The 72,089-nt window shown below is 47.3% G+C and overlaps 1 protein-coding gene across 1 annotated transcript; it reads left to right on the forward strand.

Moving 5' to 3' along the window:
* The first annotated feature begins 4,859 nt into the window (after positions 1-4,859).
* Positions 4,860-58,286, forward strand: CAPN13 (calpain 13). Its single transcript, XM_067703861.1, is given in 19 exon segments — positions 4,860-5,057; positions 17,605-17,683; positions 21,571-21,634; positions 21,689-21,866; positions 22,772-22,929; positions 29,135-29,179; positions 29,181-29,308; positions 30,232-30,305; positions 35,070-35,155; positions 39,094-39,168; positions 40,191-40,351; positions 42,660-42,802; positions 46,465-46,476; positions 48,736-48,824; positions 51,735-51,792; positions 53,403-53,471; positions 55,459-55,534; positions 57,084-57,212; positions 58,171-58,286. Coding segments are annotated over 19 exon segments (1,938 nt in total).
* The last annotated feature ends 13,803 nt before the right edge of the window (positions 58,287-72,089 follow it).

A 72,089-nucleotide genomic window follows, 5' to 3' on the forward strand; every position in this document is an offset into this window, starting at 1 on the left:
GAGAGAGAGGTCTCCCTCTCTCTCTGCCACTCTCTGCCATGTGAGGACACAGCGAGAAGGCTGCTGCCTGTAAGCCAGGAAGGGAGTCTTCACCAGAACTGGACCATGCTGACTTCCAGATCTTAGACTTCTAGCCTCCAGAAATGTGATGAAGAAAATGTCTGTTGTTTAAGCCCCCGAGTCAGTGACATTTTGTTGCATCCAGAGCAGACTAACACAGTTGCCCATATCAATAGAGGACAGAGGGAAGGACTGTATCAAACTCATTTTATAGGCACTGATGGGAGCAGAAGAACAGGCTTGAACCACCAACTATATACCTCTTACCTGCTTCTCATCCTAGTTCTGAGGCTTGATTCACTAGCTCACACAGTTCTCACCTTAAGAACTTTAACAGTTAGTGTCCAAAATATACAAACTGTGCATACAACTCAATATCAAAAAAAACACCAAGAAATGGGTAGAAGACTTAAGTAGACATTTCTCCAAAGCAGACATACAGATGGCCAACAGGCACATGAAAGGTATTCAATACCGCTAATTATCAGAGAAATGCAAATCAAAACCACAATGCGGTACCACCTCACACTGGTCATAATGGCTATCATCAAAAAGTCTACAAATAATAAATGCTAGAGAGGGTGTGGAGAAAAGGGAACCTTTGTACACTGTTGGTGGGAATGTAAATTGGTGCAGCCACTATGGAGAACAATATGGAGGTTCTTTAAAAAAGTAAAAATAAAGCTACCATATGATCTGGCAATCTTACTCCTGTGCAAATATCTGGAAAAGATGAAAATTCTAATTCGAAAAGATATATGTACCCCACTGTTACAGCACTGCTGTTTATATTAGCCAAGAAATGGAAGCAACCCAAGTGCCCATCAACAGATGGTTCAAGAAGATATATACATATACAATGGAATATTGCTCAGCCATAAAAAAGGGTGAAATATTGCCATTTGCAGCAATATGGATGGACCTAGAGAATATCATCCTAAGTGAAGTAAATCAGAAAGAGAAAGACAAATGTTAAGTGATAAGATATCACTTATACATAGAATCTACAAATTAATACAAATGAATCTATATATAAAACAGAAACAGACTCACAGACATGGAAAACAAGCTGGTTACCAAAGCGGAAAGGGAGGGGGGAGGGATAAATTTAGGAGTATGAGATTAACAGATACAAACTATAATATGTAAAATAGATAAGCAACAAGGATTTACTGTAGAGCACAGGGAACTGTATTCAATGTCTTATAATAACCTATAATGGGAAAGAATCTAATATATATATAAATATATATAACTGAATCACTTTGCTGTGCACCTGAATCTAACACAATATTGTAAATCAACTATATTTCAATTTAAAAAAATAACTTGATATCAACTCTTTTTGCCGTTTTTCTAGCTCCTGTGGCATTTTTCTCACTAGACCCAAGAGATACCCCAGCAGCAAGACTGGTTTTTATCCTGAATATCAGGTAGACCTTCTATCTTTCTTTCTTTATCAAGAGAGCAGAGTCTTCTCCTGCCTTTGTTTTTTTTTTTTTTGCAAAGTGAGGCAAGTAGGACATAGAAGAAAAGAAATAAACCAAAGAGCCCTCCCCAAAGTGACAGGTGGGAAAATTGTTTGGCCTTTTCTGCTGCACACACAAGCAAGGTGTCAAATTCTGTAAACCCTTCCTGCCTGAGAAAGTGAGTCTACAGGCTGTTCCCTGGGAAAGCCATTAGCAATTTGGAGAGCAAGAAGGTGAGCCCAGTAGGTGTGAGGTCTGTGCAGGTGGAGGCTGCCTTTCCAGCCTGTCTTCTCTTTTCCACATCAAGATTCTCCTTCTTCGCAAAGCAGCAGACCACCTCCTCCAGCAGCGGACACCCAGACCTGCCGCCTGTCCCCCAGAGCCTTCTCCTTCCTTTCTGGGCTCTCAGAGCAGTAGCTGAGCTGAGGGCACGGGTCTGATGTCCCACCCCTGGCCCTCACCCCTGCAGGCCCCTCTGAGCCTGGCCTGTCATTCATAAGAGCAGGTCCTCCTCTTAGAGGGTGTGGGGCTTCTGCACCATCCTTTCATGGCCAAAATGATAAGAATGTTAATTATACTAATAACCACTGTCGACTGACTGCTTTCTGCTTCCCAGTCACAGTGCTAAGTATTCGACAAGCATGGTTTTGTCTGGGTCTTCCAACAACTCTATAACATGCATTTTAATGGCACCTCCATTTCACAAAGGAGGGAAGTGAGTCTTAGAAGGGGGATTCCTAATGTCAGCTGGTGCACTGCCCAGTGGTGGGCAGTGAGGGCCCTGCAGATGAGCCTGGGAACTGATCCCCAATTATAAGGCCCTTTTGCAAGATTCTGATAGAGAAGTCAAGCCAAACTGTTCAGACTCATTTTTACCTGCAGTTAAGAGCTGCTTAATAACAGTCTCATGATTGTAGGTGGGTGGCTTGGCACTGCTGTATTGACTCCACTATCCCTAAGGATGTGTACAGATGGTGGATCCATGGTTTTCACAACTCTCCCTTATCAGGGGTCATTGCCGTTGTCTTCAGTTGGCAGCCAACTTCTGTTAACATTTTCTTGTTCTTGAGCGATACCTTACTGTTATTTCAGCTTTATCACTATTTATGTAGTTTGTTGTAGGTTCTCCTCTTAACCCTATAGGGAGTGGTGAGGTACACTGACGTATTTTCACCTGTTATTTTCCAAGAGCCAGATTGAAGAAATGTATATATCATACTGGGCTAAACCAAAGGAAATTGCTCATATTCAATCACTTTACCTTAGGTTAAACCATATGATACTGACTATATTCAACCATTTTTGACCTATAAAAATGGCAGTTTCATGTGGTCCAACCTAATAGTTCAAATATAAATTATTCTTATCTCTTTTGCTAGATAATTGTATGCATCATTCCCTCCAAATATGTGTGTACAGTGATACTTATTGGTGCTATTTTGCCGATGAATTTGTGTTATCTAAATAATTTGCAACATACTACTATTATATGTTAACCGTAAGAAAATTATGTTATTTTTTAAGTTTGCATATTTTTTCTGTGATCCAAGATCCTGATTGTAAGCTCATATTCTTTCTTTATGAGTTGTTCTTTCATGTTCCTCTCCAGTTCTTTATCATTACCTGATTCCTTTTTCGCTGTGAAGTGGTTATGGATAGGACATATGGACCTTCCGGTCTTCTGTGTCACCTTTATAGACCCTGGTCAAGGAAGATTGAAAAGCACGGCTTTATGGGCTAAAGAGGTTTCTCAAGTCCCACAGCTAGTAAGTGTGGATTAGGATTCAGATCCAAGCCAGCTTGCCTTGCAGATGGAGGATGTGATGCATATTTTGGTAAATGGCATCAGTTACACCCCTGTGGCTTCCTGGACAAGAAAACCCAGGCTACCTTGACTGCTCTTAAGAGAAATTAGGACGCCAACATTTACTGAGTGGCTGCTGTTTGCCAGTCACTCTGTTCAGTCTGTTAGGTCCAGTGTCATTTAATACAGCAATAAACCCTCTGAGATTGGTATCATTAATCCATACAGGTGGAGAGATAGGTTCACAGGCTTGAATACTAACGCACTATTGCAGAACCGGTAGGTAGGTGGTGAGAGCAGAGAGCAAACTTCAAAGCTCATTTGATTGTTCACTGCACTGCCTCTTCTTCCTCCCCCACATCCGCAACCTCCCGCCCCTATATTCATCATCGGATCCTATGGGTTCTACCTAAAAAATGACTCTGGAATCTGTCTCTCCACCATCTTCACTACCACTGCTCTAACACTGTCTCTCCCGTGGACAAATATGCAGCAGCCTCCGAGCCTCTGTCCCATCTCAGACCTTCCCCATCCTGCTGTATGGCCTCCAACTTGCTCCACGATTCCATACACAGATCGCAGCCTCCAAGCCTCTGCCCCGTCTCAGACCCTCCCCATCCCGCTGTATGGCCTCCAACTTGCTCCACGATTCCATACACAGATCTGACCATAAGCCACCTCTCCAGTGGCCCTGCGGTGCTTGCAGGGCATAAAACGAAAGCAGTCCAGTAGTCCAACCTACCTTCCTGGCCTTGTCTGCCAAAACTCTCTACTCCCAACCCTCACTCCACTGCCTCTCCAGCCCCTCCCACCCCCTCTAACACCCATGACTTCTCCAATCCAGTTCCTGGTCCTCCATGTAGTTGCTACTCAGGGCACCTGAAGGGACTTTTTTTTTTTTTCCTTAACCTACCTGCCAGTTCTCCACCTGGCAAATTCTTCTTCCCTCAAGGCCAATTCCAACGTTAGTGGTTGTGGCAGAACCACCCCAGACTCTCCTCCGCAGTTCCCAGCTTCTCCTCTTTATATCCATCCACAGGACTCTGTGCACATTTTTAATTAGACAGTTTCCGTTGAATGAGAGCTTGTTGTTGAAATGTCTAATCTATTTTTCCCCCTTGATAATGAGCCCCCAGGGGATAAAGATCGCGTCATGTTTATCTTTGGATTGCCGGCATTCAGAGAAGTGCTTGGGGTAAAGTCAGCACTCAGTAAATGTTCATTCATGTATGAATAGTCTCTCACGCACGTAAGAGCATCCTGAGAAGCTGTTCAGTACAGCAGACTGAAAGCCGAACTAGAAGGAAGGATGCTGGGATTGCAGTCCGGGCTCACCTACCAACTGGCTGTGTCACCAGGGATAGCACTGATCTGGGTCTCAGTCTCCTCACTTGTAAAAGTGGGGGACATCTGAGTGCCTTTCAAGGGTTCACATCTAATGATGCAAAGGACTTGACGGCTTACCCCTAAAAATATCTTTTTTCTCACTGAAAGGGAAAGACCTTATACCTCTTCCAAGAAGAGTCATGGCGCACAACCAGGAGCTTCTAGCCAAGACCCCCATCATCAAGTTCAGGCAACAGGACTTTTACTCCTTGCGGGATTATTGCCTAAACAGAGGCCTGCTGTGTGAGGATGAGACATTCCCTGCTGAGACTTATTCCATAGGTCTACAGCTGCTCAAGGGAAAAAACCTCTCCAGCCTAAGCTGGATGCGGCCAAAGGTAAGTGAACCTCCTCTCTAGGGACACGCCCAGCTCCTGGACCCTCTGACATGCTGCCTCCCATGGTGCCTCCCCCTGAAATGAGGGGCCTGAGACCTGGTTTTCAGGGCTGGCCCAACTCAAACTGGAAGGAGACTGAAGTTCATCTGGTCCCTCAGCTACAGAGTTGTATCCACAGTGGGATGGAATGACCCTGTACCAGGAAGCAGGACCCCAGTTCTAAGACAGCATGTCACTAGATTACATGCCTCAGGATTCCCACATAAAAAATGGGAACGCATGGGTAGGAGGCTTGTAGTAGTAGCTGTGGGGTCTCTTCAATCTCCGTAAATGAGCCCCTCTGTCAGTCTTCATCATTCTTCAATCTGTCAGGTATCACTGTCTTTATCTTTTTTCTTTCCTTATTAGAATTTACTCAAAGGGAAGATAACATGTCAGTCACTTATATAATAAGATGAATTTCAGCAGTTGCCTTGCCTCTGTCATGTGTATTTGTATTTTCAATCTTATAAAGGCTGATCACCTATAAAAGAGTTGTGAACATCAGCTGTAAAATTAGGGAGGTATTTCACGGCAATGTTCAAACCCCCCGACTCCCCCACCCCAGTAGACGACCGCTGACTCCACCTTGAAGCCAGGTGAGCCCTGTTGGTTTTTTCTAGAACTATCTCAGTTTCAGGGCATGAAGCTCCAAGGGAAATTTCTCAGCCCACTGGACATTCTCATAATATCATTTTCATTGACGCAAAGGACCTGGCTAAGGGCCACTTTGAGGGCCCTGATGCTCAAACCTCCTGTTCATGCTTCCAAAAGCAGCCAGCAGAACCTAGAATAAGAGGAGAGAATCTAATGTCTAGTAAGCTGATGATTATGATTTCAGCAAGCATTACTGAATGCGAATGAAATGCCAAGCACTCTGTGCAACACACTCAATAAAGCCAGGTTAGGTTATACAGAATAGGTATTTTCTGATGACAGAGAACAAGACGGAAACTCTAGAGGTAACAACTCTTGTCCTAACTCAGGACCAATTTGTAGCTTTGGGGAAGGGGAGGGTGAGTGGGGATCAGGTGGGGCGTAGGATGCTACTTAGTTAAGATGGGGATGCTTCAAGCTTCTAGAATCCATCTTACCATCCAGAGGCAATAAGTCCCCAACAATGACTCCCTACTTGTGGACTTCACTCCTAAGGAGAGCTGAGCAGAGAACTCTATTTAGAGCTTGGAAGGATTATATTTTTCTCCCTTTGTTATTTTCAGATGAGGTTCTTTTAGAATTTTTTTTTTTTTCACAAGGTACTGAGCAATAGATGTGAGACCATATTTATAGTGTTAAAGAATTTATAACATTTTTATTTAGAAAGCGTTGAGAGTTTTTTATTATCTAATTCCAGCAACATCTCAAACTGTGATGTCTTTTGAGGTCCAGGAGAAACTGAGGCAAACAGAAATGAAATGACTCACACAGAATCATTCCGGGAGCCCAAAACAGAGGCAGCCAGGGGCCAGATACTTTTTACTTCCGTTCTTCTTTTACCCATCCAAAGGCTCTACCAGGGGGTCATTTTTCATTCCAACATTTCTTGTATAATGTATATGTGGATATGTCATATCTCTTTGTATCCCTTATCACAACTGTCAGCACTTACGCTTGTATAGTATTTTCCAGAGCTTTCCATGTGTCTTCTCTTACTTTGTCTCATGTTCTTTCCCAGTTTTATGAGAGAATAGGTTCAGACAGGTGATGTGACTTGCACAATGTGACACAGTGAGTGAGGGAAAGAGCCAGGATTTAAACTAAAATTTCTGACTCCACATATGGTACTATTCCTCACATAGGATTGTGTGCCCCACAGGATTCTGTTAGGACTTGGGTGAATGAATAAGTGAGTGAATGAATGATTCTGTCCACAGGCACCTGAAATGGGTTTCAAGCGCTACATGTATAATAGAGGATTCTTGAGTTGACCAGTTTTCCAAGTAAGATGGTGGAGGAGAAAGCTGATGTACTCACCCCTTAAACATGGTGACGTCCTCAACTGCCACAGCTCACAGCTGCGACTGAAAAGAGCCTTGAAGGAGAAGCTCCAGCCAGCATGGAGCAATCCTACCTGTAATGGCCAACACTTAGATAGTGCTGACCACATGGCAGGCCTGGCTTTACTTGACTCACTGAATCCTCATAATAACTCTATGAGGAGGTACTATTATTAGCCCCATTTTACAGTTGAGAAACAGAAACAGAGAATTAAGTGACCTGCCTAAAGTGTTAGAGCTGGGATTTGAGCCCTGGAGTCTGGCTCTGAGACATATTCCTAACACCACAACTGTATCGCCTCCTGTAAGCCTTCATCATAAGCTCGTGATGTATTTTAGGCTCCTGTTTGCTGCTAATAATACCTTGTGCACCAATAGAATCTTCTACCTTGTCTGGGTAACGGAATCAATCCCTGTCTATCTTCTGCCCTCCTTTCCATTTTTATAGGTGAAAAGAATGAGGATAAAAATGGTACCAGTACCTAACAAGATTATTTTAAGGAATGAATGAAGACAATACTTAGAACATTGTCTAGCACATTGTAAGCACTTACTAAACACTAGCTATTGTTACTATGACTGATTTGGGAGGGACGGCATAGAGTAGCAGCCACAGGGACCATCCTCTGGGATTTCTTGGGCTTTCACTGTCCAGTCATCTCAGCTTCAGTCTTCAGCCATTTTCAGCAAACACTTTTAAGGAGAAATGTGGGTCAGAGGAAACCATTTGGGGAGGCCAGGGTAGCCTGGCAGGGAGCGTGCATAGTGCCTTTCTTCTCACATTTTCTTGCCTATCACTATTAGAAGGTTGCCTCCCAATCTAAAGCTTGCTCAGTGCCTAACCAGAGGCCTGACTGGCATCCCCTAAACTTCAGTTATATAATGGCTGAGGTGGCAGCAAGGCTCCTTAGGCCATGTCTGCATTCTAGGCTTTTCTAGGTAATGGGAAAGCTTCATACTCCAGGCAACTGTTAAACCATCATGGGTATCATGCTACCTCGCGTACTCATCTAGGCTAGGTAGGTTCAGCAACAGTGCAAGAGTCAGGGGCATGAAACTAGGCTCAGCTTTCTACGCCTCATGAAGAAGAAAAGTTGCTTCGCATCCCATAGTTCATGTTCTCTCTCTCTCTCTCCTTTCGCCTACCTCTTCCTTCTTCTTGTCTTCCCTCTCTCTAACAATTAACCCTAATCCATTTTGCTGCTGTAGAAGCTCCTTCTGTTGCCTCCTTCAGCTTTTCTGGGTTTGAGGAATTGGTAACCCACTCCCCACACCCTCCCCTCCCCCCACCAGCAGGCAGTCAGGTTCTGTAAATGCCTGTGACTGTGCCTGGAGCAAATGGCACTGAAAGGATCCAACTCCTCATCCTCCTCAATGTTTCCTGCAACACCAGCCTCAGCAAGAGACAATGCTGAGAATTACACCTATACCTGGAGACTCTGCGTGATATTTCCCCGAACTGAATTTGGCACTTAGAGTCACTTTCTTCTAAACATTTTATTTCATGAATAATAACAAATTCCATTTATCAAGCATGTACCTATGCTAGGTATTAATCTAAGCACTTTACATACAACATTTCATTTAATTACCATAACAGGCCTATGAGGTAGATAATATTATTATCCTCATTCAGTAGGTCAGCACTGTCCAATAGAACTTTCTGCAGTGATGGAAATGTCCTTTCTGCCAATACAGTAGCCACTAGTCACGTGTTGGTATTGAGCAATTGAAATGGGCTAGTGTGACTGAGGTATTGCAGATTTGATTTAATTTTATTTTATTTAAATGTAAGTCGCCAGTATGGCTTGTGGCTACCATATTGGAAGACACAGAATTGTAGACGTAGATCTTCACAGCAGAGTTGCCACTGCGTCAGACGGAGGAATTGAAATTTCATCTTTGTCCCCATTCTTTAGTGAAAAACATGTTCATTTCTCAACTGAAGAATGGGCTGGGGGCCCAAAACATGTTCAGGACTCAGCACCCAGCCCCACTGTGGATTTTGGCCTGTGGCCATCCCAGAATGAAGTGTTGCCTACCCAGACACCGACGTTCATCTTCCAAGTAGCCAGAGCAGAGTTTCCGAAAGGATCACTTACTATAAATGATTCACCTTGGTTTCAGCATGAGTTATTCCGGAAAGGAAGGGGTTAACAAAGTGGCGCTCTGAATGTAGGCTGTGAAGGCAACAGGTAGCAGAAGGCGACAGAAAGAGAGCGTGCCAACAGCCAATTGCCACGGAGCCAAAGAACTCTGATTCCAATAAAGCAAAGTTCTCTAGCAAAAATAGAAAAGGGAGTGACGCTGCCACCTGGCGCAGCCTGAATTGTGGCCACCGGCTGAAAGGGCCTGTGTCTGAAGACCAACACGCTAAACCGGGTGTTTCCTCATCCAAGAGCAGCACACCATCTCGGGGAGGGCATGAGGAGCCTTTGACAAGAACACAGGAATCGCTGTCCAAAACATAGGAAGTGATGCCGTGTTAGAAGGGACACCTCCAGAGACAACTGCAGGGGAGTGCCTTGTTTGGTACCACTTCAGGTATGGGTTATGGGTGTGGATGCAGAGGGGAAGAGGGAGGAGGAGAGGGGAGAGGTCGAGATCTCCTACAGGACATAACCAACAGGAGCTACATAGATATATCCTATTGATTTATTTATTATGAGGAATTGGCACACATAATTATGGAGGCTGAGGCGTCCCAAGATCTCCTATCTGCAAGCTGGAGACCCAGGGAAGCTGATGGCGTAGTTTAGTCCAAGTGGGAAGGCCTGAGGACCAGGGGGGCTGATGATGTAATTCCCAGTCCCAGGACAGGAGAAGACCAATGTCCCAGCTCAGCAGTCAGGCTGAGAAGGGGTGAATTCTCCCTTCCTCTACGTTTTGTTCTGTTCAAGCCCTCAATACATTGGATGATGTCCATCCATATTGGGGAGGGCAATCTTGTTTACTGAGTCCACTGATTCAAATGCTAACACTCCTTAGAAATAGTGTGTAGCCAAAAATCTGGGTACCCCATGAGCCAGTCAAATTGGCACAGAAAATGAACTATCACAGCTTCCTTCTGTACAAATGATGTTGCAGAGACCTCAAAGGGCCAGTCCATCTCACAGAGTCAGAAAACACTGAAGACCCTGCCTGCCAGTGTGGTCCATGGGGAAGGCATTATGGGAGCGGAGTGCCTGGTGCACAGCCTGATTCCTGTGGGACCTAGGATAAATCACTCAACCTCTCTGAACCTGCTCCTTGCCCTGGCTGGGCCTCAGAATCACCTGAGGAGCTGTGTGGATCCTGAACTCTACCTCCATCTGACCTACTAAATCCAGGTCATGGGGGGCGGCCTCCAGCAGTCTCCTTGTCTGTGAAGCTCCTGCGTGATTCTGAATCACACTCGGGGTACAGACTGCCCATCGCCAGTCTTACCACATTCTCTAACTGCCCTGGTGTGCCCAGCCCACCTAGTGACAGGGGACCTGCCCAGAGCCAGGGGATTTTTATCTACCAACCATCTTGATCTATTTTCTCTGTGGGCCTGGTCTCAGAAAGTCAGCCCGGCAGGCTGAAATGCTTCTGGGTATAATTTCTGTCTCCTCCTACCTTTGCTCTTTTTGGATCACCCAGGACCCCTCTAAAGCCCAGAGTGAGGAAGGAACAGGCAGCTCAGGACAGGAGATAAAAAAATGCTAGTTTGGTACCTAACTTTTATGCACACAATTCTAGTGTTTGCCCATAAATTTGATGTTGACAATTGATTTTTGATTTGAAATAATTATCTTTTAATTTTCATAAAGTATCTTTCTATTCCTAATTAACTAAAATTTTGGGTTTTTTCATTTTCGATTTTGTTGTTTTGGTAAATCAGAGAAAGTTGTGCATTTATCAAATGCCTTCAAGGCATTTATTGGAAAGATAGCAATTGTTTCTCCTTTGGCCCATGTAAATGGTATTTTATCCCATTAGATATCCTGATAGGAAACCATCCTGGCATCCTGCATTTCTATGGCAAACCCTACTTAATGGTAGTGGGTTAGTTGTATAATTTACTGTTGATTCATTTGCTGGGTATTTATTTCAGTATATTTCCGTAAATGAAATCAGTCTGTGATGTGATGTGATGTGTGTGTGTGTGTGTGTGTGTGTGTGTGTGTTTCTCTCTCTCAGGTTGGGCATCCAGGCTGTGCTGACTTCTTAAAATAACCGGTTGCAGGATTCTTTCTTTTTTTAAACACAAACTAAGCGACACAGGAATTATTTCCTAAAAGTTTGAGAGAATTCAGCAAGAAAATTTTGAGCTTAGAAGCCTTGACAGAGATAATAGGGAGATATTCTTTGATTATTTAAAAATACTGTTTCAAGGTTATTGATTTTCAGGTTATTTACCAACTTGGATCATTTTGGCCATGTTAATTCTTGTCAGAAAATCATCAGTATGCTTAAACTGATTAGTATAGAATTTTACATCATGTTTTTATACTGCTAAAACCTCCTTTCTATTTCTAATTTTATTTGGGTTTCTCTAGCATATTAGCCAAAGGTTGGGTCTAAGTAAACCTTCTCCCCAAATACAATGTATTCAATATTTGTGTTACTGATCTTGCTGTGTTTCTATTTTGTAATTCACCAGTTGTTCTGTTTATCGTTTCTTTCCGCCTATGTTTGTGAGGCTCTTTTGGTCTTTCTAATATCTAAAAGTTGACTGTGTAATCCACGTTTTTATTCTCTCTCGTTTGTTTTTTTTTTAACATCTTTATTGGGGTATAATTGCTTTACAATGGTGTGTTAGTTTCTGCTTTAAAACAAACTGAATCAGTTATACATATACATATGTTCCCATATCTCTTCCCTCTTGCGTCTCCCTCCCTCCCACACCTCCAGGCGGTCACAAAGCAACGAGCTGATATCCCTGTGCTATGCAGCTGCTTCCCACTAGCTATCTACCTTACGTTTGGTAGTGTATATATGTCCATGCCTCTCTCTCGCTTTGTCACAGCTCACCCTTCCCCCTCCCCATATCCTCAAGTCTGTTCTCCAGTAGGTCTGTGTCTTTATTTCTGTCTTACCCCTAGATTCTTCATGACATTTTTTTTTCTTAAATTCCATATATATGTGTTAGCATATGGTATTTGTCTTTCTGACTTACTTCACTCTGTATGACAGACTCTAGGTCCATCCACCTCATTACAAATAGCTCAATTTCGTTTCTTTTTATGGCTGAGTAATATTCCATAGTATATACGTGCCACATCTTCTTTATCCATTCATCCGATGATGGGCACTTAGGTTGTTTCCATCTCCGGGCTATTGTAAATAGAACTGCAATGAACATTTTGGTACATGACTCTTTTTGAATTATGGTTTTATCAGGGTATATGCCCACTAGTGGGGTTGCTGGGTCATACGGTAGTTCTATTTGTAGTTTTTTAAGGAACCTCTGTACTGTTCTCCATAGTGGCTGAACCAATTCACATTCCCATCAGCAGTGCAAGAGGGTTCCCTTTTCTCCACACCCTCTCCAGCATTTATTGTTTCTAGATTTTTTTGATGATGGCCATTCTGACTGATGTGAGATGATATCTCATTGTAGTTTTGATTTGCATTTCTCTAATGATTAATGATGTTGAGCATTCTTTCATGTGTTTGTTGACAGTCTGTATATCTTCTTTGGAGAAATGTCTATTTAGGTCTTCTGCCCATTTCTGGATTGGGTTGTTTGTTTTTTTGTTATTGAGCTGCATGAGCTGCTTGTAAATTTTGGAGATTAATCCTTTGTCAGTTGCTTCATTTGCAAATATTTTCTCCCATTCTGAGGGTTGTCTTTTGGTCTTATTTATGGTTTCCTTTGCTGTGCAAAAGCTTTCAAGTTTCATTAGGTCCCATTTGTTTATTTTTGTTTTTATTTCCATTTCTCTAGGAGGTGGGTCAAAAAGGATCTTGCTGTGATTTATGTCATAGAGTGTTCTGCCTATGTTTTCCTCTAAGAGTTTGATAGTTTCTGGCCTTACATTTAGGTCTTTAATCCATTTTGAGCTTATTTTTGTGTATGGTGTTAGGGAGTGATCTAATCTCTTACTTTTACATGTACCTGTCCAGTTTTCCCAGCACCACTTATTGAAGAGGCTGTCCTTTCTCCACTGTACATTCCTGCCTCCTTTATCAAAGATAAGGTGACCATATGTGCGTGGGTTTATCTCTGGGCTTTCTATCCTGTTCCATTGATCTATCTTTCTGTTTTTGTGCCAGTACCATACTGTCTTTATTACTGTAGCTTTGTAGTATAGTCTGAAGTCAGGGAGCCTGATTCCTCCAGCTCCGTTTTTCGTTCTCAAGATTGCTTTGGCTATTTGGGGTCTTTTGTGTTTCCATACAAATTGCGAAATATTTTGTTCTAGTTCTGTGAAAAATGCCAGTGGTAGTTTGATAGGGATTGCATTGAATCTACAGGTTGCTTTGGGTAGTAGAGTCATTTTCACAATGTTGATTCTTCCAATCCAAGAACATGGTATATCTCTCCATCTATTTGTATCATCTTTAATTTCTTTCATCAGTGTCTTATACTTTTCTGCATACAGGTCTTTTGTCTCCTTAGGTAGGTTTATTCCTAGATATTTTATTCTTTTTGTTGCAGTGGTAAATGGGAGTGTTTTCTTGATTTCACTTTCAGATTTTTCATCATTAGTGTATAGGAATGCCAGAGATTTCTGTGCATTAATTTTGTAACCTGCTACTTTACCAAATTCATTAATTAGCTCTAGTAGTTTTCTGGTAGCATCTTTAGGATTCTCTATGTATAGTATCATGTCATCTGCAAACAATGACAGCTTTACCTCTTCTTTTCCGATTTGGATTCCTTTTATTTCCTTTTCTTCTCTGATTGCTGTAGCTAAAACTTCCAAAACTATGTTGAATAAGAGTGGTGAGAGTGGGCAGCCTCGTCTTGTTCCTGATCTTAGTGGAAATGCTTTCAGTTTTTCACCATTAAGGATGATGTTGGCTGTGGGCTTGTCATATATGGCCTTTATTATGTTCAGGAATGTTCCCTCTATGCCTACTTTCTGGAGATTTTTATCATAAATGAGTGTTGAATTTTGTCGAAAGCTTTCTCTGCATCTATTGAGATGATCATATGGTTTTTCTCCTTCCATTTGTTAATATGGTGTATCACATTGATTGATTTGCATATATTGAAGAATCCTTGCATTCCTGGAATAAACCCCACTTGATCATGGTGTATGATCCTTTTAATGTGCTGTTGGATTCTGTTTGCTAGTATTTTGTTGAGGATTTTTGCATCTATGTTCATCAGTGATATTGGCCTGTAGTTTTCTTTCTTTGTGACATCCTTGTCTGGTTTTGGTATCAAGGTGATGGTGGCCTTGTAGAATGAGTTTGGGAGTGTTCCTCCCTCTGCTATATTTTGGAAGAGTTTGAGAAGGATAGATGTTAGCTCTTCTCTAAATGTTTGATAGAATTTGCCTGTGAAGCCGTCTGGTCCTGGGCTTTTGTTTGTTGGAAGATTTTTAATCAGAGTTTCAATTTCAGTGCTTGTGATTGGTCTGTTCATATTTTCTATTTCTTCCTGATTCAGTCTTGGCAGGTTGTGCATTTCTAAGAATTTGTCCATTTCTTCCAGGTTGTCCGTTTTATTGGCATAGAGTTGCTTGTAGTAATCTCTCATGATCTTTTGTATTTCTGTAGTGTCAGTTGTTACTTCTCCTTTTTCATTTCTAATTCTATTGATTTGATGAGTCTGGCTAATGGTTTATCAATTTTGTTTATCTTCTCAAAGAAACAGCTTTTGTTTTATTGATCTTTGCTATTGTTTCCTTCATTTCTTTTTCATTTATTTCTGATCTGATTTTTATGATTTCTTTCCTTCTGCTAGCTTTGGGTTTTTTTTGTTCCTCTTTCTCTAATTGCTTGAGGTGCAAGGTTAGGTTTTTTATTCGAGATGTTTCCTGCTTCTTAAGGTGGGCTTGTATTGCTATAAACTTCCCTCTTAGAACTGCTTTGCTGCATCCCATAGATTTTGAGTCGTCGTGTCTCCATTGTCATTTGTTTCTAGGTATTTTTTTATTTCCTCTTTGATTTCTTCATTGATCACTTCGTTATTAAGTAGTGTATTGTTTAGCCTCCATGTGTTTGTATTTTTTACAGATCTTTTTCTGTAATTGATATCTAGTCTCATGGCGTTGTGGTCAGAAAAGATACTTGATACAATTTCAATTTTCTTAAATTTACCAAGGCTTGATTTGTGACCCAAGATATGATCTATCCTAGAGAATGTTCCATGAGCACTTGAGAAAAATGTGTATTCTGTTGTTTCTGGATGGAGTGTCCTATAAATATCAATTAAGTCCATCTTGTTTAATGTATCATTTAAAGCTTGTGTTTCCTTATTCATTTTCATTTTGGATGATCTGTCCATTGGTGAAAGTGGGGTGTTAAAGTCCCCTACTATGAATGTGTTACTGTCGATTTCCCCTTTTATGGCTGTTAGTATTTGCCTTATGTATTGAGGTGCTCCTATGTTGGGTGCATAAATATTTACACTTGTTATATCTTCTTCTTGGATCAATCCCTTGATCATTATGTAGTGTCCTTCTTTGTCTCTTCTAATAGTCCTTATTTTAGCGTCTATTTTGTCTGATATGAGAATTGCTACTCCAGCTTTCTTTTGGTTTCCATTTGCATGGAATATCTTTTTCCATCCCCTTACTTTCAGTCTGTATGTGTCTCTAGGTCTGAAGTGGGTCTCTTGTAGACAGCATATATATGCGTCTTGTTTTTGTATCCATTCAGCTCTCTCTCGTTTTATAAGGAATGCATTTGAGATGCTGGGTTTATCCATGAGTGTGGTCTTTTTAATTTTGCAAATATTACAGAAACAGGGAATCAATATTTATTGAACAGGTCCCTTGTCTGATGCTACACTGAGTATTTCACATCCTTCCTCCTTTGTAAAATGCAGACTCCTGCTTTGCAGGTCTGTCGGGAGACCACTGTGAATGAAGCATCTAGTCCTCGGCGAGGGTTTGGTAACAGCAGCCAGGGCACCAATGGCTTTCTCATTTGACTCCCACTTTACATATGAAGAAACTGAGGTTCAGCAAAGTAAGGAAAGTTGCTCAAGGTCACCCAGGGAACAATGCAGGCAGGATTCCACACCAGGCTCGGTTCAATCACTCTCAGCACACCTACCCCTCCTCTGTCCATCATGGGGGTAAACCAGGGGTAAACGACAAAGAAGCTGCAGTTGTGCTGGGTCTAGAAAGCTGAGCCACACTGTCTTTTTTACCCCATCCAAAAACCTGATGGCCTCCACCCTCTTCTTTAATCCCTGAGTGGAGGATCTCCAGCTAGCCTCCACTGAGACCTTGAGTTCCCTTTTCCAGTAGAAGGTGAGGGGACAGCTAAAGCCACTGAAGTGCCCCAAGTTGCTTTGACACTGGGAGAGTTGCTCCCTCCAGGGCCCTGTGGAGAGCTGCCCTTCCTGCTGGTGTTGGGAGAGACCCCAGGTTCTGAGCAGCCAAGGGTAGGGCATAGGGTCAGCTGGATGCCTCCATCGCAAGGGCCTGAGCCTGAGCGCCCTGCCCTGGCCATCTGAGAGGGCTGGTTATGTGCAGAGAAGATGGTGGGAGGAGGCCTGGTGAGGTGGGCTGGCTGACTTGTTTGCAGACACGCACACCTTTGTTTTCCCCTTGGCGGCTCCACCAGGAAACTGGCCGGCAGTATATGAAGGGCTGACAGGTCTCACAAGATACAGGACTCCACACGTTCATGGCTGTTGAGTAGATGAATCTACTTTGCCGCCCTGCTCTCTGGGGACTTATTTGTCAATGTGAAAAGAAATGATACAGGAACAGTTACCAAATTACACAAATCCACACAATGGAAATCCAGGAAGAGATGCACAGAGAGGATGCTCAGAATAGTCCTGTGGGCTCCTGGTAGCAGGAGAACCTAGAGGCTGCTTGGGGTCTTCCAGAATCCGTCTGTGTGTTAGCCAGGGAGTGGGCAAAGGCCTGAATAATGCACATCCTCTGTCCTGTACAGCACATGGCTGGACTTGAACCTGGAGCTCAGAATGTCTACACTGACTTCTGAGAGATGACATTTCACAAGGAAAGCGTGGTTATGCTTATAAAAGTTTCCTCTAGTAAATGCATCCTCTTCTTTTTTGGTTGTTTATAAACCCCTAATGAAACAGTGCTGTTGGTACCAGGATGGCTGATCATTTGATGTAAGGATCCTGAGTCCTTATCTCTTGGCACAGATTGCTTATGCATTTATTGCCTGTTTGGTCAGTTACATATACACCCTTTTGACATCTGCCTTGCTGTTAGCAATAAAACCTGAAGAATGAGGGCAGCTTTCCTACCTCATATTTTAAACACCTGTTTAAAGAAGTAACCTCTACCCCTCAAAGACAAAGAGAGTGATGTCTTGGGTAGCACACTGGGAGATAGAGGAATGAAAGATGCTCATGGCTTTTCTCCCTCTTTTCTAAGGATTTATTGAAGGGTAAATCAGAGCCTCACTTCATCCTGGAAGGTGTGAGCAGTTTCGACATCCAACAGGGGGAGGCAGGTAAGAACTCAACCTCTTCCTTCCCAGCCCTGGATTGACGCAGGCTGCCCAAAGTCAGCCTCAGAGTAGGGGGGGTCAAGAGCAGTGCCCACCCAGACCCCGAGCGGCTGGGCCCGTGAGCCATGGCCGCTGAGCCTGCGGGTCCGGAGCCTGTGCTCCGCAACAGGAGAGGCCACAATGGTGAGAGGCCCGCGTATCGAAAGAAAAAAAAAAAAGAAAAGAAAAGACACTGTGATGCAGAATAGAGCAGCATTAAATTTATGTATTAATTTGGAAAAATCAAACTTTTATTACTGTAGTTATTCCTTTCCAAAAAGACAGTATATCTTTCCATTTATTTGGAACTAGTTTTATGCCCTTCAGTAAAATGTTATAGTTATGTTTCGATATTCATGCTATACCCCTCTTGGTAAATGTATTCTCAGATATTTTACAAGTTTGTAGCTAATATGAATGATTTTTCTAACTAGACGTTGCTAAAAAGAGGAAAGCTATTCCTTGTTTTATATTAAGTTGTATCTAGCCACCTTACCAAATTCTTTTATTAGTTCTAATTTTTTTCTTTAGTAGTGTCTGGATTTTTTTTTAGTTATATTATCCACAAAGATAATTTTGCCTCTTCTTTTAATATTTATAGAGCTTATTTTGCTCTTTTGCCTTGTTGCATTAATTAGAAGGTTGCAATTTTGAATAAGAGTGACAAGAGCAAAATCCTGCTGTCTCTTGGTTTTAGTGACATACTTTCCTGGTTTGTCATTCTTTTAATCCACTGTTAGATTAAATTTGCTAAAAATTTTATTAGAATTTTTACATCTGTATCACATGTGGAATTGGCTTCCCATTGTTCGTTGTTTTTACTGTGGAGTTATGCTTGCGTTTTAATATGAACCTATTGAGATTTACTTTGATCTGAAATAATTTGTATAATGGCTGTTAATCATTGATTATCTGTTCTTTAAAAGTAAAATAGGCAATAGTTAAATCGTCTGGACCTATCTCCTTTTTATTTATTTATTTATTTTTGCGGTACGCGGGCCTCCCACCGCTGTGGCCTCTCCCGTTGCAGAGCACAGGCTCCGGACACACAGGCCTAGCGGCCGTGGCTCACGGGCCCAGCCGCTCCGTGGCACGCGGGATCCTCCCAGACCGGGACACAAACCCGTGTCCCCCGCATCGGCAGGCGGACACCCAACCACTGCGCCACCAGGGAAGCCCTTCTATCTCCTTTTTAAATATGATTTCTTAAACTCTTCTGATGTGTTCAATAGCTGTTGATCTGCTTGGGCCTCTTATTTCTTCTAGAGTTAATTCTTGAAATTTATATTTTGCCAAGAGAACCAACTGTTTCTTCTGTAGTTCCAAATTTATTGCACCAAAGTTGCTTATATAATTCTCTGAAAATTTATTTTATTTCTTCTAATTTGTGATTAAGTCAACTTTATTAATCCCTAAACTATATTTTTATTTTTCCTTTTTTTCTTAATCCAGCTCTTCTTAATCCAACCAGTCTACTGTATTAGTTTTTGAATGACTCAACTTTCAATTTTCATTGTTCTTTCTATTCTTTTTCTTTTAGGGTTTTGATTTCCATATAATTAATTTCAATTTATTTTTATTAATTCCCATTTACTTTCTCCTGGTCAGTTTTATTGGTTTTTTGTTTTCTGAAACTATACACTTAATATTCTTTCTTTTTTTATTCATGATAAAAGATTTAAGACTAAAATTTTCCTTCTCAGATCTTTTCTGTATCCATCAATTTTAATATCAAATGTCTTTTATTAATTTTAAGTTAATATGTTTTTAGCTTTTTTATGATGTTTTTAGTTTTGATTTAGTTTTATAGGGGATCATCTCTTGGTTGTAGAATTTTAGACTTATTAGATGATGATCAGAGTATTCTGATCATCATAAACTCTCACATTTGGGGAAATTATTAAAGTTTTATTCATGGCCAGGTCCACAACAGTTTTTATAGATGCTTCATGGACATATGAGAAGAGTATATATTATCCATGATAATATATCCATGATATATGGAATCAAGCTCCCTGATTTGCAGATTGTGTAATCTGCAATTATCTCTTCTATCTTGGCTTATTTTTTGTCTATTTGATTTGTCATATTCTAAAAGAAGTGAGTTAAAGTTCTTCCCCAAAGTTATAGTTTGGAGGGTTCCTCATGTTCTGGCTTTATACTTTTCCTTCTATATTCTTTGGTGCCCAAATATTTATGTTCTTGCTCTCAGGTTGTTGCAATAAAGCTTACACAATATCCCTCTTTGCTGTATTTAATGCTTCTGAACTTGAATTCCTCTTTATCCGATATTCACTTTGCTACTCCAGCTTCCTGTTACTTACATTTCCCTATTATATCCTTTCACTATCAATTTCATTTTCACTATGTTACCAGTATATTTCTTGTCCAAAGCATATTCAGAACTCATTACTCACCATTGTTTCAGCCTTCATTTTGTCTTAAGATTTTTGTTCCAATTTCATCCACATTTGGTAGGAGTAGTTCCTTGAATAGTTTTCTCAGATTACATGAGTATTTTTCATTTGCTCTTACTTAAGAACAATATTTCGGTTGGGTTTAGGATTTTTGGATTACATTCCTTTTCCTCAAGAATCTGTAAACGTTTCTCCATTGTCTTGTACCTTCCCCAATGTTGCAGAAGAAAAATCCAATGCTAATCTATTCTCTTGACCTTGTATGCAACATATTCTCTCAAATTGCAAGTTTATATGAGGTGATCTCTCTCCTTGGTTCAGAAATTTCTCTAGAAATGTCCAGATGCGTGAATTCCAGGCAAGATTAATCTCTCCTGGAATTCAGTGAGCACTTTCGTTCTGAAGACCTGCCTCCTTTTTCTGCTCAGCTGTTTCCCTCCATTTTTTTCTGGGTGTCCTCCTTTATCCTGTTCTCTCTTCCTGAAGTCCAATTATTTGCATGCTAGGTCTTCTTACAAGCTCCCAGATGATGCTGATGTTGCTGGTCCAAGGGTCATACTGAGGAGTTAGCCAGAGGGTGCAGTGTTTAGCTGTGTCTGGGCTCACCTCAGGGGTGCAAGTGTTGGTGGGGTGACAAACTGAGGACAAACTGAGGCCCAGGCTGGACATGCTTTGCCCTTCTGGGTGGTGAAGATAGTCCCACAGTTCCCCAGAAATAGCTACAAGTGCTGACCTCTGTACATCTCATCATTCTTAGCTTGGGCACTCTTCTCTGGAAAGGGCCCAGTGCCTGGGCAACTTGGATGCTTTGCCCAAAACACTTCTGGTTTCCCTCAGACACTTGGGTACTGGCTCAATGGCACCAGCCAGCTTCTTGAAGGGCGCAGACATTATCCAGGCGCCAGCCCTCCTCACCCAGAGCAGTGAACCAGGAAACACAGATCGGTGACCTCATTCTTGACCACCAGTCAGGCCATTTTCATCCTTTTTGGGAACGATGATCTTATCTGAGGTTCCCTTTGTAGAGGGAGAACAAGTCTGGTCAGCATTACTGGTGTGGGAAGATGTGAGTGAGGGTAGAACCAACAAGAGGATCTCGTTCAAGCCAGGACTCACTCATTCTTTATGGCCTACTGTGTGCCAGGCACTAACCTAAGTGCTGAACGAAAAGCCTGTCGAGAAACAGTTTCAAACCTGTGATCTCACCTTCACACACTCATCTGATCCCATCACAGTAGGAGGTAGCTCTTACTCTTACCACCATTTGACAGATGAGGAAACTGAATCACAGAGAATTAAGTGTCTTATCCAATATCTATTGCTCGGGACAAAAAAACAAAACCAGGACTGGAGCACGGTTCCACTGACTGGATACCACCTACTACACTTTGCTATCCAATTAAACCCCACATCCAGATGGGTCTGTCCTTCTAGTATCCTCCTTCAAGGAGCTAGCGTTAGCTTCCCTGATGCTTCGGACAGGTTTCACGATCTCACTGTAATAGCATCCCTGTTGGCTCCCAGCCTCACCCTCCTGTGCATCTTACTGCAGTCGGGAAGCAGATCCACAGCTGGGGCAACACCAGCTCCAGTGCACTGTCATTAAAGACTGCGAGGACATCTTCTTTGTCTTGTCTCCACTGACATCTCTGTCTTGGTCTCCCTCCCTGCTTCGAAAGTGCATCCTCATCTGTATGCAAAAGCCCAACATCTGGGACATCCGGCTGTGGGCAAGTCTCCCTGTCACCACCGAGCAGATGATGGATTGCATCCACCCAGCTTTACTCCAAGCCCGACTATCGGAGGCTTGCCTGAATCTTGTCAAGACTCAGGCCTGAAGCCAGAAGCCCTGTTGCTGATCCAGAGACCAGCAAACCAACTCCAAAAAGCTGGCTTTGTTATGAATTATCCTCATTTGGCAATGCCCCCGGGTGAACCATTAAGAGTTGAATGCTGAAGATTAAACCACTCTGTTTTGGAGAGGAGCATCTGGTTCATTTGCACGCTTAGCAGCAACAGTGCCAGCCCGCTTCATGGCGGCTGCTCTGCTGGCAGAGACAGCTGGACGTGAGGAGAGGAGGGCCAGGGTGAGGCTGTAACTGCTCAGTCCCCGAGCAACCTCACTGTTCGGCCCCTAGGCTTCCGCCCACACTGTCGCCGCCGCATCTGGGATGCCTTCCCTGCGCCTCGCCACCTGCTGGAATCCTGCCTCCTCTCTCAAGCCTTCAGCTCCCTAAAGGCTCTCCTTCCCCATCACAACACTCTATATCTCCCATTCTCCTTTGCTACTCAGCATCTGCTCCCCCTACTGCCATTTTGTAGACGAGATGTACCTGGAGAGTCTTCAGTGCGCCTGAATCTCACAAAGGACTTGCCAAAGTGAGGCAGGAGTCAGCCACAAAGTCCAGCTGGAGCCCAAGACTCCTTCCTCCCTGCTGTATTTTCCTTGATTAACTTGATCTGTGACTCACCTGTCAGTGGAGGTGACAGTCCGGTCCCCCGTGCGCCAACCTGGGCTGGAATTTTGGTCTGGATAGACTTCCTTGTTGCACTGTGGTGGTTAAGTGGCAAAGGTGGTGATCTTTTGGCCTGGGTCGGAGGGCCAGCACCTCCCTCCTGCCCCAACTCTACTAAGGCGTATATTCCTCTCTCTCTCCTCCCGTTCTGGCAGTGTGGCCAGCGGGTGGAAGTGGTGATTGACGATCGCCTACCTGTCCTGAACAGTGAGTACTTCGTTAATCCTCGCAACAAACAAGAGTTCTGGCCGAGCCTGCTGGAGAAAGCCTACGCCAAGTAAGGATGGGCCCGTCCCTCTGCCCAGGGCCTGGATGCTGGCCCTGCCTGCCCAGCCACTTGCCCCGGCTGACGCTCCCCACCAGCCGGCGCTAAGATTTTCGGCGGCTCTGCTCAATGCAAGCGATGCCCCTGGGAGCCTCAGAGCCTTTGCCCCCTCGCTGGGCATCCTCCATAAATAATCACTGTGCGCAAGGCTCAGCTGGAGCCAGAGGAGGGACCCAGAGACACATGGCGAGGGGTGGGCAGGGCAGAGCTGGACAGAAATAGGCACTGACAACGGTATTATTGTAAGGGCTGGTGTACGGGCCCCAATAAAATGTAGTATCATGTTCAAAGTCTGCTGAGAGGGGCAGAGGAGAGAGACAGCAGTTCTGACTCACAGAGATTCAGCTGGGACTGCACAGAGGAGGTGGCGTTGAGCGAGGCCTTGAAGGATGGGTAGGATTTCAGAAAAGAGAGAGGAGATATGAGGGGGGGGTGATTTGAGCAGTGACCCGGGCGGGACACTTGGGGACCTGGTGTGGCTGCCGTGAGATTGCATTTATGACTGGGGGGCAGGGCGGGAGCTGTTTATTATTATATGGTCCAAACACCATGAGTCAGGGGCTACCTGCTGGTGTTAACAAGCTCGAGGACTTATAAACTCCCCAAGTCACCTGTTCCACTTAGACAGTTTGGGTTGCTTTTATTCAACAGCTGTGTATGGTGCATTTAATCATAATCCAGGCACTGTGCTGGGCGCTGGGAGAGACGCTCACGCTGGCTCAGGCGGGGTGTGCAAGAGTACGTGTGTGTGTGAGAGGTCGCTGTCATCAAGACCCACACAAGTGAGGGACACATCAGAGCTGGAAGCCAATGCTAGGAGACAAAAGGTCAGGGGCCCACACATTTCAGGAGAAAAATGAATAGTGGAGAGTGTCCTGGAATCACGTTCCCCAAAGATCTTCCTAACCAATGCCTCATAATGACAAATGCGGAAGCCAAGGCTCTGAATAGTGATGTGATGGCAGGTGTAAGCGATTAACATGAGTCTACTGAGGCTTTTGGTCGTCTGATCAAGTGACATCATTTGGCAAGACCGAAGACCTCGCCCCATCCAGTCCCGGGCCCTGAGGAGTGGTTACGACCCCGCAGACTACCCCAGTCCTTGTCCTTCTGGAAGCACATCTCAGGGGCTCTTTTCGTGCATTCTTTCGTTTGAGCCCAGCTTGTGCAAAACTAGAGCTGTTGCTCATTTCCAGCGTCAGGAAGAGCTGGTCGTTAGCATTTGAGAATGAAGCCCAGAAAACAGGCGAGGTGGATGAAGCCATCCATATGTTTGGGGAGGTTAATTCACTTCTAAGCTACTTATGCAAACACTGCCATTATCTTTCCGGGGTGGATTCAGTGCTCACCACTCCAGGGCCTCTTTTTTTTTTTTCCTTATTGAAAGGGGGGAACACGGCAGTTCACTTGGAGAATTAGAAAGCTCGCAGATGAAATGATGACTTTGACCCGATTTTTGTTAACAGCTGACCTAAAGCAATCATTCAGCTTGAAAAGAAATGGGAAACTGGACCCAGAATCCACATTCCACTGCCTGAAGAAATCTAGTGCAGGAGAAAATGTTTCAAACTCCAAAGCAATTTAAAAGCTTTCCCCTCCATCCAAAGAAGGGGGTTATAGAATGCAGGAGGAAATCAAACAGAATTACAGCACATCAGAGCTAGACGGAGCCTCTGTCAGCATCAAACCCTACCTTCTTTGAAAGATGAGGAAACTGAGGCTTGGGGTGGGGAGGGGCAGTGAAATGACTTGCCCAAGGTCACACCGTGTTTGAGGCCAGGCTGGGATCAGGTCTGTCCTCCCCAGTCACGTGCTTTTCCATCATTTCTTGATACTGTCAGTCCTAGAGGAAAATGATTTGTTTTTTTGCGTCTTTGGAACTCAGTGTCTGGCACAGAGAGACCACAGCGCAAGCATAGAGAACCCACCTGTCCAGGTGGAGATGGTCCTCTTTCCCTCCAAGGGCGTAGGCAATACCGAGTGAACATGTGGATCCCAAACTTTCAACCATTCTTGCAGCTGGGGAGTCAGAAATGAATTGGTCAAGTGAGTCAGATGTGGAGGGAAAAAAAATCTTTGTTTGCAGGGTTCTTTTCCCCAGAGGTCATAAAATAGGAGAGTGGGAGACAAGGTCTGGTAAGCTGCCTAGCACCCTTTCTGGAATCTCTGTGGCTCAGTTTATAGCCTTTCCTTTTTGGATCCCGATTTGACATCTGAATTCTCCCCCCTCTCACGTCCCTGCCAGGCATGTAGACGGTTCCCCAACATGAGGCGGAAGCCGAGGGGTGAGAAGAAGGCTCTCTCAGAATTCCTGGGTTCAGGTGACACGCGTAGTGACAGGTGTGGCGAACACAGTGCTCTCCCTCTTTCCCTCCCCTTCTATTTCCTGGCAGCAAAGGGAGCTAAGAAGAGTTGACTTGTCCCTGAAGCATGAGCAGGCTCTGTGAGCGCGTGTTTGTAAAGCAGAGAGGGAGCGCTCGTTGTCAAAACGCCCAGCTGCTGCTGGGACAGGCTTCGTGGGCATCGTGAAGACACAGCGAGAGACGGCTATGGAAGTCACCGAGAGGGGGCCACTGGCCATGGGTCCCTCCCCTGCATTGGGTGTCTCTGCAGAGTGGGAGGTGCATGACATCAGACCGTCAGACGAGGCCCGTAGACACTGAGGCAGTGGCCCTGGAGTGACGGGGCAGAGCCAGCAGCCGCTTTCCTGGTGTGGCTCCAGTGAAGCTCTATTGGAAGCCAGAAGCGGGGGGTGGCAACACGGGAGGTCACGCTGGCGGGCTCTGGAATGGGTTCCAGAACCCTAGTCTTGGTGATCTTCCAGCACCCTCAGCAAAGGCCTCTTAATCTAGGACCCAGAGCCAGAAAACTTGGGAAATCAAGGGAGTCAGACGCTGAGACCTACCTAGGCACGATCGAAGCTTTGCAGTTGACTAAAAACACTGCAGAGATAAGAGTCTAATACCAGACAACCCTGGTCAGAGAGAGGGAGAGACAGAAAGATAAGACTTAGAACCAGTTTAATAACGAGTTGAGATCCATCTGCCACCTGGTTCCTCTAGAATGGCCCTTGGGTTCTGTGGCCTTTGCTTTCATTAACACAAGACTCTCTACGCCGTCCATGGTGTTTGTGCCTGGGACGGTGTCCTGCTGAGAGCGGCTGCTTGATCTGTAGTTGCTGAAGTGAGTTTACGTGAATTCTGGGGGACTCCAGGAGGAGAGGACTGCAGAGGTGGAAGTATGGTGAGAGAGGGGTGTCTGAGGGGCCCCAGAGCTGATCCAGGTGAAGGGCTGAGGACCGAGAGGGGTCTTGTCCGAGGCCTCGGGCCCAGTAGAGGCAGCAGCAGGGTGGACCCCCGCCTGACCCCCACGTGGTTTTGCGTCACCAGAAAGCAAGCAACAGCTGGAGCTTTTCTGCGGCTACCAACCTGTATGGGGCTTGGCCTCTGCTTCCCCGTCAGGGACAGGAAAGCTTAGGTCCTGGCCGGAGGCCTGAGTGACCAGGTAGTGTGGGAACATGCCCACTGGACTTTGACACCAAGAGGCAGGGTCTCATGCCTGGCCTGACTCAGCTCCATGCTGTTGTGGGTTTGCCCTGCCTATATTTTAGGAGCGCATGGGAACCTTTCCAGTTCACCCCATCGACAGGAACTTGAGTTCTCAACACAAATCTGACCTCATGTGGCCCCTGCTTCAGTGGTTCTCCTTGTGAGTGATCAATCCTCCCTCTCTCCCGGGAATACCAGTCAGTCCATCATCACCCCCACTCCACCACGCTCTTCCGGCTCCGGAGCCTACCTGATTTGATTCTTCCTCTCCAGAATGTCCATCCCACTGTCCGGACCTGGATAAAACTCAGTTCAGAGTTGTGACCCCTCTCAGAAGCCTTCCCGGGACCCCCAGTTACTTCCTCTCTGTTCCAAGGTGATCCACGCGCTCTCACAGCAAATAGACACCCAAGGAAGGCAAAGCAACCCGACGTGTCCTTCTAAGGGGAGAGCATGTGGGTGGTGAGTGCTGCTGTGAAGGGGTGGACGAGTTTGGCTGTAGAAGCAGGTGAGCATGGACTTGCTGTCCTGATCATGCTCACAGCAAGCACACCTCCACAATCCAGACCCTCTCCACGTGCTGTTCACGCTTCACCTGGCAGCACAACCGCAAGAGCCCATTCCCCGGAGGAGAAAAGGGGGCCTTGAAAAGCTCAGCCTCCCGCCCGAGAGGAGAGCTCACGAGAGGGGAGGCCAGCAGTTGGGCTGAGCAGATTGGCTCTTGAATCTGGAGACTGTCTAGTAGGTGACTGCGGGAGAACTGGGAGGAGGACAAGATAGGGCAATAAGACAGGGCATGTCTCAGGGTGTGGGTCCAGAAGCAGAAACCCCATGGGAGGGTGGGAAGAGGCATTTTTAAAATATTTATTATTTTTTAAATTTATTTGGCTGGGCCGGATCTTAGCTGTGGCACTCAGGATCTTTAGTTGCCACATGCGGAATCTTCATTGCGGCACACGGGATCTCTTAGTTGCGGCATATGGGATCTTTAGTTGTGGCATGCGGGCTCTTACTTGGAGCATGCGGGATCTAGTTCCCTGACCAGGGATCGAAGCCGGGCCCCCTGCATTGGGAGCATGGAGTCTTAACCACTGGACCACCAAGGAAGTCTCGGAAGACGCATTTTGGAGAACAGGTCTGAGAGTTCTAGGTGGTTTGCTTTGGGGATGTGTTATGTAAGCCTCACCCTCACCTGTGTTACCTTCAGTGACATCACCTCACTGGTGATTCTGGGGGGAGTGGGTTAGTTCTGAGGATGGGAATGGGGATTCTGGGTCAAGCTTCACACAGAGTAAGAATAGAGGCTGCCTATGGCCACAGTGAGCATGACAATTGTTGACTGTGGGCTCTTGGAGGGCAGGAACAGGGTCTCATCCATCTTTGAACGCTCAGTGCCTAGCAAGGTACCCTGCACACAACCAGTACTTACCACTGTTGTTAAATAGGAAACAGTGGATCCTTTTTTTTTTTTAACATCTTTATTGGAGTATAATTGCTTTACAATGGTGTGTTAGTTTCTGCTTCATAACAAAGTGAATCAGTTATACATATACATATGTTCCCATATCTCTTCCCTCGTGCGTCTCCCTCCCTCCGACCCTCCCTATCCCACCCCTCTAGGTGGTCACAAAGCACCGAGCTGATCTCCCTGTGCTATGTGGCTGCTTCCCACTAGCTATCTATTTTACGTTTGGTAGTGTATATATGTCCATGCCACTCTCTCACTTTGTCCCAGCTTACCCTTCCCCCTCCCCGTATCCTCAAGTCTATTCTCTAGTAGGTCTGTGTCTTTATTCCCATCTTGCCTCTAGGTTCTTCATGACCATTTTTTTTTTTTTTAGATTCCATATATATGTGTTAGCATATGGTATTTGTTTTTCTCTTTCTGACTTACTTCACTCTGTATGACAGACTCTAGATCCATCCACCTCACTACAAATAACTCAATTTCGTTTCTTTTTATGGCTGAGTAATATTCCATTGTATATATCTGCCACATCTTCTTTATCCATTCAACTGTCGATGGACAGTTAGGTTGTTTCCATCTCCGGGCTATTGTAAATAGAGCTGCAGTGAACATTGTGGTACATGACCCTTTTTGAATTATGGTTTTCTCAGGGTATATGCCCAGTAGTGGGATTGCTGGGTCGTATGGTAGTTCTATTTTTAGTTTTTTAAGGAACCTCCATACTGAAACAGTGGATCCTTATCATAATAATAGCCAGTCTTTATTAAAGGCTTCCCTTGTGCCAGGCACTATGCTAAGCCCAGCCCCAGGAGGTTAAGTAACTTGTCTAGGTGAAGCAGCTAAGTATCTGGTGAGACTGGGATTCAACCCTGGCCTGTGGCTCCAGCACCTGCATTCCTAAGCTCTGTACAATGCTGCCACCTGTGGGGCTCCCCAGGCCCAGGAGACCAGGAGAAGGAAGCGATAATGGTGGCGCATTGCTAGATTCTTTATCCAGGAGAACAGAAGGTGGGCAGGTTGCCATAGCCCGGGGGTGGTTGGGAAGTCCATTTCCTGGGAAATATGCAGAGGTCCGGGTACAACCTCCTTTTCTGGGGCACCCAAGGCACCACAGGGGTTGATCTGCCTTTATCCCTCCCAGGTTTCATGGGTCCTATGTCAACCTGCACCATGGCTACCTCCCTGATGGTGGACCTCACGGGAGGGGTGGTCACCAGCATCAGCCTGCATTCCTCCTCGTCTGACCTGATGACAGTGGTGAAGATGGTAGCCGAGGCAGGCTCCCTGATGACCTGCAGCACCCTGGCCGGGGTGAGTAGACCAGGAATCTCGCTGCACTGGTTTGAGCCTTTCCTCGCCCAGGAGTGTTCAGCCACTGGCCCATTCAGGGGAATGGCCAAGTGACCATCACGGAGCACTGATGCTGTGCTTTACTGACACCACTTCATTTAATCCTCACGATAGCCCTCCATCTGAAATAGGGATCGCAGAATTCACTTACAGAAGAAATGGGCTCAGAGAGACTAAGTAAACTGCTTACCGCCACACAGCCAGTGAGTGGCTGAGCAGGGGTTCAGATGCTGTCGTCTGATACTGAAGCCTTTGCCTAGTGCTTCCCTGTGACCGGAAGCAGTGGGGTCCAGAGTGAACGGGGGGTCCTTTGATTCTCACTGGCTTTAAAGGCAGCAGCCCAAAGGCAGAGTACCCCATTCTGAAAAGCCTGAATGACCCTCCAAATTATTTGAGTCTGTTCTGAGACAGCCAACACTGTATCCCTGAGGACAATTCCTTCACTCTTTAACCATGTGGGCTTTGAGTCACACACCCCTAGTCTGAAATGCCACATGAAACCAGAATGCACTTTAAACCCCAATTCCTCATAGCTTGGAGGTGGTAGATCTTCCCAACTCCCACAAAATGCCCAGAAGTTATGTCTTGTGTTGTGTCTCATTGATAGCAAGTAATTGGAGAAGCCAGCAGCCCACGTCCTCAGGACTTGGTGGCCTTCTGTCTTTCATGGGGTGGTCTCCTGAGGTGTGAAATGCTGGGGCCACAAGCACCCCACAGCCTTCAAACTCTGCCTCTCTAGGAAAGAAATCCAGGAACACGTGCTGTTCCAACGTGAGTCAGGGATGCTTTTCATCTGGCCACAGCCCAGCTGCTGACCGAATGGTGCTTTTCTATCTTTTTGAAGAATGTGTGAATGTTTAACGCTTGGTCTGCTTTTCTCCTTTGAAGCCGACAACTGAGTCCACGAGATGGCAAACGGGCTGGTGAGTCGGCATGCCTACACAGGGACTGGCGCTGAGCAGGTAAGGCTCTCCGTGAACACGGTGCCCCAGGGTTCTTGCTCCCCTACACAGGAGTCAGAATCACTTGCCTCGGTGAGCCCAAGAAGCTGAAACAAGTAGTGATCACCCTTGCCTCCACCATGTCCAGGCCCATCATGGACAACCTCATTCCCTCTCTTCATCCAGTAGTTCTGGTGCCCAGTATCCTCATCCCCCAGGGACCCACCAGAAATCTTACTATCCTTGAATGGCCTCAGACAGGCAGAGTGTCTAACTAGGCTGGGGGATTAGCCCAAAAAGAAAGCAGAATTAACTACCCAATTGACTTTGGAGAAAATTTTGCCCCAAAAGGGTTTTATTTGTTACATACCAACTGAACTGCGCTGACAAAGACACTCGAAAATGCAGGGGGCTCAAACAAGATCAAGTTCACTTCTCAACTAGGCAGGTGATTCCAGAGCTGGTAGCTGGTTGTGCCATCTGCAACATGGGGCTTCTATCTGTGAGCCCAGGGCAGCTGCCTCAGGTCCCCTCATTTCCCAGCCGGGGGAGGAGAAAGAAGCCAGGGCCACTTACACATCCCTAAGGAAGGCACGTATCAGTAAAGGCACACACCATTTTCTCTCAGATCCAATGAGTCTGGACCTAGTCATGTGCCACCCTGAGGCCCAACGTTGTCTGGGAAACGTAGCATCTCGCTGGGCTGCCCTGTGCCCAGCTAGAACTCTATTCCCCTGAATGAGGGGAGGATGGCTACTGGGGGCCAGTCTTTCCCCGTGATGCAGCAACCAGCTTTGGGTGGACGAAAATGCATATCATCCGTGTGTGCAGTAGCGTTTGGTCTGGAAAACACTACTGAAGTCCAGCCTCCTCGATTCGTAAATGAGAAGCCGACACCCGAGAGGGGAAGGCCAGGGTGATACAGCTGCTTGAAATGGCTGGGCCCAGACACCACGACTCCTGAGTTCCCATCTATGCTTATCACACAGCCGTGCAGGGACAGCACTTCCTGGCCTTGTGATGATTTCCCACAAATGTTCCCCCATCTCTGTAGTTCTCACAACTCCTGAGGTCTGATCATGTCTTCTAGGTCATAAGAGACAGTGTCGCAAACCCCAGGGTCCATTTTTCACAGGTATTTATGGGCCGAGGAACGCAGAGTATCAGCTTCTATTTATGGCCTATTTCTCATATCTGTCTTCCCTCTCTGCGTGTCAATCTGTCTCTCCTGTCCATTGACCTAAGGCCAGTTACTCCATTGTTTTGTGTTTGGGTGAATGTTCCAATCTGCAAAACAGAGGCAAGGTGGGAGGGAGACACAAGAGGGAGGAGATATGGGGATATATGTATATGTATAGCTGATTCACTTTGTTATAAAGCAGAAACTAACACACCATTGTAAAGCAATTATACTCCAACAAAGATGTTAAAAAACAAAACAAAACAAAGCAAACAAACAAAAAAACCAGAGGCAATATTTTCTCTGTCGCCTTCCTCCCTAAGGAAATCAGTACCAACATGCCTCCTCTGCACAGCAGCTGGAGGGGAGCAGGCCCCTAATAAATGCCTGCTGGGTCAGTGGGTGAGTGCGCTCGCAGGAGTGAATGCATGCGTTTGTCTTTGGCCTATGAGGATGACATCACGGATTCTCCATCACAGAATATGTGAGGAGCTCAAATGACATTTCCCACAAGCAAGGAAGAGGCCCTGGTAAACGGAAGCCATGAGAGATCCCAGTCCCAGTGGCCCCAGATGCCCTTCCTCTGGGATCTCCCTTGCCCTTCTCTGAATTCTCAGTGGAGACAGACAATACCATCATCACATCTGGCCACGGATGGACATCCTGCTCCCCGTAGCTCCCCATGCCGGATGTGGACAAGTCTAGGTTAGGGAGAGAAAGTCAGCTTTCTTGTGTGCCAGCCTTGATCCAGGCAGTGCTGCCTGGATTACTGTGTTGACAAGACTTGGGCTCTGCTTCCGGACTTGGAAAAAGAGAGCTGTGATCAATGAGTGATATCGGTGCTGGGCATGGAAGGAAGGAGCCATGGTACCTGCGTGATGTGCTGGCCATTCCTGGCAAGGCCCTTTTCATACATTGAGACAGCCTTTCTTTCTCCTCTGAATGCAGGGGAGAAGGGACTTGTGTATCCAGAGGTCCAGATGGCCATGGAATGTGAGTCCCGCAGAGGCTGGCCACGGGGATGGCAGTGACTGCCGGCTCATAGAGCAGCCAAGTGAACACCTAGGGCCAAGGTCATGGAGGTGAACTGGGGAGTGGAAGTGCGGGCTTGGCTGGGGTTTGGGCTCGAGATGATTCTGCTCACAGCCCGGATGCTTGCGCCCCCACAGCACACGCTTTGAGTTGTTCTTATAACACACAGCAGTCTGAACAGGACACTCCTGTGACAGTAGGTGATGAAGACCGTGTGTCCTGCGTCCACTCCCGCCATTCTTGCCACTCTGCGGCTGCTGACACTTCCCAGCCTGTGCTCAAAGGAGCACCAGCCTGGTGCGATGCTCTGTGAAAGCAGTATTCGGATGTCCACATGTTAAAGGCTCTGAGAAGGCCTGTATTAACAATATAAGTACAGCTTGGTTTTAGTCTGCCATTAGCCATGAAACCATTTTTTTTCTAGGAGTAACAATGAACTGCCTCTGGAACTTGCATTCAAGAGAATACTTTCAAGGAATTATTATCCTCGGACAGATAACCTGGATCACCTCTTCCCAGTGGCACCCTTTCTGAGAGATCTGACCAGGGTCAGGGTACAGTCAGCAGCCAGGAGAGTGAAGCAAGAAAGCCGCCCATTCTCAGATGCAGCTGTGACCTTAGCCTCGAAGGTTACGCCTGAGGCACTTGGCCAAGGCCCATGTGATCACCAACAGAGCACTGTCAGAAAAGAAGTGACACGGTCAGACAAGCGCCCAAGAACTTGATTAAAGGTTCTTCCTGCAGAAAGAGGAGGTTATAACTCTGACCGCAAGTGCTAAGATTAAACCAGCCCATAAATGCAGTGAGCTTTTTAATCTGCTCATCCACCCTCTGGGTGAGACACAGACAGGAAGATAAATGAAATTGGCATTTTTTACTATGCACCTCGCTGGGTCAGTGACTCCCCGGGGCCAGGGGGTACGTGTTTCTCTGCATGCCTCATTTAGCCCTGCTCTCAGCCCCTTCCAGGCACCGGCCACTCTTCTCCCCTGTGCCTGCCTGAGCCCCTGACTGTCCCTTAGGCACTGAGGGTGGCTCATTAAGCTATTTGGGCCACCAGGCGCCCGTTTCTCACGTCCCTGTTCCATGGGCTCCGTCACATGCTGGCAGTTAAGAATACACTGTGTGCAAAGCCTGGGGTGCCTGGTGGGGGGCAGAGAGGGGCACCCCCATCCCATGCGGCATTAAAAGAGTACCTTCCACTGCAGTGTCAGCTAGACAGAAGTAGACAAGAAAAGAACCATACCCAAGCTGGGTTCTTGGGCCCTTGTCTGACCACATCGCTCCTTCTGCCCTACTGGTAATCACGTGCTGGCCCAGGGTTTACGTGCAAGGTCAGGGTCTCGTCCACATGTGAGAATGAGCTGGGCCCTGGAGCAGCTGTATCCTTTATCCACTCCCAATTCCAAAATTAAGAGCCTGGGCTTTGGAGACTGACAGTGGCTGGGATCAGAGTTCCTCCTCTGCCACTTACTCTGTGGCCTTGGGAAGGTTGCTTAACCTCTCTGATGCTCAGTCTCCTCTGCAAGACAAGGATTATATGAATATCTGCCTCAGAGGATGGTAGGCCGTAGTGCACGTCACACACTCAGCCAGGCCTGTCTCCAAGCCCTGCCTCCACACACGGGTTTCTTTTCCACGTGGGAATATTCCACTCAGGACTTTCTCCTGTGACCTGGAATCAGTGAACAAGTCCGCCCCTTCCTCACCTCTCCAGGCCTCTGTCTCCTCAGACAACATTAGCACAGATCAATACTGCCGCCACAACTCAATCATGCTTTAATTCCTCTCACCAGGCGGAGGCCTCCTGGATCCAGGAACTTAAGTTCAAAGGGTTGTGATTGTTTTGTTGTAACTTTTCAACAAACAGTCCTGCCCTCTGGCCTCAGTGGTCTGAAGGAACAAGTGTGCCAGCCTCTGTATCTGGGACAGATGATGATGTGATCCCCTGGGGAAGGAAGGAACGTTCAGGCCACGGGGATGCCCTGCTCGCTGACAGAGGCAGGCTGCCGGGGGGGCCAGGTGCAGCCCCGGGGCCGCAGGCTAGGAGGGCTCCACTCCCAGGCCTCAAAGGTCCTGGTCGTGCTCAAATCAGCCTCCTACTGGCCTTGCTCAGGACAGTGCTGTGGAGACCCCAGCACAGCTCCCAAGGGGCCGCCAGCAAGAAAACAGCTCTTTGAGTGGAATAGAGATGCCGACTGTGACAGGGCATGGAGGAGGCTGGAGACCCGTAAAGAGCTCCCCTCTGCAGCCCATGGCACCATCCGTGCTATTTATCTGCTGCTGTCTCAGCTGGCGCAGGTTTTAGGATGCAGTCGTACAGACTGAGGACGCTGCGCCTGCCCTTCAAGGTGCTGCACAGAAAGAAGGACCGTTTTCTCCTCGGTCTCATTCCAACTCCACACAGGCAGAGACATTGATTTTTTTTCCTTTCCACTTTTTTTTTTCCTGCTGCAGCCAAATGAGGTCAGAAGTTAAATTCGTCCTTGGAGGTGAAAAGCAGCTGCATTCATATCCCTTCTGCTGACTCTTGCTGGAGACCACTGACAGTTTTCCTTTTCTGTTCTTTGCAGATTCAGTACAGGAGCGGCTGGGAATATCTTATCCGCCTGTGGAACCCCTGGGGCGAGAGCGAATGGAGAGGGCGCTGGAGTGACAGGTACGGCTTTTGGAAACCTCTGTCTCTCCTTCATGGAGACCCGGTGTTTGGAGAGCATTCTGACCCATGAGGGCAGCAGGTAGATCTCACTGCAGGTCTGTCCAGCTCACACCTGTGTGTGACTTTCAGTCGAACTCACACTCCCGTGCTGCCATTCACCAAGCATCATTTAAACACCTGCTGTGTACTCTGGACTAAGTACACTGTGCTGGGTGGGTGCTGTGGGATGCATACAGATGACAAGAGACAGTGTCTGTCCTCCAGAAGGAAGCTGTCTTGAGCGATGAACCCATATACCTAGAATAAGTACGAAATTAAAAGAGGGGTAGGGTAGGGCAGGAGTCAAGTTCTACTTGGCAGACACAGATGGAGAGAAGGAGTCTCCTTCCATAAAAGGATCCCATGGGATTCTGGTCCAGATGATGCCATGTCATCAGGATGGAAAAGACTTCATCTTAGGGGGAGTTGGGGAGCCGAGGCAAAGATCTGGCTGATTGCTTGACTCAATCGACCTGCATCGTCCATCCTGCCCTATTGGTCCAGACTCCCACGAGCAGCCAGTGCCTTGCTGGTGGTAGGAGTGAACAAAGCTACGTGGGTCTCAGGTGCCTCTGCTGGCCATGTCCCAGGCAGTTGCTCGCTGACCCAGCTGACCTATGGGGCCCCTGCTGTGTGGTCTGTAGTTCCCGGAGAGCTGGGCTGGTGTTTCCCAGCTGCCAGGAGGACGGATCCCTGGTCCCCACCCCTTTGCTGACTAAGAACGAGATGACAGGCCTGAGAGGGATGGCAGGCCAGCCACAGGGGACTGGCTCCTCTCAGCGGCCAGCAAGGCCCAGCCTGCCCGCAGGTCTCTGAGGGCCTGTGTTAGAGCCACGGGAAGAGTCGAGACACGTTGGCCAGCCGTGGCAGCTTAGCACGAGGGAGAACATGATCTGAAAGGAAATACATTGCGTTCAAGCAGGTGAAAATCAATACACGGGGAAGTGTGTTCTGGAGGCAAATGCAGAGTTCTCCCGTCCCTGCCTGAGCCTGAGCCTGAGGCCCCGGTGCCCGGTGCCCGCCAGCCGAGGCGCCTGCACAGGTGGGGCTGGAGGGTAGGAATGTGACCTCCCTCAGATGCCCCCTGGAGAACAGGGCAGCTGAATCCCCTCCTCCCACACAGAAGGGGAATGAAATTGCAAAACCACGAACCGCTGGACAATATTTTTACTCCCTGCCGCACTCCCTCCTTTTATGTTGCCTCTGTCCTTTCTTCCTCCCTGGGGATATCCATGGCCCTTTCCAGCCCTTCCCAACCATCACCCCAAGCTGCCCAATATGGCGCGGGGTGGGATCCGATTAGCCTGAATCCCTGACTCGGGGTTGGCTGTTGCAGTAGGAGTGGAGGAAGGGCAGATGTCAGAGGCACAGTCCCCTTGAGTAGGAGAGGCAAGAAATTCACGTGAGCTGACGTTCTGCCCACGTCCCCCGGGCTAAAGATCAAATGACCAGTGAAGGCAATAAGGGACCCCAGAGGTCAGGGAAGAGAAGCTTCCCATGGGCGGGCCTGTTCAGGGAAAGCTTCTTGAATGGGGTTGAGCTGGAGTTCAACCAAAAAAAAGTATGACTCACTTTGGAAGCCGTCCCTAGGTAGGCGGGAAGTGTCGGCTGCTGCGCTGAGCCAGGAACGTCTGTAGTGTGTTCAGGGCCAAGAAGCTGGCCTGAGGCAGAGGAACCTAGGGGAGACGTGTCGGGGGCTGGAACCAGAGAGCCTGGTGCCAGCTGAGAGGTTTGAATTTGTACCTACAGGCATGGGGGTTCACAAAGGCCTTTGAGCAGGGAGGAGAGGTGTGCAGAGCAGGGACGGGGGATGGACCCTGCCACACCTACTCTGGAAGATCACGTACCCTGGCTGAGGGCTGAGGTTCCCCTTCCCCACGGGCTGGAAGGAAGCGATATGGCCGCATCATCGCTGTCTCCGTGCACTGGTCGATTTCTTCCCTACGTTTTTTAAAATTATTTATTTATTTATTTTTGGCTGCGTTGGGTCTTCGTTGCTGCGCGCGGGCTTTCTCTAGTTGCGGCGAGCGGGGGCTCCTCTTCATTGCGGTGCGCGGGCTTCTCACTGCGGTGGCTTCTCTTGTGGAGCGTGGGCTCTAGGCACGGGGGCTTCAGCAGTTGTGGCTCACAGGCTCTAGAGCGCAGGCTCAGTAGTTGTGGTACATGGGCTTCATTGCTCCACGGCATGTGGGATCTTCCCGGACCAGGGCTCGAACTGTTTCCCCTGCACTGGCAGGAGGATTCTTAACCACTGCGCCACCAGGGAAGCCCCTTCCCTACGTTTTAAGGAGTGGAGACGGATGGGGAGGGCGGGTGGTCTAATCTCAACCATAATGGAAATTTCAATCACACACACTTAAAGACAAACTTGCATGAATCGATAGTGTATTGATTTACACTATGTTTATTTTCCCTTACACACTGCAGAAAATGTAATTATCACTTAATTATAAAATTACCATTTTACAATAACACATTTGACTGGCTCGGCCTGCAGCCAGAAGCCTGAGTGGTCCCTGCGTTGCTCTCCCGGCACAGAGGTGACCCAGGCGCTCCATGCAAGTCAGTCCCAGAGAAGGGTCTCATTACACTTTTGTGCCTTGGGGGCCGTCGCCTATGGGTGTGCCTCCACTTTCAGGAGTGGGCTGGGAAGTGACAGATGCTCCCTTCTGCCTGTGAGGCCTCCCTCCTTCACCGCAGGCTCTAGGACTAGCTTCTGGAGCACGTTATCCCAATGAAGTAGACAGCTTTAATTATTAATTAATTAAGCCAGCAAAAACTTATGGCATCCTACTATGTGCCAAGGCATTGTGTTAAAGCCCTATGACGGATAATATAATGGTGAGCAAGGTCACTGATCTCATGACACTTGGAGTCTAATGGGGGACAGCAAGAAATAAACAAGCACTAGTAACACAGGGTGCTAAGTGCTGAGATGGGAGTGGTACAGTGTGCCGTGCGGGCTCCAAGGAAGGGCACCCCAGGGGGGACAGGGAATGTTTCCCAGCAGAAGTGCCTTTTAGGAGGAAAGATGAGTAAAAGTTATTGGGTTATAGGACTGAAAGGAGGAAGTGTATTCCAGGCAGAGGGAGCATCATGGTGAAGGCCAAGGCGGGTCTGGGTTGGGTGCTGCCACTGCCACCAGACAGACAGGTATTTCTAAGGAAATGAAGACGTTCATTATTGCTGGAGTGTACAGTTCAAGGGCGGGGGGACAGGGAGCTGCTCGGGTAAACCTGGAGAGGTAGGCAGAGGCCAAGTTCTCTTTCAGAGTTTGAAGTTCATCCTGAGAGTAAAAGGGCAGCACTGATGTGTTTGAAGCAGGGAAATGCCCTAACCAGACTTCTGTTTTAGAAAGATTGTTTTGATTGGAGGTGTAGAGTATGAACAGGAAAGCGGGCCGGACTGAGTTCCGGGAGACTCGTGAGCAGTCCAAGAGGGAGATGAGGGTTCTTGAACTTGAAAACAGCAATAAGGATGGAAATAATTCGATGGCTTTGAGAGGGGTTTAGGAGGTAGAATCAATAAATCATTAATATTTGGTGATGGCTTGGACGTGGAGGGTATGAGAGAGAATAACCCTTCATGTTCTCACTTGGGCAATAGAAGGAGGCAGAGGATGAGTACATTTTGGGATACCTTGATGTCAAGGTCACGGTGGGGCTCTGGTGGAGACAAGGAATGGACCATAGCATGTATTCATCTGAAGCTCAGGAAAGAGGATGGGGCTGGGGGACAGCTTGGAAGCCATCAGCATAGAATCACCAGGTAGAGCGACACAGTCCACTCACACCCAGAAACTATTGGAGGCCTGTGCAAAGGGCCCCTGTCGGGCCATGTGTGGTTGAGATGAAACATCCTAGGAAGTCTCATCCTATGGTCTGTCTCTCCATGCCCAGGTCTCTGGAGTGGCAGGAAACCCACGACCGACGGAAAAGCCAGTTGTATGAAAATAAGGATGATGGCGAGTTTTGGTACTTACACTTTTTTCAAAATTAGATTTTAAATCTTTAACTATTGCCCAAACCCTCAATCCCCACCCTTTTCCCTAAACTTTTGTGAGAATAAAGATTCGCTTTTCAGAGATCTAGGTAGAAGGAGGCTATTTTCTCCACCAAGACACCAAAGTTTTGAAAAGGAAATTGTGTGTTCTCTCTTTGCATGAAAGGTATTTCCTCTCTGAAATGTTAGAACTCGCAGGAAATGTTAATGGTAGAAGGGAATATTGGCACCAAAGCTTTGAAACCACCAGTTTCCTGGAAACCAGGATGCATGGTTATCATGCCTGTAACTTCTTTTGCCATCTTCTTTGGAGCCCTGGAGTGCCACAGTCTTTCCTGGCATGAATCGCAAGAGAGGAACATGGGGGTTAATCTCCCAGCCCTGACTCTAGTCAGGTGTCATCACCCAGCAGCTATGTAGGACTAGATGTTTTACAACACATCCCCAGCCCTATGCTCACATCTTAAAGAATAAGATGGACATTTCTCTGAAGGGTTGTCTGGTTTATTCAATGACATACTTAAATAAAATTTAGCATGTGTGAAAAAGAGACTGGGTCTAAGTAATTAAGAATCAGAGGGACAAATATAAATTAGGAGGAAGAATATTTCCAGTATCGCAACTTTAATCACAGGTATGATTTTAGGTGTTGAATCCATTGTATTCTGATAAGACCCCATCCGTGCATTTGGCAAAGGGCCCTAGGGAAAGGTGATTTTCTTAGCAGTGTGTAGGACCCAGGACAGAAAGAGACTGGCAGTCGTCTTGCTGGCCGTGAGAGGGACCTAAAGAACTCATAATTTGACTCTGTCCTTGTCCTTCCAACCACTGGAGACATCAGAAGTGTATCTGACCACGAAGGAACCAAAATGGGGCTCTGGCCTTTGGGTAGGACGGTGGTAAATCAACGGATACTATAGTTGACAGGCAGAGGTACAGTGAAGTTATGGGACAAACCCGTAGTCATTAAGTGATGTGTCTCTCTTTATAACAGGATGTCATGTCAAGATTTCCGAGATAACTTCTTCTGCCCATTTATATGTAAGCAAGTTCCAATCAGCCTGGACCATGGAAACGCACTCCATGAAAGATGGTCCCAACTGATGTTTAAGAACCACTTAATTCCAGGAAATGCGGAAGGTGGTTATGACCTTGGTAATTGTTCTGCCAGAGGGGAAGCTGCTAACCTTTGCCCTATCCCAGCTTCAGCTCTCAGTGGCCCTCGATTCTAGACCATCAGCCTGAAGAAGAGGACTTTGTCAGCCTAAAGGGACAGCTGTACTTCTCCAGGGGAAATGATTGCTGGTGGGGGTGGGCCGGAGAATCTCCAGTGTGAATCCCCTGCTCTCTTGCTTTCCCACTGTCCTTCTACTAAGCTCCATCCACCTCCCAAGAGTAGAACGGGCCCACTGCTCTTCAGTAATTATCCAGGGGCTTCCCTGGTGGCGCAGTGGTTGAGAGTCCGCCTGCCGTTGCAGGGGACGCGGGTTCGTGCCCCGGTCCGGGAAGATCCCACATGCCGCGGAGCAGCTGGGCCCGTGAGCCATGGCCGCTGAGCCTGCGCGTCCAGAGCCTGTGCTCCGCAACGGGAGAGGCCACAACAGTGAGAGGCCCACTACCGCAAAAAAAAAAAAAAAAAAGTTATCCAGGACATTGGGGGAGCTATGAAATGAACACTGGGCAAAAGTCAGGGCCTGGGTTAAACCATTGTTTTTGCCACATTTTGGCTTTGTGACTCTGGTCTCTCTGTCCTCAGTCTCCCCAGCTGTACATAGTGGAATTTAGTCATCTCCATCTTCCCCTTTAAGCCACAGAGCACCATCCGGGCATCAGGGAGCATATTCCTGCCCATGTTGGTTGATGTATCCTGCAGCACCATACTGAGATCCCAGAGGTAGGCACCTCAGAACCTGTCTTTGGGCTCCCGGGAGATGAATCTCATTGATGTGATTTTAAGAAAGTGAGTGACATACTCTCACTGCACCTCTGGCTCCCCGTCTGTGACATGGTTGAGTGAAATATCACCCTCTGAAGATGAACCTGAGTGTGCTCACACATCCTGCATAGGAAAAGCTATACAAACAACATAGTTGTGCGTATGTGTTTGTGTGTGTGGGTGTGTTTGCACCTCGACACGTGCATTCCCTCACCTTGGCACCAGCCTGTCGAGAATGGTATATGCTTGAATGACCCCACACCTGCAGGCTCTTCACTCTGCTGGTCAGAGAACCTAGTCACCAGGAGACCATGGACAGATTCTAAGAAACCACCGAGTCGCTCGGGCAGCAAGTTTACTGTTTCATCTTCCTGAGCTGCACCTGTCTGACTGTGGGCCAGCACCCCCAGATATTAGTGCAGATCGATGAACTGACCAAAATTATACATTGTGCCATCTGTAGTAATTCCTTACAAGGGAGAGAGGGAAGGGAGGCAGCCGGCGAGCACCTGCTCTGTGCTGCTAAGTGCACTTGAGTGTGTCATCGTTTGATCCTCACAAAAAGCCGATGACTGAGATGGTCTCTATGTCTCCCTATTCCCCTTTCAGAGCTTCCCAATCGTAGCCCAACCTTCTGATGTCTATTAATTCATTTCTAGCTTGCCTCATCTTCATTTATTTTTCATACATTATCTCATGCATTTGGTTGTGTTGTTTTGGTTTGGTTTTTTTGGCTGTGTCAGGTGTTTCGTTGTAGCACGCAGGCCCTTTGTTGCAGTGTGCAGGCTCCTCTCTAGCTGTGGTGCACAGTCTCAGTAGTTGTGGCATGCAGGCTTTCTAGTTGTGGTGTGTGGGCTCGGTAGTTGTGGCACGCGGGCTCAGTAGTTGGGGCACGTGGGCTTAGCAGTTATGGCTCGCAGGCTTAGTTGCCCGGCGACATGTGGGATCTTAGTTCCCCGACCAGGGATTGAACTCGCCTCCCCTGCGTTGGAAGGCGGATTTTTAACCACTGGACCACCAGGGAAGTCCCGATCTCTCATGCATTTGAATCTAATGGTTTTCACGTTAGTTGTCTCCCTCTGGCTTTGGTGAGGACTCTTGGGTAGCAGAGTTCTGTGAATTGCCATCTCTCTGCCTCTCTTCCTCTGTCTCCATTGATGCTTGAGGGACTGACACCATTTCATGGCTCCATGGTTGTCACCAGTGCATACTTGAGGCCTCTGGAATTCCACTTATTATTATAAAAATAGCCCTCAACTTTACAGTGTAAGAAACATTTTCACCAAGTAGGAACTATACTTTCCCTCCTTATTTTTAAGAGGAGGAGACTGAGGCTCACAAAATAAAGAAGCTTGTGTCACAACTAGTAACTGTGGGGAATGGGACCCAGGCCTTGGTCTATTAGCCCAAATCCAGAGATTCCCTCACAACCATCACAACACTGAACTGGCTCTCTGAAGTGGTCACGGTCCCATCCTGGAATGCCAGAGACGAGCTGAAGTCCACTCACTGCCCTTTTTCATGCAGGACCCCAGAGGGACATGCAGTACATCTTCTCTGTGCCAGAAAGCATGGAAAACAACAATGTCATCGTGTCCTTCAATTCTGTCATGCCACAAAATTTAAAGGCAACAGACAGGACATTTCCACTGAAGTCCGAGGTGTTCAAGGTAAGGCAGCAGGCTTCCGGGCTTTGCCCTTTGAGGACATTTCTGTACACCTTGGAGAAAGCAACCAGCTAGGCTGGGAGATTTCACCCAGCTGCAGACTCAGAACTAAAACCCAAAGCGTGATAGAGTTCAGTTGGTGCAACTCTGTAAATCTGCAGGAGAACCTGAGACAAAGGAGGTTACAGTGGGCACAGCTCCTGCCCTTGCCACTTGTCAGCACTTCCTGCTGCAGGCTCTGATGCTTGTTCCTTAAAAAGTAGTCTGGTCCGAGACCAGCTGTTGCAACAGTGCAGATTCCTGGGGTCGCCCCCAAACATTCTGAGTCCCGATCTCCATGGACACGGAGCCTGAAAATCTGTATTGTAATGAGCTCCCCAGGGACTGCTTATACACAGAAATGTCTGAGAATCATTGGCTAAACTCTGGGAGGAGTTTAAGGGAAAAAACAATCCTGGGTATACAGCCGGGAGGTACGTTTTTCTCTTATGCTTACACCAAAATCGGTCAAAGCTCCACGGTTGGCTTACGAGCATCTGCTTGGTCACTCATCCAAGGCCAGGTCTTCCTCTCCACCTAGCCTCCCCTCCCTCTGATGGCTCTTCAGCCAGCCCTTCAGCTCCTAAGGGGCCATCCCGCCGCACAACCCCCAACACACACTAACTGTGAGTAGGTGATCAGGGAATTCCTTTTTTTTTTTTTCTTTTTTAATACCATGCAAAAGAAAGGAGTTACAAAAGAAAATCTGATACCTGTGCTCCCTCCTCCTTTCCCAAATAGTTTAATGCATCCCACAGATAAAGTGCAGGGTTCTCAAATCATACACCCCACAGCCTCTCTGCACGAACATGGATAACTAAGATCGTGCAACCATCAAATGCTGGGATCCCCTGTCCCCATATTACAGGTGAAGAAACTGAGGCCCAGTGACGTGAAGTGACACAGAGTTAATGGCAGAGCTGGGGACCGGGTGCCAGATGTCCCTCGAGCCTTCAGTCAAACACACCCATCACTTGTGTGGCTGGAGCTCTGACAGCATCTCTACGAAGGATCCCAGGAATGTTCACTGAGACTAAGGCAACATTCACAAGTAGGGCCTTAGCCCCATCATGGACAGGCAGGGCTCCTGGGTCCTGAAACAGTCCTGTGCGCTGGCTGTGGTTCACTCTAATACGAAGGCCTCACTGATAGAGAACTTCAGAGTTCCAAACATGTTCACATTCACTGTCTCAAAAACCCCAGTACTCCTGCTTTTATAGATGTGGAAACCAAAAGTCAGCGTGAATGACCTGCCCAAGGTGCAGCTGGGTGGTGACAGGGGAGTGCCCGATACCAGAACCTGTGGTCCCAGGACGAGGGCTCTCAGCAGGACATAGGCACTTGCCTTTCTGGTGGTGCTCACAGCTCAAACAAAAATATGTTTCTGGCTCTAGAAGGAGGAGAGCCCTTTGGGTCCTGCTCTCTCTGAGCACATTTCCACATCCTAGTTGCATGAAATCAATGGAAAAGAAATTGATGGGGTTTAGCACCATACTTTCGAGGTTCTGCAAACCAGCTGAGACTATCAACATCTCCTAAGGATGCAGTAGTGGACAGTTGTCATTTTCATCACCACTAGGCACATGAACACCCTTTCCATGTGGGGGGGAACCTTGGTGAAAGGCAAGGCCTGTCTCCCACTGCAGCAGTCAAAGAGGCCAAATATTCCCTCTCCCCAGCCGTTGGATGCAAAGGGTAGACTTGTGGCCCAGGCTTGTCCAATTGGATGTTCTTGGCTACTCTAGGCCTTGAGTCTTGAGGAAGTAACTAAAGGAGCTAGGACCAGCTGAGGGATTCGTTGCAGCAGATCTTTGATGCAGCAATGCAGGCAGGTCCTGTGATGGTGTCCAGCTGTGTAGCCACCTCTTCTCATTCCTGCCCACCTTCCGAGTTGCATTCTCTCAATTTCCCATTGACTCTGATTTATCTTTCCCATAAATGACCTCCTGTTCACCCCACCCTCGATTGGTTTCCATTGTTTTCTGCCAAGGATCCCAACGGATTCAGGTACCTTCTAAGAGGATCCTCATCCTCAGAGTCCCCTAATCTCACCTCTGAGAAGAACAAAATGAGAGGAGTTGGGAAGGGCTAGGAAGGGACTGAGACATCTGGTCTACCAGCAGGGATTGAACAATTCAAGTCCTGAACCAGACAGGACTCCTAAGAATATCTCAGCCAGCTCTTCCCTTTCCTAATGAGAGACAGAAGTCCAGAGAGGGTATGAGGTCTGCCCCCCATGCACAAAAACTGGGGGTGCTGTTCATATTTTCATCTGATTCTCGTGCCCCAGAGCCGAGCAACACGGCAGCCTTGTGTTCTCAGCTGCCCATTTTGCTGAAGGGGCGTGCAGACCTGGGACCTCCTTAGGCTCCCTGGAGATCCCTCTGGATCTTGCAGGATCCTGATCGAGTTAAACACCAAAGAACAGTCCAGACCTTGACAACTCAAGAGGCACTTGGGTTCCTTTGACGGTTCTGCTGAGAAACAGGCTATGTTTGTGCCAACAGCTAGTCTGTCTGAGACTCCAGGGCTCTACTGGTGTTCGTGGGTACAGCGCTGCCCACATGACAGCTGCATACATTTCTGCAACCTTGGCATGGGCCTGTGGCTCTCCAACTGCTATGGGAGCACTGCTCTGCCTTGCATCAAACCAAACACAGGTGGTGTACAAATAGGCAGGGAGAAGACAGGACAGAGAAAAAGAGCAAGGATGGATAAGCTCCATCCTCCCCCAGGCTGGAACTTTCCACCTCCCTTCCAGCTCATTCCTGATCTCCAGATAAGTCTGCCCAGGTAAATCAAATGGCCTGTACGCCTAAGCGGAGCCCAGGATCAGCAGTAGGATAGAACTGAAACCCATGCCAACTGTGGAAGACAGTGCATGGAGGTGGTGGGTATTAATTACAAAGGAAGCAACACAGCTTGCTCTATTCTCACCTCTGCTACTGAGACTGCAAATCCTCAGTTTCGGAGCCTAGCATATGCTTAGGATTTCTGTGACAACTCAACACATTACATGCAAATACTTTGCAAACCATGAAGTGGCTTAAAAATGGGACTGCATCTTCAGTGCCTCCTTATGCAACATGAACAGACTGAAACAGAGATATTTCCACATTCAGACCCACACATACATCCCTACAAACACTGAGGTACAGCGATTGGGAGGAGGGGAATGCTAGAACAAATTCCCACCATGCTTTACAGTGGTCTGATGGAATAACAGTTTCCTTCTCCTTGGAGCTCCAACTCTGGGGAATTTACATTTGATCCAGGTTCTGTCTTACCTCCAGTTCCCATCACTGTCTCTTTTCCTTCCAATTTTATCATCACTGCTGTGAAGAGTAACCAAGCTGAGATGAGAAAGGGAGAGTCTCCTTTTCTCAGACACCTTCCTCCCACTTCAATTTCCTTTCCCCTTCATGCTCCCTATAGCAGTTGGGTTTCCTTTGTCACAGCTCTGCACAGAGAATGAGTGATGGTCCCTGTTCACTCCCAGGTGTTCCAGGGAACAGGCTGAAAGTGCAACAAAAAGGAACGCAGGGCCCCGAGCCAGCCTTCTCAGATCTGCTCGCCTTTGGGTTTTAGTTTGGGTTCCTGAACCTGCCTTTCTTCTCTTCCCTCAGATCGACTATCAGGTATGGCCACCGCCCCTGCTGCCGTCTGTCCATATTGTTATGCCTCTTCCAACACCCTTGACCTCAACGTGTCTCTTGCTGTTCTGTGGCTGCCAATTCAGCCTTGCTATGTCCTGTAATAGATACAAGCTTAGAACTTCCAAACAGGTCAACAACGCAGGGAATATTTCAGCTGTCCTTGTCTAAAGCTGGATCCCTTAAGCTGTTCTCTGGTTTGACGTTGCAGAGGGAATGCAACCATGAAACCATCCTCAAGCATTTGGCCCAATAGATAAGATTGACGCTGCCCGTTCCTTTTAAGATGAGAGACAGGGCTCATGGGTCCCTGGTGGGGCCGGGAGTAGATCTTTAGCCTCCTGTATTCTTTGTCAGCCTCCAAACCCACCACAACCAGGATGCATGCAATGCAAATGCAAGTTCAAGGCACATCCTCCAACTCTTCTTACAGCCACATCACCGCCACCACCCTCCCGACCATCCACTACCACCTGCCCCTCCCCACCCCCGGCCAGTAAATATTCTGGCTTGGCGTGGGTGAAAGGTGACCAAAATATGGGTAAGGATGGAGAAGGAAAGATGGAGTTTGGGAAACCTAACCTCACAGGCACTCAAACCCCTTTAGACGTGAACTCTGTGATGGCGGCTGTTGCCCAAGGGGATGTACATGTGCCAGGACGAGGATGGAAGGGAAGAGGGAGGGAGCAGGATGTAGCCACAGCCAACGGGTGGCGACTGCAGCCTGCTGGCAGGTCCAGGGAAGCTCCTCCGGCCCTTCCAGACGTCCCCCAACAGGGAGACAGAGGCTGGGACAGGTGGTCCTTGAGCAGGGGATACACAGAACCCTGGGCAGAAAGCAGACAGCAAGGAGGTCTGCCTGTCACAGCGGCGGCCCAGCCACAGAGCTGGGTTTAGGAACCAACTCTGGTTCTCAGCACAACAGTCATGGAATGAGAACTTCTGGAAGGGCTTCAAGGGAAGCAGTCAGGTGCAAGGAACGAGTCAGGGTTCTAGTTCCCAGACGTGGAGAACGAGGTGAGGACTTGATTGAATAAAAGGTATGAGCCGCATCCCTAGAAATAGAGGGTCAGGTCTTGTGATTGTAGGAGGCTCAAAGCCCACACCCGTCTGTACACAGTGCCTCCCCACGTGCACACGTGTGCATGCACACACACACACACACACACACACACACACACACACACACACACACACACACACACACACAGAGAACAGTGCTGACTCTGGAGAAGAACTGATCTCATCGTTTCTTTTGCTAGAAAGGCCCACGCAAGTCAGGCTCCAGAGACACTGGGGCTGCTGATAATGTCAGCAGCATCCGTTTGCAGACTCTGCCCAGCGCCCCGATGCACACAGCAACGGTAGCCCCAGCTGCAGCCCAGCCTGGTTCCCACCCCTTGGAAAGACCCTTTCCCCGTCTCCTCGTTTCCCCCCGAGGCAGAGCTCACAAGCAGTCATTTCATGCTGCGTGACCGTTCTAAATGGAATCCCCATCTCAGTTGTGTTGGGGAAAATGTATTTAGTAAGGGGTTTTTATCGTGTAATATGTATGTGACGTCCAGTAATAGGAACTGCATGATATTTATTGTTTTATCTCCAAGAAAATATTGAAATAAAAGGAGAATGATGAGGGCCTATTATTCTCCAGTGAGAAGGCATTTCAGGGCTTTACTGGAAGGAAGGAATGGAGGGAGCGAAAGGACTCCAGCCCCTCAGTGCTGCAGGGGTCCAAGGAGTGCTTTGCAAAAGGGTCCAGAGAGAAAGGACTCCAAATTCCAATACTGAATTATGTTTTGAGTTACTGAATTAATTCAGTATTGGAACAGTCTCACTAGTTTTCATGATTTGTCTTTGTATATAAGCAGGGAGATAAACCCAGAAGCCCAGGATGCTGTAAGATTTAATGAGGTAAAACCATGTATCATATTCCCCTCATTTGTTGTAGTGTTAGCATCTATATTAAATAACAGTCTGAACCCTTGCATTTCGAGACTTCGGGTAAGCAGTGTCTCCCTTTTCAGGGCCTGTAGTGCTGTTTTGATGGATGGAGAGGGGTCTGGGAGGTAGGGGTCTCTCCTGGTAGCTGTGGCCCATGCACAGAGGGGGTTTCTCACCATCATCGCGTCTCTTCCAGTTTCAGCATTTCCGAGAGAGATTGCCGTCCACCTTTTTTTCCAAATTCAGAACTGCTGAGAAGGGCATCGTTTCTGAAACCACATGCAACCTTACAGAGTGTTTCAGCCTGAGCCCTATGTGGTGGTCGCCTCCACAGGCAGAGAAGCAGTTGAGTTCTTGCTCTGAATCTTCCTAAAGATGCCAGACAGTGACAGGTACAGAACTTCTGGGATTCTAAACGTTTTATTCTACTTAATTTTATAAAAACACATTGCACCATTCTGTGCGGCAACGCACTCTGTTAGCAGGGGACACAGCACGGCCCCCCGCCCTCAAGAAGCTCAGCACAAAGTGGAGGCGACAGAGTCTGTGAACCAATACGTAGACCACAAACAGGATGGGGCCATTGCCTGATGGAAGTGCAGGGTCGCGTGGGAGGACAGAGTGGAGGGATTCCCTTCTGGCAAGAGGGACAGAGGAAGGCTTCTTGGGGGACATGGAATGTGAGCTAGTCCTTGATGGAAAACCTAACAGTGTTTCCCAGGGGAAGGCAGTGCAGGTGGAGGAAAGAGACATGAGCAGAAGCAGGGAAGTGGGTAAGCATGGGGCTCGTTGAAGAATGAGCGATGTTGTCCATACACACAGGAAGGTGGTACGTGGCATGCATGGCAATTGTCTGAAATGTGGACAGAATGTGGGGCACATCAGGGAGACACTGAGTGATAGAGTCTGATGGTGGAGGGTCTTCACTGCAGTGAAGACCCTGCTGGGCACCTCATGCCTCTTGGCCCCGAGGCAGACATCACTACAATCATGGCAGTCTTTACCGTTGAGCATGGACGAGGCCTTCTCAGTCCAGAATGCCAGATGGTCACTGTGCCACCATTCAGAGTTGGAACCTAAGACAAATCTTATTTGCCATCCTGGCAGTGGGGGTTACGATACACATATATCTGGTTGTGAAAGGAACAGTTTACAAAATCATTTGAAGACTGGGGAGGGCCACCCGAAAGACTGGACATGAGGTCAAGATGCTCGTCGTCTGCTGACTGCCATGGCTGCCCACTTCACAGCTTGCTGTGCTGAGGGCTCTCCACGTGTGTCCTTGGCTTAGATGCCCAATGCCTGCAGGGGTGCCTGCCACATGTAAGCGTGAGCCTCCTTTGAATGGTGAGCTGGTCATCCTTGTCACACTGTCCCCCTGATTTTCTAGGACCTGGACGAGAATCCCAACCTCAGACCACTGCAGGTAAGCGTGCGACAAGGCTTGGTTGGCAGACTTCACTGGGTCACGTCCCCTCCCCAAGAGCTTCTATCTCCTTCCTTCTTGCGTCACCACTGACCAGTGAAAGCACAGATACCACAATGGGCTGGTGATGGCTCAAAGGGGCAGGGATGAGGTGAGAAGACCAGGCCTTGAAGGCCAGGCTGGACCCAACCATCTTCCTTCCACAAATTTCCATTTTCCCATTCCCCAAAAAGGTTTGATCCAATTGCTGGATGAAGAAGCCTCTGTCTCAGATCCAGGTGGAAGGTTTTGGGGCCCTCACCTCCTTCCCCAGAAATCTGATGTTGGCTGTTCTTCCTTAGATCCAGGCAAGTCGTCCAGAAATGGCTCCCAACGAAGCATTTTCTACAGATACGCTCAGCAGGTACAGTACTTAGCGTGACGGCGAGGGGCCCTACGTAGGACAGGTGATGGAGGAGCCGGAGGGAAGGAAACCTCTCCCAGGTCCTTATCAGGATAGAGGAGGAAGATGACTTGACGGGTGGTCGTGTCAGCCTCTCTCCCTGGATGTCCAGAACTGATCTGGAGAGACGGGGCGCCCCACCTGGGTGACATCTGGGGTGAAGTGTAGTTTGGAAAGGAAGGGCCTGATCATAGGGGAGTGAGCTTTTAAAATCTTTAAACAAGCAATGGGCAATACCCCTTGAAATCTTTCCTCCTCCCGTTCTGCCACCTCCCACCAACGCTGGCATCCTTCTCAGGAGCTGGCCAGCTTCAGAAAGCACCAACAGCCTTCTTCCCGCCAAGCCACCTACGTGCGCAGGGGATTTTCTTAATGGTTTAATAAGCCGTTATAAAGAACTCCTTGACTTGTCAGGAAAAACCCAGCTGCCAGGGCCTCTGCACGATGGGCCTTTTACCATTAGTCGTCATGTCGGTGTGGGAAGCGGAAAGTCATATAGATGATCGAGTGTACCATGCCGACCTCGGGCAGACAGGGGCCGAGGACAGGAAGATGCCAGACATTCAGAAGGCTAACAGGGCATTGGTAACCAGGAGGCAGCCAAAGGGAAGTTATTCAGGTAGCCTGGGCCCAGAGATATAAATAAGGAGAGATGAAGAATGTGGCTGGCATGAGGGTACGTGTAATAGGGAACAGCTCAGTATGAACCTCCTTGAAATCAACACTAGCCCAGGATTCAGGCCCACATCTGGGCTGACTCAGAAAGCACTTCACTTGATGCAAAACGGGATCTACTATGGTGAATGTCCCCAGTCTGTGAGCTTCTGAAGGCAGGGATGACAATGTATGCATTCCTTGTCCCCAATAACTATCATTGTCCTTGGCACAGAGAAGGTGTTCAATCAATCTGCACTGAATTAAGACAGATTCACTTCCCCAGAGCAGATGCTCTAGCTAAGGTTACTTCCCGTAGGTGATCAGCAGGACCCGGTTAGGATACGTGAGACCAAGCTTCCTTCAGGGGCAGGTGGCAAAGTCCTCAACGTGGTCCATGAACCTGCACCTCTGAAATAAAAAATATAATTTGTCATATGATAAATGGTACAGATTCCCTAATCAGGACTTTTCCAGACAACAACCAAATGTCTTCTCATAGAGGGTAACTGGCAGCCCACATGAGGCCTTCGTAGGAATTAGAATAGAAGAGAGATGGAGCTTTGCGCCAAGGTGCGTGGCTTGAGAGTAGAACCCAGACTGGACTCCAACTTCGTTTCTCCCCTTGGTGGAGACCCTCCGAACCCAGGTTCAGAGCCTTCTCAACCAGGAATTCCTAGAAGGTAAGGAAGGACCTCCTGGCCCCAACCCCATCCCCATGGCCACGCCAGTCCTATGCCCCCTCCCTGACGTTTCAGTCCTTCCTGTTCTCCTCCTCAGGACCTCAGCGGACACATCCTCTTTGCATGAGTGCCGGAGCACTGTGGCTCTGACGGATGTATCCTTTGCAGTCATCCCCCTCCCGCAGCTCTAAGAGCCTGTCTGCTCCTTGGGCTTCCCCAGGGGTCTATTTAGGACACTGGGGAACACTTTTCTCACCCTCATTATTTTCCTTCTTGGTTCTGAGGGCTCACCAAAGAGCCTGGGCTCCTGGGAATTCTGCACCAACTTGCCCTCCAGAACCGCCACAGCAACAATAACAAAACTTACCACCTATCAGGCGTCTGCTGCATGCCAAGAACTGTACTGATATATATCATTTTCCTCATAATTCTTGCAATAACCCCTGTGATATAAGAAGTATTGTCCCATGATCCAATGGAAGAAACAAGGGTTCAGCCCAGATCCCACAGCTAGTCAGAATTTGTGTCTGGATTTGAAGTTGGAGTTTTCAGCCTCCAAAGTCTATGTTCTAACATTATCCTTCACTGCCTCCTTGTAGCACCAGTGGGAACTATCTTCCTTACACCCCTCTCCTTACCACTGCAGGAGTCCTCACTATTTAAATTCCTTGCTCAGCAAGCCCCCAGTTCAATAAAGATAACAGCCACCAGCCTTGCAGAAAACTCTTCGGTCTGCGCGGCACTTACACCCCATTATTACTATCGTGCTGCACTTGCAGATGAGACTGGGCTGGGACAGTGCAGTGACCTGCCCACGTTCCGTGGCCGCAGGTGGCGGGGCTGGGACCCAACCCCGGGTCTCCTGCCTCCCGTCCTGACTTCCGCTCTCCCCTGAGCCGTTTCTCCCCTGCCGCCCCACCTCCCCTCTGGCTCCCCTCTGGGCGTATCCCCCAGCCGCTGCCTTGCAGCTCCTCCCTCGGGTGTGCACGGTCTCCCTGGGGTGACACGGGTCCCCCGGCTCTTTCACTCTTAACAAGACTCGACTGGGGATGTGAAGCCAGCCATTGTCAGACAAGAGGCCTTCCTGATGAAATCATCAGTCAGGCCCTGTCTCTGCTGGCTGCGGCTTGGAATCACCCAGAGACACTGCTCATCCCTGCGGATGAGTCCAATGGCCCTCGGCAGCCCCACATCCTGGGGCAGGCAACCCTAGGGGAGGTCATGTCTGCAGGACCCCTGCAAAGCAGACAGGTCTTTTCTACCCTTCCTGTTGCTCACCCACCAGCTCCCCTCCAGTTTCTCAGAGATCCATTCTTTTCATTAGTTTTCATTAAACCCATCGTATGGAGTGACCAGGGCTGACTTGAATACACAGAACGCGGTCCATCCACTGGCGCACACTTGGCGGGTGCACTCACCTCTCATGCTGCCTCCGGAGTTGCAAGGCGCTCTCCTCCCCCCAGCTGCTCCCCACTCCCCCCTGCCAGGGCCCCCACCCCAACTGGTGAAGGCTGTGTTTGGGGCTCGCTCTCTTCCCCTGGGCGCACGTGATGTTGGCTCTCCTTTCTCAGGGCCGCCTTCTCCTTCCAATTGATTGTTTTCCCTGTGAAATAAATCTAAGCCAGGTCCCTTTCAGATACAGCAAGAGCCAGCTGGTGTAGGGCCACATCCAGGTGACGCTGGACTGACTGTGTTACTAGCTGGTGGGTGGGGCTGCTCTCTGCTCACTGCACGAAGGACTGCTTGACTCTTAACTCCCCACCAGCTGAAGGTGAACGGGCGGCTTGACCAAGAGGAGTTTTCAAGGCTGTGGAGCCGTCTTGTTCACTGCCAGGTACCTGCGTGTTCCCTTTTGACTAGCACTCTTATTCTGTCTGGTTTAGCATATGTTTACAGGGTAGCCCGATCCTACACCAGGGTTGAGGGCTATGAAAGGAGAGGAGACTCACCCCCACCCTCAAGGAGGGCCCCTGTTTTGCTTGGGGATCTGTACATGCACCACTAGAAGGTACGAGGCAATGCCCAGTCAGGTGGCAGGCTGAGGACCGCTCTAGGAGGCTGGAGGAGAAACGGGTCACAGTGACTGTAGCTAAAACTGCCAGCTAGCACTGCTCTCCTCATTGCTCCCCGGGCCCAGTGCAGCATCCCCTAGGCCACCAGTTCCCCTCATCCCCTTCCCCTCCGTCTGCCAGGACATACATCAGAATCACAGTGTGGTCTGTGGCCTCAGTGTGGCCTCACCGTTGTTCTCAGGACAAAGTTGAAACTCCTCAGCTGTACATAGGATCCTCTGAGTTGGGACCCACTTTGGGGTCCAGGAGAAGCCCTTTCCCTCATCCCACTGGCTCCATCGGACCCCAGCTCTGAGACTCCTTGTCCTCCCGTCCCTGCACTCAGAGCCTGCCTGATGCCCACCCAGCCTGCGGGTCCACCCCAAAACCCCTTCCCTGAGGGGCCTCCCCTGGGGGCCTTGCCCGCCCCCCTAAGACCCAGCGAGTCCCCCTTCAGCTCCTAACACTTGAACCCACAACAATAAAATAAAAACCCTTTCAATTTACATATTATTTATTTATATCACCTAATCCCTGATTGGGGTCATTTGGTTTCTCACCCGGCACTGCAACGGCCAACAGTCCTCCCATTAGATTGCAGGGTCCTCCCGGGCAGGGATCCCTCATATTCGTCCTTTTCCCCAGGGCCTTCCACGGTGTCCAGCACACAGAAGGCACTCAAGAGTGCTGAACAAATGACCGAACGAACGCGTGACTGAATGAATGAGTCCGTACCTAATTGAGAACAGGCTAAGCCTCTGAACTCACAAAAGCCAGCTAAGGCCAGAGAAGAGTTGTCAAGCCGCTCCTTCCCAGTAACCGGCTCCCGCGATCTGCCTCAGCTGCACACCTGCTTGGGGGTATTTTGCTTTAAAGCAGCTCCTGGGCAGCAGCTAAGCATAGGCCAACGTTAGGAGTCCCGGCTTCAGTCCTGCGGCGCCTGCCTGCTCCATTCAAGGCAAGTTACTCACCCACCTGTGTCCTCACCTGGGAAGCAGGAGGAGCCTGAGGGTTCGAGTGAGAATTAGGGGGAGGGAGAAAAGTCTCGGGCAAACGGAGAGCCGCCCTGTACAAAATCGGGGCGTTCGGGTGACTCCACACCACGGCCCTGCCTGGTCCCCGGCGCAGTTCTCACGTACCTTCAGTGCTGCCTACATAGCACTCGCTATCGTGCAAGGCGCGCTCCTAAACGCTTTATAAAGATGTGCTCGTTTCCTCCTTGCAACGAACCTGTGAGGTAGGTACTGTAATGGGCCCTGTGCTACAGAGGGGGAAACTGAGGCCTAGAAAGGTTAGGTCACTTGACCCAGGTTACACAGCTGGTAATAGTCAAGCTGGGATTTATACTCAGCGATTTGGTTGTAACGTCTGTGCTATTAACCCCACCCTAGGCAACCTCTAGAGAGCTCTCTACCTCCCTGGAAAGCAGGAAGCCTCCCGGGCGGCAGGAGCCCAGTCTAGGGGGTGAGGAAGAGGAAGGAGAGCAGGTCGGGGGAGCGGGGGGAAAGGTGCGGGCCTGGGAGAGGGACCCGCCGCCCCGCAGTTGACGGCCAGGCAGTCAGCTTTATCAAGCAGAGCCCATTCCCCAACCCCGGCCTCAGCTATGCACCCTGCCGACCTCTGAGCTGGGCCCACTCGTGTTTTAGTGAAGCAGCCTCCAGGGCTGGGAACGAGATTTATCGGGACCTCCCTCTACCCAGGTACCCAGGACATCCTCTCCCAGGTGGACACTGGGCTCACACGGGCTTCTTGCTTTTTCTCCCGTATCAGAGTGTTTCCCAAAACTCCCGGAAGAACTCTGGAGTTTTCCCAAGCTCGGATTTGTGGAAGGCCATAAAGGACACAGGTAAAGCCGGCGACCCTTTGAGCCGTGATGACTGGTGTGTGTGTGTGTGTGTGTGTGTGTGTGTGTTGCCCTCGCCCCCAGCATGCTGTAAAAAAGGCTGGTAGGTGCCGGGCATGGCGGGGAGAGAGCAGAGCACGGTGTTTGTGCTCTCCCCTGCTTAACACTGGGTCTGTGAGCCTCCTGCCTCCAGACGAAGACTCCACCCTCCCCCACCTGAGTTCTCGCCTGCCAGTTAATTCTCCTAATTGCCTTCTCTGCCCAGCACAGCTCTAATTGTGTAGAAATGACCCCGCATGGTTGGTCCCCTACCAGAAATCTAGCTTGCCTTGAAGATGCTTCCATCTCGGCCTCCGGGCCATCAGGGTTAAATACCCACAGGTGGGCTGATGCTCTCTTTACAGAGGGTCTGGGGCGAAGTGAAATCAAGTGGCCTCTGTCTGCTTCAAGGAGGCAAGAGCTTTCAGTCCTGGGAGAATGATAATAACAGCGCAGGGCGCAGATGCTTCATATTTCAGCAACAACGTCACCTCATTTGACTGTCTCAACAGCTCTGGAACTTGGGAAGGACAGGAATCGTTATCCTCACTGTACCCATGGGGGAAATGGCTCACAAAAAGGTGAAGTCAGGAAACTGCCACCTTCCTGAATACAATGTAAAATCAGGCTCCAGCAGGTCCCCTGCTGGAAGGGCAGCCTCCACAGGTCTCCCTCCCAGGGGCTCTCAGCCTGTTGAGCGGGTAGAAACCTGAGCTGCTGCCCGCACCCGGCTTCAGCCTCTATCCTCGCCTTACTTTTCACAGCCGAGGGCTGTGGTTCTCACACTTGAGCCCGAGTCAGGACCCCTGGGGGCTTGTGACAGTGCAGATAGGTGAGCCTCACCACCTGCCCAGTTTCTGCTTCAGGAGGACTGGGGTGGGGCTCAAGAACTTGTACTTCTGACAAGTTCCCTAGTGAAGCCAAAGCTTCTGGTCTGGGGAATCACACTCTGAGAACCACTGAATGGCCAGTGAAAGACGAAACCTTTAAAGGAGAACCTCGCTCATGACTCTAGAATAATAAAAGGGAGAAAGAGAATAGTTGGAATTCGGCTGAAAAGCTGGCAGGGGCCAGTCCGGTAACTGAAAGGGGCAACAGAGCTGATGTGATTTGAGGGGGCAGTTTGAGAACATGCTAGCTGCGGAGGCGTGCCCTATCTAAAGGCATTCAGATCCACATTTTATGAGCTCTGCAGGAGAAGCCGAATATGTCTGTGGCTGTATGGGGCCCACAGGCCACCGGGCTTGTCCCCTTGACGGATGGTTTGGTTTACAGTGTTCTGATGGCTCACTGGGGTGCACAGGCCCCCCTGATTTTCAGTCTGCCGTAGTTGGTTCTGTGGTCAGTGTCCCCCTGGAGCTCACAGCTAGACGTGCACGATCACAGGACTTGAAGAGGGCGAGGCAGCTCTCTCCCGTCCACCTGAGGCCACCACCTGAGCTCTCCGCTCTGAGGACAGGACCACCCCAACTCCCGACCTCCTCCCCGCTCACTGGCTCCCCCTGTGTCCCAGACTTCCTTGCAGGGATCCCCGTCACCAATGAGCGGCTGGATCTCATGAGACTCCGCTATAGCGACAGCACAGGCAGGGTCAGCTTCCCCAGCCTGGTCTGCGTCCTGATGCGGCTTGAAGCCATGACAAGTGTCATCCCGGGGCCATCCTGGAGACCTTCACAAAGGACACAGGAGGGGACCAGGAATGCGCTCCAGCCCCGGGCCTGGGCTCGTCCCAAGGGACAGAGCCAACGTTAGCCTGTGTGATGGTGTAGTTGCCTGGAGTCCGCAACCTCCCTTCTGCACCCTTTTCTCCCCAGGACATTCCCCCACCCCAGATCGCTCGTTTCCTCATCACCCTACTAGCACGTCTCTCAGGAACCAGGTTAAATCGCTGCGGCCCCTCTCCAGATTGTGTTTATGGATTAAACCTACTCTTTAGTCATGCAACGAAGGGTTTGATCCCTGCTGAAGGATTGCACACACAGCGAGTAGGTGGGAGCAGTAGATCCCCCCCACCGAGGCCTCAGAAATCCAGCTATGTAGGCCAGAGGTTTTGACACTTTTTAGCAGCACACCCCTTTGTTTTAAATGACATTTCACGTGAAACCCCAAGCCACAATACAGCTCTAAATGGAGCTGTTGTGGTTGAGGTCGAAGTGGGAACTGTCCTACGCTCACATCCTTGCACCGCCCCTGCCATGTGGCACTAACCCCACAGCTCTGAGGCAGGCGATTAACAAGGTGGAGAGAGCAGAACGCTGGGAGGGTAAAGGAGAAGCCAGAGGCGCAGTCTTGCTCCAGAGAATTCGCAGCTGGACAAGGGAGGTGCCCCGAGATACCTGCTAAAACAAGCCCCGCATCCCCACAGCCAGGTGTGGAGAGTACAAAGTGTAAGGAAGCTGCAGGGGGCAGGGCGTGTGGGGCAGAGCAGTCAGGGGGCTGTTCTGAGGGCTGAGCCTGAGCCACGGGTGTCGAGTTTGGCTGGAAAGAGAAATGGAGGGGAGGCCGAGCACACTCCAGGGCTTCGCACAGAATCACCACGTTGGCTTTCATCGCACGTGGGCCCAGGCCTGTCCTGATTCTTCTCCTCCTCTTTACCCTAGAAGCGTTCCAGAACCTCTCCAAGGACGGAAAAGGACTCTACCTGACAGAAATGGAGGTGAGGTACCTTCCCGTCCCAGAGACAGGGCACAACCCCAGGCCGCCTCCCCTCACCTGATTCCAGGCCTGAGGTTATTGAACAGTCTGTCAGAGGCCAGCCAAGCTCCCGGCCCCCCGCCTCCAATTACGGCCTTTATATATTGCTGGCTGCCAAGCCTGCTTTAGGATCCTGGCAGACAGATTTTATTTTTTCCAATCGCTTAATAAAGCAGAGGATTGTGTGGGAGTCATAAATCCAGGAGGGAACTAAGGAACACCTGTGGAGCTCACTGGTTTTTTTAATTTATTTATTTTATTTATTTATTTTTGGCTGCGTTGGGTCTTCGTTGCGGTGCGTCGGCTTCTCATTGCGGTGGCTTCTCTTGCTGCAGAGCACGGACTGTAGGCGTGCAGGCTCAGTAGTTGTGGCTTGCGGGTTCTAGAGCGCAGGCTCAGTGGTTGTGGCGCACGGGCTTAGTTGCTCCGCAGCATGTGGGATCTTCCTGGATCAGGGCTTGAACCCGTGTCCCCTGCATTGGCAGGTGGATTCCTAACCACTGTGCCACCAGGGAAGCCCCATGAGCTCACTGTACATTAAAACTACTCCCAGTGAGTTTTTGAAAGAGCCTCCTGACCCAGCCAGCTGGTTGACCTCAGCTGTCCCTCTCAGCGCCCGGCTATTCAGGGAGCAGCGGAAGATATGCTGTAATAGAGGGCCGAGACCTCCTGCTTGGGTTGGAATTAGCTGGAAAAGGTTGATGAGACTAGACTGAGATCTTTCAAGGGAAGAGAGTACCATTTGCCCTGCTCTGTGTTAAGCTGACTAGTTTAAAGTTGTGTTGTAACAAGGATGCTTATTTCTCACTGGATGAACCTGGTGATGTACAACTGAAGCCAGGAGGAGAGCAGACCCCAGAGCCCAGATAAGACGACATAGCTTTAGAATCATTTCCTCCCAGGGGCACAATGCATCTTCCCCTCCAGGAACTGCACACGAGACTCTCTCCCTGGGGGCAGCCTCCCCAGGGATTACAGAGCCCTTCTCTGTGTGAGCCAAGGCTCAGCTGCTTGGCCCATGGGTTTCAAGGCCAATGCTGCAGATGTCATCCAAGTCACGTAGAACAGGGGGCATCCGTGAAAGAGTGTGGCCTGGAGGTTATGAGGGAGGGATTTAGAATTCTTTTTAAAATTTCTTTTTATTGAGATATAATTGATATTTAACACTGTGTTCATTTTAGGCGTACAACGTAATGCTCTGATGTATGTATGTATTGTGAAACGATTACCATGATAAGTGTGGTTATCACCTCACATAGTTACAATTTTTTTTCTTGTGATGAGAACTTTTACAATCTACTCTCTTAGCATCTTTCAAATCGACAACACAGTATAGTCCCCATGCTGTATGTTAACCGCCCCAAAACCTCTGTATCTTATAACTGAAGGTTTGCACCTTTGGACCACCTTCACCCATTTTGACCAACCCCCTTACCTCCCACCAGTGGCAACCACTTTGTTCTCTGTATCTATGAATTCAGTTGTGGTTTTTTATTAGATTCCACATGTAAGTGAAATCGTACAGTATTTGTCTCTATCTCTGACTTATTTCACTTAGCATAATACCCTCAGGGTTCATCCATGTTGTCACTAATGGCAGGATTTTCTTCTTTTTTATGGCTGAATAATATTCTGTTGTATGTATATATGTATACCACATTTTCTTTATCCATTCGTCTATTGACGGACATGTATCAGTAGGTTGTTTCTATGTCTTGGCTACTGTAAAGAATGCGGCAATGAACAGGAAGGTGTCTATCTTTCCAAGTTAGTGTTTTTATTTTCTTTGGATAAATACCCAGAAGTAGAATTGTTGGATCATATGATAGTTCTATATTATTAATTTTTTTTCAATTAAGTGACCATTTATTGAATAACACCTATATGAGAGGCACTGTGCTGGGCTCCAGGGATACTGAAATTCGCGTGGTTTCTGCCCTCAGTTCCTCTCTGTCTAGTGGGAGAGATAGTTCTGTAATAGGAAACTACACTCTAATATACAAGATGCAACGAAAGAGGCTTGAGTGCTCTATGGACACTAAGGGGTGTTCGGATGAGTTCAGCTTTGGATATGGCGATGTGCTTGTGGGACACCCATATGGAGATCTCCCGTAGACAGCTGAACATACAGGTCTTTAGGGAAATCAAACTCGGTCATTGCCCTGGAGGGTCTTGCTATGGAGTGAAAGAGACAGAAATGTAAATACTGAATATAACAGATCAATTGCAATACTCTGTAGTGAAAGCTAACACAGAAGTTCGTGCAAAGATGATGGTACAGCTAAGTTGGCCTGGAAGTTGTGATGTCTCTCTAGGAGACAGCCTAGGAACTGAGTCTTGAATGATTAGGAGTTGCTGTCCGGTGTTGTGGGCTCTTGATGAGGTCATCGTTCACATGGAGTACTTTGGATGGACTGAGCGAGACTTCAAGGCAGAGGGACATCACCAGCTGGGCAGTCAGAAGACAGTGTGCAGGCAGCTGGTCATGGGAGGCCCTCCTCTGAGGGCAAGACCCACAGCTCACAGTCTTCCTTGACACAAGTAAAAGTTGGCATGCTGTGCCCACTCCAGTGGTGGGTGTGTCCGATGGTACTAGGAGTTGGTTCAGTGTCCTCTGGAGAGCAGATACCCAGAGCCTATTACAGATTTTTTATGGAAACTCCATACAGTTTGCCATAATGGCTGCACCAATTTACATTCCCACCAACAGTGCACAAAGGTTCCCTTTCTCTACCTCCTCACCAACACTTGTCTTTTTGATGATACTCATTCTACCGGGTGTGAGGTGATACTTCATTGTGGTTTTGATTTGCATTTCCCTGATGATTAGTGATGTTGAGCATCTTTTCATGTGCCTGTTGGCCATCTGTATGTCTTCTTTGGGAAAATGTCTATTCAGATCCTCTGCCCATTTTTTTTTTTTTTTTCCTCTGCCCATTTTTAAATCAGATTGGGATTTTTTTCTGTTGAGTCATATGAGTTCTTTATATATGTTGGATATTAACCCCTTATCAGATATCTTTATTTCCTTCAGTGTTTCAGTCTTTTCCCAACCTTGCCCTTTGCCCTTACTGTCTGCCCAGCCCTGGGTTAGTTACCTCATTCTTGATCCTTCATGTCTTGGCCCCACTGGGTTTCCATATTATTTATTCGTGTAAACCACTTCCCCCATCATAACATTCAAAACACTGTTTTGTTGCTGTGGCTCACTCCTTCCTTTTTTTTTGTAGAGCCTTATTGAAATATAATTCACATAGCATACAGTTTACCCATTTAAGGTATACAGCTCAGTGGTCTTCAGCAGTCACAGAGCTCGGCAACCATCACTACAATGTAAGTTTAGAACATTTTTCGTCACCACAAAAAGAAACTCCATGCTCATTAGCAGTCAAGTCCTATTTTTGCCTCATCCCTTTAGTCCTAGGTGACCCCTAATCTACTTCTGAATCTATAGATTTGCCTATTCTGGACATTTTATGTCATTGGAATCATGCAATATGTGGTCTGTTGTGACTGACTTCTTTCACTTAACATAATATTTTCAAGGTTCATCCAGGTGGTAGCATGTATTAGTACTTCATTCCTTTTTAGTGCCCAATAATATTTTCATCTTGTAGGTATACCATATTTTATTCATCCATTCATCAGTTGACGGGCACTTAGGTAGATTCTACTTTTTGACTATTGTAGATAATCCTGCTATGAATGTTTGTGTACAAGTTTTTGCATGGATGTATGTTTTCATTTCATTTGTATACTTAGAAATGGAATTGCTGGATCATGTGGTGACTTGATGTATAACATTTTGAGCAACTGCCAGACTGTTTTCCAAAGCAGCTACACCACTTTACATTCCTACCAGCAGTAAATGAGAGTTCCAATTTGTCCATATTATCGGCAACACTTTTTTTATTAAAGTATACTTGATTTACAATACTGTGTTAGTTTCAGGTGTACAGCATAGTGATTCAGTATTTTTGCAGATTATATTCCATTATAGGTTATTACAAGGTAATGGGTATAATTCCTTGTACTATACAGTGTATCCTTGTTGCTTATCTATTTTGTATATAGTAGTTTTTACCTGTTAATCCCATACCCCTAATTTGTCCCTCCCCACTTCCTGCTTCCCTTTGGTAACCACAAGTTTGTAACCACAGACTCTATGTCTGTGAGTCTGTTTCTGTTTTGCATATACATACATTTATATTATTTTTTAGATTTCACATATAAGCAATATATAGTGTTTGTCTTTCTGTCTGACTTATTTCAGTAAGCATAATATTCTCTAGGTCCATCCACATGGCTTCAAATGGCAGAATTTCCTTCTTTTATATGGCTGAGTAATATTCCATTATATCTATACCACACCTTCTTAAGCCAGTCGTCTGTTGATGGGCACTTAGATTGCTTCCATGTCTCAGCTATTGTAAATAGTGCTGCTATGAACATTGTAGTACATGAATATTTTTGAGTTAGAGTTTTCATTTTTTCCAGATATATACCCAGGAGTGGAATTTCTAGAGCATATGATAGTTCTATCTTCAGTTTTTTGAGGAACCTCCATACTGTTCTCCACAGTGGCTGTACCAATTTACATTCCCACCAACAGTGTATAAGGGTTCCCTTTTCTCCACATCCTCTCCAACATTTGTTATTTGTAGACTTTTTCATGATAGCCATTATGACAGGTGTGAGGTGATACCTCATTGTGGTTTTGATTTGCATTTCTCTAATAATTAGCAATGTTGAGTGTCTTTTCATGTGCCTATTTGTCATCTGTATGTCTTGTTTAGAAAAATATCTATTGAAATCTTCTGCCTATTTTTTATATTGAGTTGTATGAGCTGTTTGTATATTTTGAATATTAACCGCTTGTCATTTGCATCATTTGCAAATATTTTTTCCATTCCATAGGTTATCTTTTCATTTTCTTTGCTGTACAAAAGCATTTAGTTTTGCTTTTATTTCTTTTACCTTAGGAGACTGATCCAAGAAAATATTCCCTATGATTTATGTCAAAGAGTATTCTGGCTGTGTTCTCTTCTCAGAGTTTTATGTGAGCGAATGTTCTAATCTCATTGTTTTACATGTGGCTGTCCAGTTTTCCCAGTGCTAGTTGTTGAAGAGCCTGTCTTTTCTCCATTGTATATTCTTGCCTCCTTTGTCATAGGTTAATTGACCATAGGTATGTGGTTTATTTCTGGGCTCTCTCTTCCGTTCCATTGATCTATGTGTCTGTTTTTGTGCCAATAACATGCTGTTTTGATTATTGTAGCTTTGTAGTACTATCTAAAGTCTGGAAGGGTTATACCTCCAGCTTTATTCTTTTTTCTCAGTATTGCTTTAGCAATTTGGGGTCTTTTATGGTTCCATATAAATTTTAGGATTATTTGTTCTACTTCTGTAAAAAATGTTCTGGGTAGTTTGATAGGGATTGCATTAAATCTGTAGATTGCTTTGGGTAGTGTGGTCATTTAAATAATATTAATTCTTCTAATACAAGAGCATGGGATATCTTTCCATTTCTTTAAATCATCTTCAATTTCCTTCATCTCGCCAACACTTTTCATTGTCTTTTTTATTATAGCCATCCTAGAGGGTATGACATTATATCTCATTGTGGTTTTGATTTGCAGTTCCCTGATAGCTCATGATGTTGAGTACCTTTTTGTTGTTTATTGGCCATTTGTATATCTTCTTTGGAGAAATATCTGTTCAAATCCTTTGTCTGTTTTTAAAACTGGGTTATTTATCATTTTGTTGCTGAGTTGTAAGAGTTCTTTATATATATATTCTAGTTACCAGTCCCTTATCATCTATGTGATTTGCAAAAATTTTCTCCCATTCTGCAGATTGTCTTTTAAGTTTCTTGATGATACCATTTTCAGAGTTTTTAATTTTGATGAAGTCCAACTTATCTATTTTTCTTTTGTCACTTACACTTTTGGTATTGTATCTAAGAAATCATTGTCTAACCCAAGATCATGAGTATTTACTCCTATGTTTTTCTCTAAGAGTTTTATAGTTTAGCTCTTACGTTTAGGTCTTTGATCCATTCTGAGGTAATTTTTGTATATGTTGTGATGTAGGGGGTCCAACTTCATTCTTTTCCTGTATATCCAGTTGTCCCAGCACCATTTATTAAAGAGACTGTTATTTGCCCCATTTTATTGTTTTGGCACCCTTTCCAAAAACCAGTTTATCATAATGTAAGGATTTATTCCTGAACTTTAAATTCTATCGCATTATCTTAATGTCTATCCTTTTGACAGTACCACACTCTGTTGATTACTATAGTTTTGTAGTATGTTTTGAAATCAGGAAGTATGAGTCTTCCAACTTGGTTTTCTTTCTCAAGATTGTTTTGGTGACTGAGTTCCTTGCATTTACATATGAATTTTAGGGTCAGCTTGACAAACTCTGCAGAAAATAAAGGCAGCTGGGATTTTTATGGCAATCACATAAATCTGTAGATCAATTTGGGGAGTATTGCCATCTTCACAACATAACATTTTCTGATCCATGAACATGAGATGTCTCTCCATTATTTTTAGATCTCATTTAGTTTCTTTCAACAACATTTTGTGGTTTTCAGTGTAGAAGTCCTGCACTTCCTTTGTTAAATTTACTCCTAAGCATTTTATTCAATTTGATTCTATTATACATAATTTCACTCTTAGCTTATTCATTGCTAATGTATAGAAGTAAAATTGATTTTTGTATGTTCTGCCACCTTTCTGAACTTATTTCTTAGTCCTAATAGTTTTTTAGGGGATTCCTTAGGTTTTATATATATAAAAATCATGTCATATGCAAATGGAGATAGTTTTATTTTCTCCATTCCAATCTGGATGACTTTTATTTACTTTTCTTGTCTAACTGTCCTGGCTAGAACTTCTAGTACAATGCTGAGTAGAGGTGGAGAAAGCAGACATTCTTGTGTTCCTGATCTTGGGAGAGAACTCCCAAGTCTTTCACCAATAAGTATGATGTTAGCTGTGGGTTTTGTTTTTTGTTTGTTTGTTTTGGCCGCACCACACAGCATGTGGGATCTTAGTTCCCTGACCAGGGATGGAACCTGCACCTCCTGCAGTCGAAGTGCAGAGTCTTAACCACTGGACTGCCAGGGAAGTCCCATTCTGGGGTTTTTGTAGATACCATTTGTCAAGTTGAGGAAGTTCCCCTGTATTTGTAGTTTGCTAAATCAGCACACTTTTAATTACTGTCTTGATGTCTGTATTCCCTGCTACGCTGTAAGCCTAGGTATGTCTTATTTGTTGCTATCTCCTTAGCATGTGGAGAAACCACTCAGTAACGATTTCCAAAATGACTGAAAGAAATTGTCCTTTCAGGTTTGTGTCTTCCTTTGTTTTGTTCTCATCCCAACTTTTGTAAATGGGATGTAAACATTGTAAATATTGTCAATATTGTCTTAAACCCACATCTTCCTGCTATTTCAGCTATTTCTATTTTCTTGCCCATTGGGATTACTGGAGAGCAGATAGTTAACGTTATCTTGTTATAATCTCCAATACATCATGACCTATATTCTTTTATAAAGGCTATTGTCTAACCCATTGATCCTCTCACTCTTTTGAAATCTGCTTTCCTAAGTCTCAGGAACATTTCAACTCTGGCCAACATTCCCTTACTCTGCTATTACAAAGTCAGAGTTACTTTCTTCCAGGATTCCCATCACTCCCAGGTTCACTGTTGGCCAACACTCAATCCAGAGGCGGATTCCCTCACCTTACTCATTTGGTCCTCCGTGCCAGGAAGCAGTCACGGGAACTAGTGAAGGCCTTGTCAGATGAGCTATGTGAGCTTCTCCCCAGAGACTTGGGGTTGCGGAAGCCCCTCTCCAGTCTACCCATTCTGGGCTGCTTCCTACAAACTGTGTACAGGAAGCTTTTACCTGCCCTTGGACTCACCAGGAAAGCTGGGGTGTCCTCCCATTGTGAGAACATTTCTGTTCCTCTCTCTCATCTTCATCCATCTGCTCTCCTCTGACTTAGTAAACTATGATATTAAAACCGACCAGACATCCGGAGCCTGTGCTCCACAACAGGAAAGGCCACAACAGTGAGAGGCCTGTGTACCCAAAAAGAAAGAAAAAAAAAAACCGACCAGACAACTCCTCTTCCTCCCCTCTCATCATATCTGTTTCTTTTGAACAAAGCACACACTTCGGTTGTCACACTGGGGGCCATGTTTATGTTAAAATTGTTTAAAAGTATTGAATTCTTACTTTAAAGAAAGCTAATACTCTGTGCTTTGGTGTATGGTCCTTGGACATTTGAGGCTATGTTGATCTTAACTGATTTCAGAGTCTAGAGGTTTCGTACACTGCAAGTCACACCCTGCTGAGAGTTTGTCTAGCTGATGTCATCTACATTCACGTTGATCTACTGTCAATATGGCAGTAAAGTGCCTTATTCTAACAAAGTTAGCATTTAGAACAGTTCCCACTACGCATAAATAAAGTGTCTGGAGGAAGGGGCCACCTCCTCCTACTCTGCATGAGGGTGAAATATGGGCAGCGGTGGCCCTGATCCTGCTGATTTACCAACAGCAGTTTTCACAAGAGTGAGTCTGCTTCTATCCTAAGAAATCCGTCTCTCCAGCCTTCAGACCAAAGAAATTCTTTCTGAAAGCTGAGAGTCTGGATTTGCCTCTGGTGTTAGGAAAACTCCCCACCTCCTTTGGCAAACATACACCTGGGGATTACCAGGCACCTTTCACCCCTAGGGTGTGCAGCTTTCCAGAGCTAGCTTTTAAAGAGAAATGTATCCAGCTAGGACAATAACATGAAAACTCCAAGGACATGAACGAAGATGGAGAAAGAGTTGGAATCCAGGAAACAGGAGGTCCAGCACTATGTCCTTCACTCACTACGGAAGTCCAAAGGCCAGAGCTGCAGAGCTGAACGAGAGAGCCAGAAGCCCAGCAGGGAGCAGGAAGAGCAACCTATGGGAAAAACGGAACCAGTAGTTTTATCTAATCACTTAATCATGGGAAAAATAGTGTTCCGAAGGATTTTGAACTTCTGCTGGAGGGTTGGAAGAATTATTAGGATAATGACATAGACCAAGCAGATTTTTTTTTTAATTAATTAATTTATTTATGGCTGTGTTGGGTCTTCATTTCTGTGCGAGGGCTTTCTCCAGTTGTGGCGAGTGGGGGCCACTCTTCATCGTGTTGCGCGGGCCTCTCACTATCGCGGCCTCTCTGGTTGCGGAGCACAGGCTCCAGACTCGCAGGCTCAGTAGTTGTGGCTCACGGGCCCAGTTGCTCCGCGGCATGTGGGATCTTCCCAGACCAGGGCTCGAACCCGTTTCCCCTGCATTGGCAGGCAGATTCTCAACCACTGCACCACCAGGGAAGCCCTAAGCAGATTTTTAAATGAGGTAATTGCTAACTCCTGGAAGAACAAAGACTTCTTAGAAGAAAGGAAATATGAACCTAGAGTTTTTCTTCACTCAGCAGAATAAAATAAAAATTGAGTATTGATTTAACAAAAAAATGTGACATAATATATTAGAGAATGGAGGGAGAGAAGATACAGGCATGAAAGTGGGGTTAGAAGCACCCAGCCCCATCTTCCATCATGAGGAGTCAGTAGCCATTTAAAATTGGTAAGTCAAGGGGTAACCATATAAACTATTATTGAGAAGTAAAGAGTTCGGAAGAAAGAGTTCGGAGAGAGGAATTTTGGATAGGAATGGGGCAGGGGACTGCTGTTTTTTCTTCATGCTTTGTATGAATGTCTTGAATTTTTTAATTATGTATCTTGGGCTGGACCGTTATGAAAAATAAATAAGCAAACTAGCAAATAATCTGAGAGACAAGAGTTTAAGACTCAAGATAAGAGGAGGGAGACAGAGAAGAACAGTTGAGGTGGCTTCTTTACCAGGTAGGGAAAGATGTTTGATTATAGTTGTAGAAAAAAATGTCTATGCAGAGATATCACTTGAATCCAAGAGACAAGCCCTCGAGAAAAGCCACTATTCCCCAGGGGTCCACAGCCAGCAGACCAGAGCTCAGCTAGACCAGAGGACAGAGTTGTAGTTATTCTAGCTGCCCCTCTTCTCAGCCCTTCCATCCTGTCCAGGGGGTCAGAGGAACTGACTTCCCCTCCACTTTGCTGCAGGCACTCAGGTGCTAAATGGACTATGGTTTGTGCTCAGACAGGGCAAGTAGGTGGGTAGGGTGCCTCTGGGGACTTTTGAAGAATAAAGTAGGGACATTGCCATCCATTGGAGCCATGGGTGTGATGGAGCTGGTCCAGCCTTGCCAGGAGGTGGTGCAGGTGCTCCCTCTCTTGTCTGGTGGACCTGAACAGCATCTGTGGGAATGGGGCCTGGCCTCCGTGGTCACTCGAAGGAAAAGCTTCTTTACTCACCCCGGACCTTTTGCATTTGAGCATCTGTGTCTTTCTCTGAGACAAATTCCCAGTGATCACTCAAGAATCTGGCCCTTGTTCCATTGGGCTGTGCTGCCCGCAAAGGTGTGATACAGCAAAGCCTGCGCTGCTTGCAGCACAGTCAAAGCCGCCTTCGAGGATCCTGGGCGAGGTCCTCAGCTGGGTGAAGCTCTGGTTAGCGCACGATCATAGCACAGGTCATCTGAATACTTCAGAACCCCAGCCTGGAATCCCAGGAGAACGAAGCAGAAGAGGATCCCTCGTGGGAGAGCAGGGGAGAAGCTACATCTCGGTTCCCCTCCCATCAACCCAATCATTTCTCAGTCTGCCCACCCACAGGGTGCTGTGCGTGACATCGGAACGGTCTGTTGGGTGTTTGCAGAATTAGTCATACTCTCCGCTATCTGAATCCTGTTTCACAGCCAGGTGGCAAAATAAGGGTCTTCAACTCCGTGACAAACAGGATCTTAGTTCTGGATGAAAAATACCTTTGGGGGAGGGGAAATCCAGCCAGCAAGGTGGACGCCTCCCTCACTCCTATAACCCATAAAATGGTCATCAGATAGCTCTAAAAGGTCGTGCCCCACCAGAGTATAGAAGAGCTTCCAGAGAGTGACCAGGCCAGACCCCACTTAGGAGGACTGACATTTGAGAACTCATTCCTAGAAGCATCTCTCCAGTGAGGGAATCCTCGCAGATGCGTGTGTCAAGAGAATAGGAGGGCAAGAAACTGCCAGGGTGTGACCTTTCTGAGAAGAAACCATCAGAAGGTTGATGGCCTGGGCAGGGGTGCGCCATCACGCAAACGCCCATACTCAGGTACTAACTGAGCATTTGGAGGTGGATGCGTCCCGGTACGAGGAACAAACACACAGCCAACTAACCTGCCTCTCACAGGAACTGCTGCGACGTGTTTGCAATCATTTCAGTAGCAGAGCAGGGTCAGACACACAGCATAGCTTGGGCCACGTCATTGGGCCTCCTGGCCCTGTGCTTGGCTGACCAGGATAGATGGCCATGGTTATCAGCATGGACTTCAGAGGTAGACAGAGCTAATGCCTGAAGACCCCAAGTCCTGGGCTATCAGACTGCCCTCTTAGGTAAGATTTTCTGCATGCGAAACGCTGGTCCCGACTGGTCAACACAGACTCTGCTTTAAAACAATGGACAGCTCAAAAAAATGAATGGGCTGCTTTGGCAGGACTCAGAGATGACCTTCACCTGTACCTCCAGGTAGAAAGTCCAACACACCTGCACACTTTGCTGCTCCAGCCACATGCCTTGAAACCCAAGTCCCCTGACTCAGTGACTGTGCCCTCTGCAGCAGCTGGGCCTAAGTAGCCCCCAAGTGGAGGAACGCAAAGGACAGGCCTGCTTCCCCGGAGCGGGAGGTTACCCTGGTGAGAGTGGACACGTGTGTACACAAACACACACACCGGGGAAACCCAGGCCCAGAGAGCAGCTCTACGTGCAAACCCAGTGGTTTGGGGTGACGTCAGTCTTGCTTCTCCCTAGAACAGAAATAGGTTCCTTGGTTCTTGCCACCTCCAGGCCCAATGGGGACAGAGGCAGGATTACAGTGGAACAGTGCAGCACATGGCATGCCTGTGCTTTCCCTCTTCCCTCCCCCATCCCCTGTGCTCCATCAAGGGCCCTGACCCACTAGGACAGAATCCAGGAGGACCTCAGATATAGCCAACTCAGTTCAACGAGGGGTTTTCCAACCTCAAAAAATGTTCCACTCACCTATGTTTTAAATTAAGAATGGAGATAATATAACTTACCCAAATCTAAACATTTAAAACTTTCAGTTTCATATAATAGCCAGTTAGGAGGAGGGGCTGGGAATAGGGAAAGGGCAGGGAGTGTGGAATAGAAGAAAAGGTTAAGCGGAAGGGAGGAACGGAGAGTATATCAGGCAGCATCAGGTGAGAAAACAGGAACCACTCAAGGTATATCAAAAAGGACGTATTTAACACAGGGAGTGAGTTGCTCACAAAATTGTTGGGTTTGCTGGAGGAGCGCAGGCCAGACACAATCACCACCAACTCCCAGGTTCACCACTAGCTTTCAGAGAACAAAGAAGCTGCTGCCGCCGCCGCCACGCTCACCAGATACGACAGGGAACAGCCAGAAATGGTCACAGCTGCCTGCAGGCCTAAGCAGGTGACTTGCAGGACAAAACCTCACATCTGCCCACCCTGCCAGAGGCAGAATAATAAGGCTCTGCCTGTCTGCTGCCTTTCAGGTCATAAGTGCATCTCACCGGTGGGACTTAAAATATATCTGGGACTCTTCTAGAGGCTTCCAGCCCCTGCCAAATGGAAGAGGGTATAGAAAGGGGGTATAAAGAGTGTCAGGTGCCAACAGACAATAGTCAGCACAGGGGAAAGAGAAAAATGGGGGGAGAGGGAACGACAAGCAGATGGAGATGGAGAGCTGGCGGGGAGGATGATTCAGACAGACAGGGGCAAACAAATGAGGTGTGGCAGGGAGCAATACAGACGAATAAGACAGGAGAGACTGAGGACAAGACAGAAATCAGGAGATTATGTAACAACCTAAATGGGAAAAGAATTTGAAAAAGAATAGGTATATATATGGGCTTCCCTGGTGGCGCAGTGGTTAAGAATCCGCCTGCCAACACAGGGAACAGGGGTTCGATCCCTGGTCCGGGAAGATCCCACGTGCCGCAGAGCAACAACTACTGAGCCTGCGAGCCACAACTACTGAGCCCGCGTGCCACAACTACTGAAGCCCATGCGCCTGGAGCCCATGCTTGGCAACAAGAGAAGCCACTGCAATGAGAAGCCCGCGCACCGCAACAAAGAGTAGCCCCCGCTTGCCACAATTAGAGAAGGCCCATGTGCAGCAACAAAGACCCAATGCAGCCCAAAATAAATAAATAAATTTATTTAAAAAAAAAAGAATTGATACATGCATATGTATAACTGAATCACTTTGCTGTACACCTGAAACTAACACAACATGTTAATCAACTATACTCCAACCTAAAATAAAAAGTTAGAAAAAAACAGAAGGAGGAAGACTGGGATCTATGGACGTCGATCGGGGTGGTGGCCATAGACCCAATCATCTGAAATCTGTTGCCAGTGGAAATGCTGACTTGCCCGACACCAATCAGAGTGGTAGCTCTCACACTTCATTGTGCATAAAAATTAGGAATAGCTTTTCTAAAAGACTTCAGAAATTCTGATCCGGAAAGTCTGGTGCTAGACCTGGGAATCTGCTTTTTTCTTTTAAAGCTCTCAAGTGATGGCTGTGGCCCTCAGGTGACTTTTCAGGACTCACTGCTTTTGCAGCTCCGCTGAATGGTGGAAACGCTCTGGGCTGCAGCAACCAGGAAGGCTATGAAATGCCCGATGAATTCAAGCTTCA

Source organism: Pseudorca crassidens, chromosome 14, assembly GCF_039906515.1.
Source record: "Pseudorca crassidens isolate mPseCra1 chromosome 14, mPseCra1.hap1, whole genome shotgun sequence".
NCBI classification, from domain to species: Eukaryota; Metazoa; Chordata; class Mammalia; order Artiodactyla; family Delphinidae; genus Pseudorca; species Pseudorca crassidens.